Raw genomic sequence first — 72,089 nt, forward strand, 5'->3', positions numbered from 1 at the left:
GACAAGTACATCCATTTTGCAAAACAAGATTGTTTCTGGAAATTTTACCTACACACACCCACAGTCACACCACACACACATCCCTCATCTGTGAGGCTGAGACAGGGACAAACATCTAGGTAGTGACCCAGAAGAATAAAAATCCAGGGAAGACCAAAGGGAGATGTGTTGTCTAGCAACGAAACAGGGAGAGACTACTCAAGAACATCTTTCACCTGGAAGAGAAACACCACTCCCCCCCAATACTGGGTCAATGACATTACAAGACAAAAATATTTGAAAATTTATTTAACCTATACATTCTATTTTCCAAGAGGTAAATATTTAGGTATTTGACTGGTAGATTAAACCATATGTTCACTTGTACAGATAGTGCCATTTTGTGGCAGCTTAAAAAGCATCTTTAATACATGATTTTGCTGTTTTACAATAATTTTCTTAATTCTAATTCCTTTGAATTACTGATTGAGATGAAAGGAACAGAGTGCACAGATTCTTCAAGCTTGAAAAGTTGTTTACCACAAAACGTTTCATTTTTCTCAGAGTTGTCTCATGAGGACAGATATCTATAAACAATGAGAATTTGGGGACTTGGCTGATACACTGGTTATGGAAAGTCATGCTCTGTCGCCAAGTTCCAGAGATGTTTGCACAGTGTCTAGGTGATTGGATTATATACATGGCAAAGTGACAAATATTAGTTACACAAATCAAATTCTTAAAAGTATCCAATGATGGGACATTCTAAGTTAAAAGTTAGAAATTCATCCCTTTTCTAAAATGAAAGCAAAAACTTAACATTATTTCTTGTTTTATCAATCCATGCAAAAGCAAATAATATAAAATGTTGTTAAATTGTTAAATCCCACTAGTTTTACAATTGATGCTTTTAACTAACATCTTTGTTGTAGAAAGTGACAGCACATTAGTAAAGCACTCATAAGGTCATCAGTAAGATCCAGCTTAACTCAATGTGACATTTTTACTCAACGAAGAAAATTTGTTCTGAAAAAAGAGGTTAAGAAAAACAACAGAAATGGGGAAATAAAATTGCATATTCATAAGCCATACTAAATAGAAAAAAATCAAAAAGAAACATGAGTGCCCTTTGACATAGTTGGCATAAATAATGACTGAAATTATGAGTTGTAAGTACAAATTCAAAATAGATGAAACAGTGTGTATAAAAAAGAAGGCTATTTCGTCTATGATGCATCTAGAACTTATTGTGATAGCATTAGAGAAACATGTTATATAACAAAAAGGAAAAAGACGGTCATTATTTTTCAAAGGATTTGAATTTAGCCGTCCAAAGGTTGTGGCACAAACTATAATTATATTAATATTCCATCTATTTTTTTTTAATAAAATGCCAATTTTGATGATTCTTATATCCTTCAGTATCATTACACTGGAATAGCTGCACTTAAGTTACAAATTTACACAGTAACAGGGCAACCAAAGCTATAATGTAATTTCAGGGGAGAACAAGATGGCGGAGGAGTAGGTGGATGTGGAGTACATCTCTCTCCACGGATACATCAGGAATACACTTTCAGACACAGAAGTGCATGGAAGATAGTGGAATGGAGTACCTTATGAGCGGAAAAGAATATGTAGACCCACGCAAAACTCGGTAGGGTGAAGGAACTAGGGGGGAAAACAGGAGTGTTAATAGGACTGGACCTTCCCTTGGCAGGTGGGGGAACTGAATCAGGGGTCTAATCCCCACATCGGGGCAATTGTCTGAGTCACGGAGAAACATTTAAGGCTGAGAGTGAAACAGCTGATCTCTGGCAGCCTAAATGGAATGAGGATCAGGCAGTCCTTGCCACAGCCATACATACCCCAGAGAGGGACGCAGGTCCCCTAGAAAATGCAGCAGCTGAGAGCTGGAGTTTAGGGATTACAGAACAATCCCCAGGTGAGGACTGCAGTCGACTGAAGAGAGACAGATCGAGGGGATGTGAGAGAGGAGATTGTGGTGGGAAATGCCTGTGCGAGGGGATGTGAGAGAGGAGATTGTGGTGGGAAATGCCTGTGGAGGAAAGTTGAGCAGCCCTGGAAGCAAGGCAATATTGCTGAGTCATGCGTAGGGGGTGGAGCCATCACCATAGCCTCTCTCCCACCACACAGGAGCATCAGCAGCTGAACAGTAGAGAGCCTGGCCCATCAAATGCCTGACACACTGACCTACAGAGTAGGACCCCACCCAGGGTGCCCCTTTAAGTGCCTGACCCACCTACCTACAGAGTAGGACCCCACCCAGGGTGCCCCTTAAGTGCCTGACCCACCTATCTACAGAGTAGGACCCCAGCCAGGGGGGGCCCCTCTATGTGCCTGACAGAACAACAGAGAAGGACCCCAGGCAAGGAAGCCTTCTAAGTGCCTGAATGGGCAGAGCTATGGAGAAAGACTGGCCAAAGAGGTCTTCTGATCATAAGCTACAAGATGCTCGAAAAAGAACTGATAAGGCAATAACTCCCGGGGCGGTGGAGGCAATCCATGTCTCTGCACACTTGGGGCTGCCAGGGCCCCTGCAAGCCAGGCAGCTGTGCCATCTTCACATTCAACTCTCACTGGGGCAGAGCTGCCACAGGCAAAAAAAGTCTTGCTTCTATGCGGGCAGGGTTTGGTAGTGTCCGACTCTTTGCGACCCTGTAGACTGTGGCCTGCCAGGCTTCTCTGTCAGGGAGGGGAGTTCTCTAGGCAAGAATACTGGAGAGCATTGGCCAATATTTGTTACCATACCCTTCTAGAGCACTATATTTCCTGCTGCCCTAGCTGCCAACTCCCCTGAATACCTGGTGCTGCCAGAACCCCTGCAACCCAAGCAGCTGCACCACCTCCACACCTGGCCTCACAGGGGCAAACCCAAGTCCTCCAGGGCAGCCTCAGGAGCAAACCCCAGTGGACAACTCAAGTGCAGAGGTGGAAATAAGACCACAATTGAAACCCAGGGGCAGTGTGACTAAGGAAGAAGACTCAAAGCCTTCCCACCAGCTGTACAAGCTGCAGATTAAAGCCACACGATCAACTAGGCAGACTCTGTGCCTATGGAATATATAAAAGGTCATTGAGAGCTCCCACCAAAGAAAACACACTAGTTCTGATAGCTGTGGATATTGGAGGCAAGAACACAGAGGAGCAAGACCAGATTAGAAACTGAGCTGCCCCCCCACAGCAGGTCCAGAGATCAGCACAGTGTTACAGGGCATCCTGGGGAGGTGAGGGGGACTGTGACTTCCAGTGAGGGAAAGGACTCTGACAGCAGTGACTCAAGAGAAACAGTAATTTTTCTTATGTTTTGACTTGTTCTGTAGATTCTTTTGGATTTTTTTTTCTTTTCCTCCCCCCCCCACCCCACTGTAGTTGATTTTATTGGCACTATGAAATCTAATTAAGCTTTTGAGCTTTTCTCTTCTCTTTTTCCTCAGTCACATTTTTTATTGTTGTTATTAATCTCTGGCTCTACATTGGGCTTTTGCAGTTCTGGGAGTTTTCCTTTTTTTATTTTTTCTTTTCTCTTTTTTTAATTGTAATTTTTTAAACTATTTAACTTTTTCTACATTTATTCCTTTGTTTGCTTTTCCTACTGTTCTTTTCCCCTTGCAGTTAATCTTTAATGTATATAAATCTTCTTTATCTGCCTCTATTTAATTTTGCATATCTATTCTTTCTTTCTTTTCTTTCTTTCATTTCCTCTCAACATATTTGTTAGTTTTATTTTCACTGTTTTATTCCCCAGTTGGCACCTTGCTTTAATTTTGTTTTTAAGTTTGTGCTTTACTTAGTTCTGTTCTGTTAGAAACAATTTTTGGTTTCATTTGTTCGTCAGGTCAAACTACTGTACTTTATATTTGCTGGACTGTTTTGATTTTGCTTATGGGTGTATATGTACATGTGTATATTCCATTATTTTAATTATTATTTGCCTGATTTTGTAACTGCCAAATGCCTGGGGTTCTCTTTGGTTTCTCATTTTTGGATATGTGTTTTAGTCTCACTTAATGCCATAACAAGCCACTTGTGGAATCTTCATTCCTGACCAGAGATCAACCCCTGAGCCTTTGGAGTGGAAGCACTGATTCCAAGACCCTAGACTACCAGAGAAATAACCCTAGGAGGTATCACATAGTGAGAACTCACACAAAGGAAACCACTGGAATACAAGACCCAGCAATATCCAACCACCAGTAGCACCCTGTGCAGGATGCCTAATCTAAACAACAAACAAAACAAAAATACAAATCCAATCATCAGCAGACAGGATTACCACCTCACTCAGCATTGCCTTTCAGAGAAAAAACAAACAAACAAAAACTATGCACAAATCTTACCCCATACAAAGCTTACACAAACCACTGGACCAAACTTAGGAGGGAAGAAACCAAAAGGAAGAAAGAATTCAGCCTTGAGGTCTGGGAAAAAGAGACCTCAAACACAATAAGTTAAAAAAATAATAATAATAATGAAAAGTCAGAGAAATACTACACAAATGGTGGAACAAACTAGAAACACAGACATCCAAGTAAATAAAGAGGAAATAGGCAAACTACCTGAAAAAGAATTCAGAATAATAATAGTAAAGATGATCAAAACCTTGAAAACAAAATGGAGAAAATGTAAGGATCAATTAACAAAGACCTGGAAGAATTAAAGAGTAACAATGCAGAGACAAACAATACAATTGCTGAAATTAAAACTACTCTAGAAGGAATCAATAGCAGAATATCTGAAACAGTAGAACGCATCAATGAGCTGGAAGATAAAATGGTGGAAATAACTTCTGAAGAGCAAAATAAGGTAAAAAGAATGAAAAGAACTGAAGACAGTCTCAGAGACCTCTGGGACAATATCAAACACACCAACATTTGAATTATAGGGGTCCCAGAAGAAGAAGAGAAAAAGAAAGGGTATGAGAAAAAAAAATTTTTTTCCATTTATTTTTATTAGTTGGAGGCTAATTACTTTAAAATATTGTAGTGGTTTTTGTCATACATTGACATGAATCAGCCATGGATTTACATGTGTTCCCCATCCCGATCCCCCCTCCCACCTCCCTCTCCACCCGATCCCTCTGGGTCTTCCCAGTGCAGCAGGCCCAAGCACTTGTCTCGTGCATCCAACCTGGGGTGACTATCTGTTTCACCCTAGATAATATACATGTTTCGATGCTGTTCTCTCGAAACATCCCACCCTTGCCTTCTCCCACAGAATCCAAGAGTCTGTTCTGTACATTTGTGTCTCTTTTTCTGAGAAAAATTTTGAAAAGATTATAGTTTCCTTTCCCCAACATGGAAAAGGAAATTGTCAATCAAGTCCAAGAGACACAACGAGTCCCATACAGAATAAACTCAAGGAGAAACATGCAAAGACACATACTAGTCAAACTAACAAAGACTAAACACAAAGAAAGAATATTAAAAGCAGCAAGGGAGAAGCAACAAGTAACATACAAGGGAAACTCCATATGTTTAACAGCTGATCTTTCAGCAGAAACTCTGCAGGCCAGAAGGGAATGGCAGGATATATTTAAAGTACTGAAAGGGAAAAATCTACAACCAAGATTACTGTACCTACCAAGGCTCTCATTCATAATTGATGGAGAAATAAAAAGCTTTGCAGACAAGCAAAAGTTAACAGAATTCAGTACGGCCAAACCAGCTTTATAACAAATGTTAAAGGGACTTATATAGTCAAGAAACACAAGAGAAGAAAAAAGATCTACAAAATCAACCCCCAGAATTAAGAAAATGGCAATAGGAACATATATATCAATAATTACTTCAAATGAAAATGGATTAAATGCTCCAACCAAAAGACACAGACTGGCTGAATGGATACAAAAACAAGACCCACATAGATGCTGTCTACAAGAAACCCACTTCAGACCTAAAGACACATATAGACAGAAAGTGAGAGGATGGAAAAATATATTTCATGCAAATGGGAAGCAAAAGAAAGCTGGAGTAGCAATCTTCATATCAGACAAAATAGACCTTAAAATAAAGAAGATTATAAGAGATAAGGAAGGACACTACATAAGATCAAGGGATCAGTCCAAGAGGAAGACATAACAACTGTAAATATGTATGCACCCAACAGAGGAACACCTCAATACATAAAACAAACACTAACAGATGTAAAAAAAGAAATTGACAGTAACACAATAATAGTAGGAGACTTTAACACCCCACTAACACCAATGGACAGATCATCCAAAAAGAAAATTAATAAGGAAGCACAAGTCTTAAATGATACATTAGATGAGATGGATCTCATTCATAACTTCAAGACAATTCATGCAGAAGAATACACCTTCTTCTCAAGGGCACATGGAACATTCTCCAGGATAGACCACATCTGGAGTCACAAATCAAACCTCAGTAAATTTAAGAAAATTGAAATCATATCAAGCATCTCCGACCACAACGCTATGAGACTAGATATCAATTACAAGAAAAAAACTGTAAAAAACACAAACACATGGAGATTGAACAACACGTTTCTAAATAAGCAACAGGTCACTGAAGAAATCAAAAGGGAAATAAAAAAATTTCTAGAAACAAATGACAATGAAAATGCGACAACTCAAAATCTATGAGATGCAACAAAAGAAATCCAAAGAGTTTATAGCAATACAATCCTACCTCAAGAAACAAGAGAGACGTTGAATAGACAACCTAACTTTACACCTAAAGCAACTGGAAAAAGAAAAATAAAAAGCCCCAAAAATTAGTAGAAGGAAATAAATCATAAAGATCCGAGCAGAAAGAGTTGAAAAATAAATGAAAGAAACAATAGTATAGGTTAATAAAACTAAAAGTTGGTTCTTTCAGAAGATAAACAAAATTGACCAACCTTTGGCCAGAGTCGTCAAGAAAAAAGAAAGAAGAATCAAATCAACAAAATTAGAAACGAAAAAGGAGAGGTTACAACAGACAATGCATAAATACAAAGGATTATGAGATTATTATGAACAACTATATGGCAATAAAATGGATAACCTGGAAAAAATGGACAGATTCTTAGAAAAGTTCAATCTTCCAAGACTGAACCAGAAAGAAATAGAAATTATGAACAACCCAATTACAAGCACTGAAATTGAAGCTGTGATCAAATATCTCTCAGATGACAAAAGCCCAGGACCAGATGGCTTCACAGGAGAATTCTATCAAACATTTAGAGAAGAGCTAATGCCTATCCCTCTAAAACTCTTTCAAAAAATTGCCAAGGGAGCAACACTTCCAAACTCATTCTATGAGCCCACCATCCCCCTGATACCAAAACCAGACAAAGACAAAACAAAAAATGAAAACTACAGGTCAATATCATTGATGAACATAGATGCAAAAATCCTCAATAAAATTTTAGCAAACAGAATTCAGCAACACATCAAAAGGGCTCATACTCCATGATCAAGTTGGGTTTATTCCAGGAATGCAAGGATTCTTTAGTACATTCAAATCAATCAATGTGATACACCATAGTAACAAACTGAAAGCTAAAAACATATGATAATCTCAATAGATGCCGAAAAAGCCTTTGACAAAATTCAGCACCCATTTATGATAAAAAAAAAACTCTTGAAAAAAGGGTCATAGAAGGAATCTATAGTAAAGGCCATATACAATAAGCCTACAGCAAACATTATTCTCAATGGTGAAAATCTGAAAGCATCCTCCCTAATTAGCAACAAGACAAAGGTGTCCAATTTCACAACTATTATTCAACATAGTTCAGCAAGTCCTAGCTACAGCAATGAGAGAAGAAAAAGAAATAAAAGATATCCACTGTGAGCTGTAAAGCTCTCACTGTTTGCAGATGACATGATACTGTTCATAGAAAACCCTAAAGATAGTATCAGAAAATTACTAGAGCTAATCAGTTAATTTAGCAAAGTTGCAGGATACAAAATCAATACATAGAAATCACTCTCATTTCTATATACTAACAGTGAAAAATCAGAAAGAGAAATTAAGGAATCAATCCCATTCACCATTACAAGAAAAAGAATTAAATATCTAGGAATAAACTTACCTAAGGAGACAAAAGAACTGTACACAGAAAATAATAAGACACTAAAGAAAGAAATCAAAGATGACATAAACAGATGGAGAGATATTCCATGTTCCTTGGTAGGAAGAACCAATATTGTGAAAATGACTATACTACCAAATGCAATCTACAGATTCAATGTCATCCCTATCAAATTACCAATGGCATTTTCCACAGAACTAGAACAAAATTTCACAATTCATATGGAAACACAAAAGACCACGAATAGCCAAAGCAGTCTTGAGAATAAAGAATGGAGCTGGAAGAATCAACCTTCCTGACTTCAGATTATACTACAAACCTACAGTCATCAAGACAGTATGGTACTGGCACAAAAACAGAAATATAGACCAATGGAACAAGATAGAAAGCCCAGAAATAAACCCATGCACCTATGAGTACTATATTTTTGACAAAGGAGGCAAGAATATACAATGGGGCAAAGATAGCCTCTTCAATAAATGGTGCTGGGAAGACTGGACAGCCACATGTAAAAGAATGAAATTAGAACACTTCCTAACACCATACACAAAGATAAATTCAAAATGGATTAAAGACCTAAATGTAAGACCAGGAAGTATAAACCTCTTAGAGGAAAACTTCAGCAGAACACTCATGACATAAATCAAAGCAAGATCCTCTATGACCCACCTCCTAGAGTAATGGAAATAAAAACAAAAGTAAACCAGTGGGACGTGATTAAACTTAAAAGGTTTTGCACAGCAAAGGAAACTATAAACAAGGGGAAAAGACAACCCTCATGATGGGAGAAAATAATAGCAAATGAAGCAACTGACAAAGGATTAATTTCCAAAACATACAAGCAGCTCATAAAACTCAAGTCCAGAAAAACAAACAACCCAATCAAAAAGTGGGGAAAAGACCTAAACAGACATTTCTCCAAAAAAGACATACAGATGGCTAACAAACACATGAAGAAATGCTCAACATGGCTCATTATTAGAAAAATGCAAATCAAAACCACAATGAGATATCACCTCACACAGGTCAGAATGGCCCTCATTAAAAAGTCTACAAACAATAAATGATATAGTGGGTGTGGAGAAAAGGGAACGCTCTTGCACTGTTGATGGGAATGTAAATTGATACAGCCAATAGGGAAGACGGTGTGGAGATTCCTTAAAAAGCTAGAAATAAAACCACCATATGACCCAGCAATCACATTCCTAGGCATATACCCTGAGGAAACCAATGTTGAAAAAGACACTTGTATCCCATTGTTCATTGCAGCACTATTTACAGTATTTAGAACATGGAAACAACCTAGATGTTCACCAACAGATAAATGGATAAAGAAGTTGTACATATACACTATGGAATATTACTCAGCCATAAAAAGGAATGCATTTGAGCCAGTTCTGATGAGGTGGATGAACCTAGAACCTATTATACAGAGTGAATTGAGTCAGAAAGAGAAAGATAAATATCGTATTCTAATGCACATATACGGAATCTAGAAAAACGGTACTAAAGAATTTATTTACAGGGCAGCAATGGAGAAACAGACATAGAGAATAGATTTATGGACCTGGGGAGAGAGGAGGAGAGGGTGAGATGTATGGAAAGAGTAGCATGGAAATTTACATTACCATGTGTAAAATAGATAGCCAATGGGAATTTGCTGTATGGCTCAGGAAACTCAAACAGGGGCTCTGTATCAATCTAGAGGGGTGATATAGGGAGGGAGATGGGAGGGAGGTTCAAAAGGGAGGGGATATATGTACACGTATGGCTGATTCATCTTGAGGTTTGATAGAAAACAACAAAATTCTGTAAAGCTATTATCATTCAATAAAAAAAAATTTTTTTTTAAGTTATAACCCTCTTTAAAAAAAAAAAAAAGCTATATGTAATTTTAAATGACTTATTCTGGACTTCAGAATGTATTGTAGGACTTTCAACTGGTTCACAATACCCATTATACCTTATATTTATGAAAGACGGTTATGGGCAGAACAAGTCAGAGGTAAGAAGCAGGAAAAAGATTCCAATGCTCCCTTTCTGGCTTGAAGATGAAGAGGTCGTGTGTCAAGAAATGCAAGTGGCTTGTCAATGATCAGAGCAATACTTTAGTGACTTTGCCTTCCAACACAAAAGGTGTGGGTTCGATCCCTGGCCAGGGAACTAAGATCCCACACACCTCAGGGCCGAAAAACAAAACATAAAACATAAGCAATATTGTAACAAATTAATTAAAGACTTTAATAATGGTCCACATCCAAAAAAAAAAAAAAGTTACTGGTGAGACTTGTGATAGACTCTGATGTGAGTCAGGAAATATTTGTCCTTAAGAAATCACAAGTTACTTTAGGATAGAGGTATGTTAAGTAGATAGGCTGTTGCAAGTTATTTTAGATTACAAGATATTTAAAAGTACCATATCATAAATGGCCTCTTGGCTCCATTTTAGAGAGTCTTTTAGCAATATCAACTCCATTTTTATTTTCCTTCCACAGTTGTTTTGTATCTCAGGCCCATTTTTTTCCTATTGTCCCAGGCTAGCTTTTAGAGTAAGTCAATTCAGTGATGTTCAAAAACAAACATAGATAGACTCCTTAGTTTCCCTGGCATTTTGTTATACCAGCAATGATAATCCCCTCTCTTGGGTTAATCCTATGGTTTTCATGTTCTCTGTTCTCATACCCAGCACTGTTGATTGCACTCATTCAAAACCATGCTGACTAAATTCAACAAAGCTTGAACTAGTTAGGAACCTTTTCTTCATTATTTCCTCTAGAGGCTAGTTTAAATCATTTTCATATCCCTCAAATTCCTAATGTGTCTTCTACACCCAAACCCAGAGGCTATTTCATTGTAAAGGTTTAAGTCATTAATAGTAAGCTTTATTGACTTTCTTTTCTAATCTGAAAAGATTACCTATTTCCTCTTATTCACTTTTTAAGTTTTGTCACAAATATCCTGCTCCCACTTTCAAAACCAACCCTTTCACCTGTCCTAACAACCCCATTTTGCTTTCAAGACATTGCACTGCCTTAGTTTTACACTCTCTGGATAGTATTTCTCAGTCTCCCTCACAGGCACATATAATAGACATCAACAACGTGAAAACATACAAATCTAAACAAGCTATATTATTTCTCTATAGCATTTTTTACAGAGGGGTGTTGTTGCTTTAAAATGCTGGTTAGTTTCTGCTATATAGCAAAGTGAATCAGCTGTGTGAATCCCCTCCCTCTGGGACTGGCCCCCCCACTCCCCCACCTCACCCATCTAGGTCATCACAGAGCACCAAGCTGTGCTCCCTACCTCATATAGTAGGTTCCCACTATCTATTTCACATGGTAGTGTACATACATCAACCTCAATCTTCTGTAGCAATATTAAGCATGAGAACATTACAGAAAGAAGACTCTGCTTTTCCAAGAGTTTAGGTAAGACTGGGAGCTAGAGAACTACCTGCCATGTTTCTCAAATTTCTAGGGAAATAAAAAGAAAGAAAAGTGGCCAAAGCAAAAAATGTAATAATTCAGTTTTATTGTTTAAGTCTTTCCACTTTACATTCTAAAGTTAACAGAACTATTTCTATACTTCCCAGAGTATGACAGGAATTGCAAAATTTATTTACTGCAACCCTGGAAAGGGTTTTCCCAGGTAGCTCAATAGTAAAGAATCCATCTGCTAAGCAGGAGACATGGGTTCAATCCCTGGAGCAGGAAGATACCCTGGAGAAGGAAATGGCAACCCACTTCAATATTCTTACCTGGGAAATCCCATGGACAGAAGGCCCCGGCAGGCTAGAGTCCTTGGGGTCGCAAAATGTATCAGATATGATTTAGCGATGAAATAACAACCCTGAAATTGATGGGGAAAAAAAAAAAAAAACGGGTGGTAATAATAGTAGAGTAGGAAGGAGAGGGGGAAGGGAAAAAAGAGAATGTAGGGGAGGAGGAGGAAAAACAAGGGGAAGGAGTAGGAGGAGGAAGAGATTAAAAAGTAGATAGAAAGTAAAGGTTCTTTTGTTTGTTTTTTTGGCATCCTTCCAAAGATAAGTTCAGAGGACAAATAAGAGAGCAACAGTCAACCCTATGCTCTAGCTAACCATTATATAGATTCAGAATTGTTATCCAGGTGCTGCCAAAATCTTGGCTTCTAGTTCTAATTAACAAGGTTGCATATAATGGAAGCAAAACTTGAGCATTCTGAAGGTGTCTGTTACCTCTTCTCTATAATCACTTGTTTCTTAGGATAGAAATGGAGCGTTTTTATGGTCAAACACTCTTGATGGAATTCTGCACCAAGCAGTATTAGAATTACACAAATAGAGAAGGCATAGTGTCCATTCTATGGGCTAGGTGGTGAATATAAGATTGATCTGACAGCTGTGGTCCACTCCCTGGAGACAGTGATAAAAATTAAACACTAAATCAATGACTTCTTATTTTAACAAGTGCTAAGAAGAAAAGCATAATTGTCTACTGTCTATGTAACCTGTGGAAAATTCTTAAAGAGATGGGAATATGAGACCACCTCACCTGCCTCCTGAGAAATCTGTATGCAGGTCAAGAAGCAACAGTTAGAACTGGACATGGAACAACAGACCGGTTCCAAATCAGGAAAGAAGTACATCAAGGCTGTATACTGTCACCTTGCTTATTTAACTTATATTCAGAGTACATCATGAGAAACGCTGGGCTGAATGAAGCACAAGCTGGAATCAAGATTGCCAGGAGAAATATCAATAACCTCAGATATGCAGATGACACCACAAATATGGCAGAAAACAAATAAGAACTAAAGAACCTCTTGATGAAAGTGAAACAGGAGAGTGAAAAAGTTGGCTTAAAACTCAGAATTCAAAAAACTAAGATCATGGCATTCTGTCCTATCATTTCAAGGCAAATAGATGGGGAAACAATGGAAGCAGTGACAGACTTCGTTTTGGGGGGCTCTAAAATCACTGCAGATGGTGACTGCAGCCATGAAATTAAAAGACACTTGCTCCTTGGAAGAAAGGCTATGACCAACCTAGACAGCATATTTTTAAAAAGAGACATTACTTTGCCAACAAAGGTCTGTCTAGTCAAAGCTATGGTTTTTCCAGCAGTCATGTATGGATTTGAGAGTTGGACTATAAAGAAAGCTGAGCGCCGAAGAATTGATGCTTTTGAACTGTGGTGCTGGAGAAGACTCTTGAGATTCCCTTGGACTGAAGGGAGATCCAACTAGTCAATCCTAAAGGAAATCATTCCTGAATATTCATTGAAAGGACCGATGCTGAAGCTGAAGCTCCAATACCTTGGCCACCTGATGTGAAGAACTGACTCATTTGAAAAGACCCTGATGCTGGGAAAGATTAAAGGCAGGAGGAGAAGGGGATGACAGAGGATGAGATGGCTGGATGGAATCATTGACTTGATGGACATGAGTTTGAGTGAACTCCGGGAATTGGTGATGGACAGGGAGGCCTGGCGTGCTGCAGTCCATGGGATCGCAAAGAGTCGGACACGACTGAGTGACTGAACTGAACTCATGTAATCTACAAAACTGTGATTCCCCTGCAATGTTAAAGGCTCTTGCCTATCATCTTCCTCTTTTTACAATCAAGCACCTCATAGAACATATGTGTTGTATATATTTACTGTGATAGAGAAAAAAATAAGACTTACTAGCAGGTTTCTTGTATTTACTGATAAATATTAAAGGATCATGAAATGGACAGATAGATAGATCAAAAATGCCTGTACTGCTCAGTGTAACTTAGCTCACAGAAGAAAAGATTACGGTGGGACAAGGGGGCAGGAAATGGTAGGGCATTTAGAATTCTCACAGTAGTACAGTTGACATGGAATTAGGAGTAGCTTGTGACTGTGGAAAGAAAAAGATAAATCTTGAAAATATCTGCAGAAAGAATGAGTCAGACATGATGATGGGGTGAAAGGCAAGAATAAGGACGTAAGAGATGGAGCTGCTGCCACTAACAGTCTAGAAAATCATGCTCTTGGAGAAAAGGCTTCAGGCTTACAGTGATACAGTCCCCAGCACTATCGTTGCCTAGAAAGATAGGTTTGATGGCATTTGCATTGGAATGTGTGTGTAAGACATTCTGGGGCTGAAAGGAAAAGCTAATATGGGAATCACTCAACCTGTCCATGAATACCAAGCAGCTCGACCACCATTCATTTCTTTGCAGTCTCCAAATAACAGCTTGTTCTATTTTCCCATGTGTCTAACGATAAGAATTCCCTAGCTTTCCAAAACCAAACAAATTCCAAGTGTCCTGTTGGCAAACTGCCACTGAAAATAACAAAAGCATTCAGAAACTTTGAGGAAACTCCCTTCTTTGCTGCCAAACTTTTCCCCCTCACCCCCGCCCCCCACACACAAAAACACATACATCTCCTGAAATGATTTCAACATGATGCATTGAATCTGCAACCAAAAAGCATGAGCTTTAACATATTGGCATCCCAAGCAAATTTATTTTCTCAGGAACATTTTTTGAAAAGTATTAACATATTGTGAGTAGTGAGAGCACCCACATGTCTGCAAAATAAATGATTCAACCATTCCTCAAGCATTCTCACAAAGGAAATGCAGGCTTATCACATTAAACAAGAACACATGAAGAGACGTCAGTGTGTTAGAATTCCAGACACATTCAGATATAGTGCTATCATGGGCTGCTCTTTCATATTTATTCCCAGATTGGCTTTGAGGCTATTTGTTTTGAAATCCTATAATCATTAGTGCTCTGAAATTATACTGGGAAAAGTCTTTCTTTATTCCATATCACATTTAATCCTAGAATTTTGTTTGTTGTTTTAGTTGCTAAGTCATGTCCAACTCTTGGTGACCTCATGGACTGTAGCCACCAGGCTCCTCTGTCCATGGGATTTCCCAGGCAAGAATACTGAAGTGGATGGCCATTTCCTCCTCCAAGGGATCTTCCCAACCCAGGGATCAAACTCCTTCATTGCAGGCTGATTCTCTACCACTGAGCCACCAGGGAAGCCCTAATCCTAATATATTAGGATTAAATATTTGATTGGCCAAAAAATTCATTCAAGTTTTTCATAGGATGTTATGGAAAAACCGAAATGAACTTTTTAGTCAACCCAATACATAGGTATTTAACTCAATTAGGGCCTTTGAAATTATATTCTAATTTTGTTGATTTGTTTGTTGTCAGTGATTTTTGATCACAGGCTTCTTTGGAAATCTGACATTATCTCTGAACTCTCTGCTTAGAAAACTGCATGTGTTCCACGTGTCCTACAGAAGTTCAGACTCGTAAACAACCCAAAAACTCTTCATGAATGATGCAACTTCCTGGGTGGGAAGGGAGGGCTTCCTGGATCCCAGGTGAGCCATCTTTGATTTGGCCTAAGCACCTTACCTACCAAGGAAAAAATGAAATCCAGAGAGGCTCAGTGACAAAAGTCATACAACGAATGGGTGGGGGAACCATCCCAAGTGGAAGTGGAACTTCCTTATTAATTCTTGCCCCCACACATTCCTATCTACTGGGAACTTAAATTACCACAAACAGTCACAGTTTGGGACATCTATCTCTACCTCTCCTCTCCAAGACTGGAGTGTCACCGTCAAGAGAGAGTCAGGACAGAGGTTGGAGAGACTTGGTTTTGCTCCTGACGGATGAATTGATTATTGCATGACTGGTCGTAAATGTTTTGTCCACATCAATTTGTCTGCAAAGTAAAAACAATTATTTCTGGCTGAAATAATTCTGGTTGAATTCAACCACTTTGGACTAATGCAAGAATCAGTGGAATAATATCTGTAGCATATTGTTGTGCCCCTGAAACTAACGCAACACTGTAAATCAAGTACACTTCAATAAAATAAATAAATAGCAAAAATAAATATAAATGATTTTTTGAATGTTTTCTATGCTGGTAAAAGTCACATACTGTAAAACATACTATTTTGACCATATTTATGTTTATTTCAGTGACACTGTTGTGCAACTCTCACCATCATCCATCTCCCCAATTTTTCACCTTCCTAAACTGAAACTCTGACCCTATTAAACACCAACTCCCTATTCCTTCTCCCCATCACACCATCCCACCCTCAGCCTGTCATCTATCGGTTTACTTTCTGACTCCAAGAATTTGATTAATCTGGATAGCTCATATAAGTGGAACCAAACAATATTTTTCAGTACCTACTGCATACACTCTGACCACCTGATGCTAAGAGCAGACTTATTGAAAAAAAACCCTGATGCTGGGAAAGATCAATGGCAGAAGGAGAAGGGGGCGACAGAGGATGAGCTGGTTCGAAGATACCACCGACTCAGTGGACACGAACTTGAGCAAACTCCAGGAGATAGTGAAAGACAGGGAAGCCTGATGTGCCTCAGTTCATGGGGTCTCAAAGAGTCAGACATGACTTAGTGACTGAATAATCACAACTGTATATTAGAATATATTTTTATGGTTAACTTAATATATGTCCTAAAAATCACATAATTAAAATCAATAACATTTAATCAAAAGCATATAACTTCAGGGGAAAATGTCCTGAAAAAACAAAACAAAACAAAACATTAATAATCATCTGTGTTTTCCAGAGTCTTACAACCTAGCATTTCAACTGGAAAGTAACAAGTTTGGTACGAAAAAGTTTACCCTGATTCTTAAACGTTCACTGGAAAGAAGAGCGGCACATTAAACTGGTTGCTCCTTGAAGTCTCAGCTGTGTCCTGGTCCTCTTATGAAAGTTATCTCTGCTATTGGACCCCCACCCTCCTCCTTAGGGTCTAGAATCTTAGAGGTAAGCATCTGAAACCCAGATGCTTTAAACCTGCTGCTGCTGCTGCTTCCAACTCACAACACCTCCCACCAAAGTGGTCAACACCGTCCCACAATGGGGTGGGATTGGCACTATTTTTACTGAGATCCCAACAAGGTGGCCCACTGTCACTTAACCTGCTCTGGATTCACCCTGTTGAAGAGCAGACCACACCTATATAATTCATCTCAAAGCAATACTACTTAGCATTCCTAACATCCCACAGAGATTTTTCTATTTCTGGTAATTGGTGCATACTTGGTCCCAAATAAATGCTGATGGAAATGCATTTTGAAAAAACTGATTCTGCAATATTATTATTATTTCAGTGTGAGAGTGTAATCCCTGAACTATGTTGCCAGTTAACACATTGAGTCTTGATCTTACTGGTGAAATAATACAAAAATGTCGGACCCCAAAATAGATTTATATAAAATGATATTTAAATGTGTCTGCTTATAAAAATATTTGTTCATCTCTTAAATTTCAATTTCTGAGAAATTTCCTTGAGAAACTATGATGAATACATATAATTATTTAAATTGTGAACTTGGCTTCATGCTAATAAATATAGTAATAGATATTTTTACCCTGTATTGTGGATCTTTTGGAAAAACTGGAAAAACAGTGGATATTTCACAATGAAAGCCATTGAATAAACTTAAGAAAGACAGGGGAAAGCCACTTGCAAAGGGATTTAAAGATAATATTCACATTTAGAGGTTCCTTTCAAGTTTCTTAATTGAGGTGATCTGACTTAAGCCAGAGAAAAATCTGGAAAGCTTTTTACTACTCCAATTTATTTCTCCAGGGTCTTATTAAATGTTTTACTCATTTATAGAAAAAATATAAACAGAAATATGTATTAGATACTGCTGTACACAAAAAAGACAGTGCTAGGCAAGCAAAAATGCAAACCACACTTGCAGGGAATTTGAAGTCACATGGGAAATAAAAATACATAATTTGTTGTTGCTGCCATTGCTGTTGTTTAAGTCGTATTCCACTCTCTTGTGACCCCATGGACTGTAGCCCACCAGGCTCCTCTGTCCACGGTATTCTCCAGGCAAGAATACTGGAGTGGGTTGCCATTTCCCCAGGGGGATTTTCCTGACCCAGGGATTGAACCCATGTCTCCTGCATTGGCAGGCAGCTTCTCTACCACTGAGCCACCAGGGAAGTTCAAAGGTTTAATATCCTGACCAAAAAAAAGAAGAGGAGCCTAGGACATGGATGATGAATGGTGGAGAAGGGAACAAAGCAGCCATTCTTTGGAAGGTAACCTCTTTTTTTGTGCCACTTTATTTACTAGTTTTCAACTTCAAACTGCACTGTAAAATTATGTTTTACCATAGAAACCACTTTGACAGCAACAAAATTTTGTATTTAAAGGACAGAAGTGATGCATGCACAGAACATACTCACAAGTCACCCCCTTCCCCTTGGTGTATGTAAACAAAGAGCAATTCTGAATTCATCTAAACGTTGTTCTATCTAATATTCTATATAATATTCTCAGACTCTGCACTTTTGTCATCTCTTGATGAGTATGCCTTTGCCTGAAAACATAATATGTGACTATTCCTTTTTGTAGTATACATCTTTAAAACACTTGAGGGGAAAATTGTACTAAAAAACAAAGGACTTACTCACAAAGAGGTAAACTTTTTTTTTTTAGAAGTAAACTTTTTAAGCAATGTCTGACAGAAAGTTATAAATCAACAATTGTAAGGAGGAAGATCTGTAACCTTATTGTCTCCTAGGGTGTAAGGCTTTGTTCCTAGCCTATAGAATGAGTGAAGTGCATGAATACAAAGACTGCAGGTAAGAAGGATTGATCTATTGTCACTAGGCAGTTTATTGAAGAGAATAAGTGTTCTGAAACAGGACTTCAGGACTTCTCTGGTGGTCCAGTGGCTGATTCCAAGCTGTTAATGCAGGGAGCCCAGGTTCAATCCCTGGTCAGGGAACTGTATCCCACAGGCCAAAACTAAGAATTCAAATGCTGCAACTAAAAGATCTCCCATACTAGAATGAAGATCAAAGACCCTGAGTGCTTCAACTAAGACCTGGTGCAGTCAAATAAATAAATATTATTTTAAAAATAAATAAATATTAATTAAAAATAAATAAATTTTAGAAAGAAACAGGACTTGTACTCCCTTTTTCCAGAGGAGAAGCTGAGACTTGAAGACAAGAGAACTGGGCATGGAATTGTCTGGACTCCTGGTGAAAGGCAGGCCCACAGAGCTTCAGGGATGTACATAGAGATGCATGAAAGAATATTCACCAAAAAAAAAAAAAGGAATATTCACCATATGTCAATGTTAGCACCAGGGAAATAGTTTTTGTTTTATTTTTACTTTCTGCTTAAGTGTATCTATAGTGGTAATTTTTTTTTTACAGTAAACTATATTACTCCTGTACTGAAAAAATCATAACCTTATTCCATTTGGAAATAAAATTTAAACAGAAAAAATTGACTCATCAAAAAGTTTAAAAATGTAAATTCTTGATTCATCTCAAAGATATTCAGAAACCCAGGGACTTTCTCAAACCATTCAGAATGATTCTCTAGCTCAGGCAGCTGCAGCACAGTAGTAGCCAAAGGTTTATCCTGTGGGTTGTCAGATCATAATACATTGGTTGAATTCACTCAACCAAGTCTCATAATGATAGTCATGGCTGACACTTAGAAAAACCTATGTTCAAGGCACTGTGCTGAGTACTATATTTGTATCATCACATTTAATAATCAGAGGAATCCTTTTAAGTATTACTGTCTTTATTTCACAGATTAAGAAAAGAAGACACAGAAAAGTTGAGTAAATGGTTGTAGATCAAATACCAGGCAATGGTGGTGTGTGCATCCTCCCTCAGCTGTATTCAACTCTGCAACCCCATGGACTGTAGCCCACCAGGCTCCTTTGTGCATGAGATTTTCCAGGCAAAAATACTGGAGTGAGGTGCCATTTTCTCCGGGGGATCTTCCTAACCCAAGGATCAAACTCATGTCTCTTGCATCTCCTGTGTTGGCAGGCAGATTCTTTACCACTGCGCCACTTGGGGTAATCTCCTTAGCTCTTAGAGCCATCAAATATAATATGATATATATTTTATTTGTTTCTCTTGGGTATTGTAAGTCTCTTCCACTCTAATGAAATTTCCATGAGTATGGGGATTTGTAATCATTCTTTCTTATCACATTTCCATTTCTGAGAGCAGTACCTGGCATGGAGTTGACATGTCCTAGTTGTTGAATTCATAAATGAACTCCACAATGTCAGTTACAGAATCAAACCTCACAGTGTGCAAAGTATATTTACTGAGGACATCTCAATCTTTGAAAGTCAGGGAAAGTTGTGTCAAGCCCTTTACCCCATGCTCTATGGGGAGTCTAGTGCCCTCACCAAGATTTCCAAGAATTCCCTGCTGCTAATGTTTTGATGATTACTCTGGATTGCCTACCTGCCTCCCTAGACTGCTGATGTCACTGGCATTTAGATCCCTATAACTATTCTCTGTATCCTGCTCTGTGACAAACCAAGACACAGAAATCAGCATCTTTCCTTCCAACACTCCTACAAACACTGGTCCATTGTATCTGTATATATAGTATGTTTAACTCATAATTTGCAATGAAAGAAGTATATTTACATGGCTTCAAAAAGTTTAAATTTCATATTAGACATCCTTAATCTTTATACTGCTTTAACATGTCTTTAACACTGTCTTACTATACATTTTTCTCCATGGACATCTGTCAAGTTGCTTGGTCATTTCTCCTCAATTCCCTCACTCTTTTCACCACCTTTTTTCTAATATCTGTTAATCATTTTTACAGAGAATATTGCCTCTTCTCTTTTATTTTATGTTCCATGCTATTAAATTTTCACATTGTACTAAGAAATAGCTTCTCGAGTTTTATCATTTTGCACAAAAGGCAATTCCTCCTCATCAAAGGAAATTCAATGTCAACTTTTAAAATTCTTTGCTTCCCAGAGCCCTGGGCAGTTGGACAATGACAGCTACCTAACCAAAATCTCTTCCAACAACCTCCAAATGACAAGAAGAACAAATAAAACCATGCAAAACTCATCCCTTTGACATAATTAGAAGACAGACAATCTTATACTGCAAATTACCTATAAGTGAAAAACAAGTACCAAATTCCAGCAGAGCCAACTTCACAGAGTGCAAAGAGTTTCTGAAAAAAATACACAAGAAAGATAGGAAAGGATGGAGATAAAACTACCTTCAGAAATTGTATCCTTCAGTACGAAAATGTTGAAAAAAGAATTCTGATGTTGGTGGTAACAGATTCAATGAATACACTGAATTCAGTAAGAATCCATGAATACAGTAAAAATCCTTGAATTCATACAAACACCAATCAATTAAAGCTAAATGAATAAGAGGTGGGAGGGAAGAATCTTACTTCTTCAGCTAGAATATCAGTGGAATTATAGAGTTAGAAAAATCACCATTTTATTATAATCACCATTATAATAAAAATTTATTTAAGCAAAATTATTGATGAATGCTTAGCATAGGTGAAAGTTTTTACATTGCCTAAAAATATTTCTTTTCAAACCAAGTATTAATTACCAAAGGGGAGATAGTGACTTGACAGTAGAGAAACCTGACAGAATCATCATAGTCATATGATTATAGTCAAAAACACCAATAATGTGACAAACAACATAGATTGCCTCTTGATGTGATGGCCTGAGGAGGACACAATGTCACATCTGTTTCCCTGTGCAACATCCATAACCTGAATCTAATCAGAAAAAACCTCAGGTAAGCTCAAATTGATGGATGTTCTACACATAATAGGTGCCCTTTGAAACTGCCAACATTATGAGAGAAAAGGAAAGAATGATGAGCATTATTCCAGATCCAAGGACACTCAAGACACAAGATAACAAAGTATAATTCATAACCACAGATATATTTTTTTAACTTTTTATTTAATGTTGGAGTATAGCTGATTTAGAGAGCATATTAAAAAGCAGAGACATTACTTTGCCAATAAAGGTCCATCTAGTCAAAGCTATGGTTTTTCCAGTAGTCATGTATGGACATGAAATTTGGACTGTAAAGAAAGCTAAGCACCAAGAATTGATGCTTTTGAACTGTGGTATTGGAGAAGACTCTTGAGAGTCCCTTGGACTGCAAGGAGATTCAACCAGTCCATCCTAAAGGAAATCAGTCTTGAATATTCATTGGAAGGACTGATGCTGAAGCTGCAGTGACTATACTTTGGCCATCTGATGTGAAGAACTGACTCATTGGAAAAGACCCTGATGCTGGGAAAGATTGAAGGCAGGAGGGGAAAGGGACTACAGAGGATGACAAGGTTGGATGGCATCACTGACTCAATGGACATGAGTTTGAGCAAGCTCCGGGTGTTGGTGAGGGACAGGGAGGCCTGGCGTGCTGCAGTCCATGGGGTCGCAAAGAGTCGGACAGGACTAAGTGACTAAACTGAATTGAATAGCTGAATAGCTGATTACCCTGAATATTTATTGGGAGGTCTGATGCTGAAGATGAAGCTCCAATACTTTGGCCACCTGATGTGAAAAACTGACCGTGATGTGAAAAGACCTTGATGCTGGGGAAGATTGAGGGTTGGAGGAGAAGGGGATGACAGAGGAGGAAATGGTTTGATGGCATCATTGACTCAATGGACATGAGTTGCAGCAAGCTTCAGGAGATAGTCAAGGACAGGAAAGCCTGGAGTGCTGCAGTCCATGGGATCATAAAGAGTGGGACACAACTGAGCAGCAGCAATAACTGATTGACAAAAATGTGACAGTCCAGATGGACAGCCAAGTTGTGATAGTTTTAGGTGAACACCACTGGGACTCAGCCATACACACTCATGGATCCATTCTCTCTCAAACACCCCTCCCATCCGGGCTGCCAAGTAACACTGAGCAGAGCTCCCTGTGCTGTACTGTACATCCTCGTTACATAACCCTGGATATTTCAAGCCAGGAAAAATGAATTTGCTGTACAGGGCAATATTGAGATAGCAGATAAAATTCAAATAGGAACTCTGGACAAACGAGCTCTCTGTGTATCCTGGCAATAAGGCAACTGTGATTAAAAAAGAATTGTAAAATAGACTTTTAATATCCTAGAAGAATCCACAGTGTAGGAAATCCAGAAATAGCTAAGAGTAATTAACTCTAAAGAATTAAAAGGAAGGACTGGGGCAGAGGAATTAAACCTCCAAATACTACGTATTTGACTTTGGAGTTTAGGTTTTTATTCTGTCAATGAAAAAGATCTCATAACAAAATTCAAAGATTGAGAAATCACATCCTTATAAACAGTCTTTGTTTTGAAAGTCTTTAAAGTTGGTTTTCTTTCTTTTCTAATTAATTAATTAATTAATGTGGGGGTGCTGTGATAGTTCTTCCTGGCTGTGTGTAGGCTTTCTCTAGTTATGGCAAGAAGGGTCTACTCTCTAGTTGTGATGCTTGGGCTTCTCATTGCAGTAGCTTCTTCTTCTTGTGGAGCATGGGCTGCAGGGCATTCAAGCATCAGTAGTTGCAGCACACAGGCTCAGTAGTTATGGGGCATGGGCTTAGTTGCCCTGCAGCCTGTGCAGACCAAGGATTGAACCTGTGTTCCCTGCTTTAGCAGGTATATTCTTAACAACTGGACCACCAAGGAAGTCCCTAAAGCTGTCTTTCATATTGAACTGTCAGGAAAGTAGCTGGCTACCCATCACCTTCAGACAAAGTAGCTCTGTTTACCTGGCCACTGCCAACACATGAGTCATGGAATCACACTGCAACATGTCTACAGCTTGTCTTATTATTTAACCCATCACTTAAGAAAACACACACATGGGGAAAAATACACTCTCTACCAGCCAATCATTTTAGCGTCAGTACTGAATTGCAAACAGAAGCAGCTGCATTTCTTAAGCAGTCTGACTAGCGACTTCAGTGATTCTATGCAAGGCTGTAACACGTTTTTGCTATCAGTTATTTCAATGCAATTTTAGATAAGAATCCAAAATTAACTGTGATCTATGGGTATTGTAATCACAAGCCACTCCAGTATTCTTGCCTGGGAAATCCCATGCACAGAGGAGCCTGGTGGGCTATAGTACATGGGCTTGCAAAAGAGTCAGACATAACTTAGCAAGTAAGCAACAACAATAAATGGGTACTGAAACATTTATCTTTAGAAAATGCAAACCTAGAAGTGGTTTGACTGGGCTCCCCACATGATGAAAATCTAGATTCTTCTAACTTGTCAAAGAGATCGAGGACTACTAAAAGTGTCTAAATTATGGAAAGGACCAATTTAGTGGTTTTGTTAAAAGGAAATGAAAGTAAATATGTCATAATAAAGTCAAAATATTTAATCATTCCTTTTTTTTTGAAATTGGCTTCTCTCCTAAAATTAAAATTTATTTGCTTTCTTTTCTTCTTCAAAAACTGAGTTTAGTTGAGGTCCTGGAAATAACTTAGTGGTTTACTTTAGACTAAATAAGCTGAAAATTCACTAAATATCAGCATTAAATCTTTTAAAAAACAGTTTGCATAGGAGCATATTTTTAAATTCCATAAATTTAATCTACTAAAGTCTAAAATTCAGCTCAGAGATTTTTTTTTTTTTGACAGATTAGTGCAGAGAAAAATGAAAGCAATCAGCTTATTTCCTTGCACATCTATAAATGCATCACCTCTGCACAGTGCATCATGAAGCCTGTTACATCCACATCTGAGAAGGAAACACAACTGGTAACTGTAATGATATTGATGTCTGATGAATAAAAATATGGTCATCGTATAACAAAATAATTTAAGAGAATTTATTTGCACACTACTTGTTGTATATGTGAACCAAGTCAAACACAAGAAACATGATTTCCTTGTTCTGGAAGAATAAATGGAATATAAATAAACATAGAACAAATAAAAAGTAACTAAATATTTTCTTATTTGAAATGAATATATAATGATAAATATAAAAGAAAACACTATGCAACAAAAATACTTCTTTACTTAACCACATCCTCTGGGCAGTATTGTGAAAAATTTCCTCACTAAACAAAAGGAAGAGACTGAAAAAAAATGAAGTATTAATGCCCATTTCCTGTGCACTGATTCAATGTGCTCAGTTGCTCAGTTGTACCCACTCCTTTGGCCCCAGAGATTGTAGCCTGCCAGGCTCTTTTGTCCATGGAATTCTACAGGCAAGAATGCTGGAGTGGGATGACATTTCCTTCTCCAGAGGATCTTCTCAGCTCAGGGATGGAACCCAGCCTCCTGTGTCTCCTGCATTGGCAGTCAGATTCTTTCTGTCCATATAGTGATCCCCTTTCCCAGTTACCTTCCCCTGTGCCCCTGTCTATCTGTCAGCCACCACTGTGTTCTCTGTGTCTTTATTTTTGCTTTGTTTCAGTTCAGTCACTCAGTCATGTCCAACTCTTTGCAGCCCCATGGACTGCAGCATCCCGGGTTTCCCTGTTCATCACCAACTCCCAGAACTTGCTCAAACTCATGTTGATTGAGTTGGTGATACCATCCAACCATCTCATCCTCTGTCATCCCCTTCTCCTCCTGCATTCAATCTTTCCCAGCATCAGGGTCTTTTCCAATGAGTCAGTTCACATCACATGGCCAAAGTACTGGAGCTTCAGCTGCAGCATCATTCTTTCCAGTAAATACTCAGGACTGATTTCCTTTAGGATTGACTGATTTGATCTCCTTGCAGTTTAAGGGACTCTCTAGAGTCTTCTCCAACACCACAGTTCAAAAGCATCAATTCTTTGGTGCTCTACTTTCTTTAGGGTCCAACTCTCACATCCATACATGACTGCTGGAAAAACCACAGCTTTGACTAGATAGACCTTTGTCATCAAAGTAATGTCTCTGCTATATAAGCTGTCTTGGTTGGTCATAGCTTTTCTTCCAAGGAACAAGTGTCTTTTTCATTTCATGGCTGCAGTCACTATCTGCAGTGATGTTGGAGCCCAAGAATATAAAATCTGTCACTGCTTCCATTGTTTCCCCATCTATTTGCCATGAAGTGATGTGACTGGATGCCATGATCTTCGTTTTCTGAATATTGAGTTTTACGCCAGCTTTTTCACTCTCCTCTTTCACTTTCATCAAGAGGTTCTTTAGTTCTTATTTGTTTTCTGCCATAATTGTGGTGTCATCTGCATATCTGAGATTATTGATATTTCTCCTGGCAATCTTGATTCCAGCTTGTGCTTCATCCAGCCCAGAGTACATGATGTACTCTGAATATAAGTTAAATAAGCACGGTGACAGTATACAGCTTTGGTGTACTTCTTTCCTGATTTGGAACCGGTCTGTTGCTCCATGTCCAGTTCTAACTGTTGTTTCTTGACCTGCATACAGATTTCTCAGAGGCAGGTAAGTTGGTTTGGTATTCCCATCTATTTAAGAATTTTCCACAGTTTTTTGTGATCCACACAGTCAAAGTCTTTAGCATGGTCAACAAAGCAGAAGTAGATGTTTTTCTGGAATTATCTTGCTTTTTCTGTGATCCTACAGATGTTGGCAATTTGATCTCTAGTTCCTCTGCTTTTTCTAAATCCGGCTTGAACATCCAGAACTTATCAGTTCATGTCCTGTTGAAGCCTCGGTTGGAGAATTTTGAGCATTACTACGCTAATGTGTGAGATGAGTGCATTTGTGCGGTAGTTTGAATGTTCTTCGGTGTTGTCTTTCTTTGGGATTGAAATGAAGACTGACCTTTTCCAGGCCTGTGGCCACTGCTGAGTTTTCCAAATTTGCTGGCATATTGAGTGTAGCACTTCCACAGCATCATCTTTTAGGATGTGAAATAGGTCAGCTGGAATTCCATCACCCTCACTAGCTTTGTTCATAGTGATGATTCCTAAGGCCCACTTGACTTCACGTTTCAGGATATCTGACTGTAGGTGCATGATCACACCATCGTGGCTATCTGGGTCATGAAGATCTTTTCTGTATAGTTCTTCTTGCCACCTCTTCTTAATATCTTCTGCTTTTGTTAGGTCCATACGGTTTCTGTCCTTTACTGTGCCCATCTTTGCATGAAATATTCCCTTGGTATCTCTAATTTTCTTGAAGAGATCTCTAGTCTTTTCTATTCTATTCCTTTCCTCTACTTCTTTCCATTGATCACTAGGGAAGGCTTCCTTATCTCTCCTTGCTGTTCTTTGGAACTCTCCATTCAGATGGGTGTATCTTTCCTTTTCTCCTTTGCCTTTCACTTCTCTTTTCTCAGCTATTTGTAAGGCATCCTCAGACAACCATTTTGCCTTTTTGCATTTCTTTTTCTTGGAGATGGTTTTGATCACAGCCTCCTGTACCATGTTGCTATGACCAGTGTGTTCTCTTGGCAAAACTCTGTTAGTTTTGCCCTGCTTCATTTTGTACTCCAAGGCCAAACTTGTCTGTTACTCCAGGTATCTCTTGAGTTCCTACATTTGCATTGCAGTCCCCTATGATGAAAAGGACATCTTTTTTTTGTTGTTAGTTCCAGAAGGTCTTGTAGGTCTTCATAAAACCATTCATCTTCAGCTTCTTCGGCATTAGTGGTTGAGGCTTAGACTTGAACTGCTGTGATTTTGAATGGTTTGCCTTAGAAACAAAGAGAGATCATTCTGTTGTTTTTGAAATTGCACCCAAGTACTGCATTTCAGACTTCTGTTGACTATGAGGACAACTCTATTTCTTCCAAGGTATTCTTGCCCACAGTAGTAGATATAATGGTCATCCGAATTAAATTCACCCTTTCTGGTCCATTTTAGTTGATTGATTCCTAAAATGTCAACATTCACTCTTGCCATCTCCTGTTTGACCACTTCCAATTTGCCTTGATTCATGAACCTGACATTCCACGTTCCTATGCAATATTTTTCTTTACAGCATTGGACTTTACTTTCATCACCAGTCATATCCACAGCTGGGTGTTGTTTTTGATTTGGCCTGGCCTCTTCATTCTTTCTGGATCTATTTCTCCACTCTTCTCCAGTAGCATATTGGGCACCTACCAACCTGGGGAGTTCATCTTTCAGTATCCTATCATTTTGCCCTTTCATACTGTTCATGGGGTTCTCAAGGCAAGAATCCTGAAGTGGTTTACCATTCCCTTCTCCAGTGGACCAGGTTTTGTCAGAATTCTCCACCATGATCCATCTGTCTTCGTTGGCCCTACGTGGTATGATTCATAGTTTCACTGAGTTAGGCAAGGCTGTGATCCATGTGATCAGTTTGGTTAGTTTTCTGTGATTGTGGTTCTCATTCTGTCTGCCCTCTAATGGATAAGGATAAGAAGCTTGTTGAAACTTCCTGATGGGAAGGACTGGTTGTGGGGGAATCTGGGTCTTGCTCTGATGGGTGGAGCCTTGCTCAGTAAATCTTTAATCCAATTTTCTGCTGATGGGAAGGGCTTTCCTGGTGGCTCAGTTGCTAAACAATCTGCCTGCAATGGAGGAGACCCAGGTTCAATCCCTGGGCTGGGTTAATCCCCTGGAGAAGGAAATAGCAACCCCCTCTAGTGTCCTTGCCTGGAGAATTCCATGGGCAGAGGAGCAGGTGGGCTACAGTCCATGGGGTCGCAAAGAATCGAACACAACTGAGCAACTTTCACTTTCACTTTCTATTGATGGCTGGGGCTGTGTTCCCTCCCTGTTCTTTGACCTGAGGCCAAACTATGGTAAGGGTGATGCCCCACGGCTCCCAGGACAGTTACACTCAGTGCCCCATGCCTTCACTGGACACTCACAGGAAAGTTTGGCTCAGTCTGTTGTGGGCCCTAGAACTTTTGCAACAGTGTGAGAACTTCTTTGGTATAATTGTTCTCCAGTTTGTGAGTTGTCTGCTTGATGGCTCTATGGTGGGGCTAATGGTGACCTTTTCCAAGAGGATTTATGCCACATGCAGCACCTCCTAGGTCTGCTGCAGCCAGAGCCCCTGTCCCTGAGGCAGGTCACTGCTGACCTGTGCCTCAGCAAGAGACACTCAAACTCAAAGGCAGGTCTGGCTCAGTCTCTTGTGGGGTCTTGGGGTCCTGGCATGCACAAATGTTTTGTTTGAGTCCTCCAAGCATCTCTGGAGGGCATGGGGTTTGATTCTAAATGTGATTTTACCCCTCCTACTGTCTTGTTGGGGCTTTTCCTTTGCCCTTGGATGTAGGTTATCATTTTCTGGTGGAATCCAACATTCTGTCGATGGTTGTTCAGCAGTGAGCTGCAATTTTGGAATTCTCGCAGGAAAGAATTCACACAGTCCTTCTACTCCACTATCTTTTCACAAGTCTACCCTGCCCCTTGTTTTGTTTAGTTGGTTCAATTATTTTGTTGTATGTTTATTCTTTTATACTGCACATATGAGTGAAGTCATATAGTATTTGTCTTTCTCACTCAACTTATTTCACTTAGTGTAATATCCTTAAGATCCATGTGGAAATGGAAAGATTTCCTCTTTTGTGGCTGAATAGTATTCCATGATGTCTGTGTATGTGTGTGTCCACATAAAGCGTAAAGTGACACCGTCCCTGCATTCCTAGAGCTTGCACAGTTCAGGAGAGAGGCATGCACACCACAACACACCAGCAGTGTGTAAGTATGATGACCGAGGTATTGTTAGGGGCTATGGGATCACCAAAGTGGAAATCTTATCTTGCCTGGAGAAGCCACAGAACATTTCATGAAGCAGGTACATTTTAGTTGAGTAACAAGCAACTACAAGGAATGCCCTGTGCAGTTGCCCAAAAAACCCTTGCAAAGGTGTGGAAGAGAATAAAGCATGCCATATTTTGAAAACCTAAATGTTTCAGTGGTGCTAGAGTATGAAAGGGAAAAGTTAACAACATACCATTATATTAACTGTATTTAGGAATCACTGAAATATTTTTATTGATTTTTTCACTATAATTAAATTAATTCACATTCATCAATAAGTGTTTTTAAATGGAAGAAACATAAAGAAGAAAATTAAGCCTACTTTACAACCTATCGCTAAATAATCATGTGACTTATATATTTTATACCATAGCTCTGCTTCTAATAGCCTTTCCAGGCTACTGATCAGAGAAAGGGGATGATAAATACTGCCCCCAATTCTCCTGGAATCAATCATATATCCCACACTTCTCACCAGAATCTTCTCCACTTATTTTCCACATCAATCATTTCTTCTCTCAGTTTTGGTTCCTTTGGGTTGATTCGATTTCCCTACATTCTGCAGACATTTCTTGAATCTTGTGGTATGAAGTTGCCATTTTCTTATCTTGGTACACTAATAAACATAGTTGTTTTTTTTTTTTTCTTTTGTTATTAATATTTCCTCCTCTTGTTTTTCTTGTAACAGATTGATCAGTAGCTGAGAAGGGTTTTTAGAAGTTTGCTCACAGAAGCAGCTGTGCTGGGAATCCAGAGCATACTGTCTGGTTTCCGTTTATAATAAGCACATATAAGTGGCACTACTGGGCTAACAAGTACTGTGTAAAGTTGTCTGGTCCACAAGGCAAACTGCTTTCTGGAGAAATAGCAATATTCAGTTCCATAGGTACTGGATGAATGCTATTATCTGGCGTTCCTACTAACTCTATGTGTCATCTTTAATCTTTGCAAACAGTTGAAGAATTTCAAAGAGTGATGCTATCAGGACTGCCCTTTATTCCTATCGCTTTTCCCGCAGTGCCAGGGACAGATAGGAGGTGCCGGGGTGTGGTGCCATTGTAGTCAGGAAGATAAGGAGGTTAGTGAAATAATCTAGAAGAGAAATTAACCAAGGAAGTGACAAGAAGAAAATGAGATAAGGAAACAGATTTGAGAGATAAAAAGAAAGTACAAGCATTGTAACCAAGAACATGTTGTTAAGGGAGAGATGAAAATTCATTTTGAAAATGGCCATTGTCTATAAGACACGTGACACACTTGGGTGCATGTAAATCTCACAACAAATTGAGGAAATCAGTTTTATTATTCTGATAGTTTGGGTTTGTAAAATAGGTTAACGTAAGCATTTAGGAAGTCGCTTTATAAGGATCCCATTGGTGACTAACCCACACTCATGTGGATGCTATCTCCCCACACCACACTGGACCACACTGGCTTCTGAAATGAGGCCTTCTTTGCTAAAGTGAGCGCCTGGGTATTGAAAGAAATTTCTACCTCCAACTCCACTCCCTTTGGAAGTGCCCGCCTTTCCTCGGATTTCAGGTCAGTTTGTCACCCTGTTATCTCAGTTTTACGATGCAGCTTAAAGAGCATTTACCAATTGTAAATTTGTAAATTTCTTGTTGTCTAGGGTAGAAGTCATGCTCTTTCCAGGGCTTCCCCAAAGGCTCAGCAGACAAAGAACCTGCTTGCCAACGCAGGAGACACAGGAAGCGCAGGTTCGATCCCTGTGTCAGGGCGATCCCCTGGAGAAGGAAATGGCAAACCATTCCAGTATTCTTGCCTTGAAAATTCCATGGACAGAGGAGCCTGGCAGGCTACAGTCCATGGGGTCGCAAAGAGTCAGACACAACCGAGTGACTGAGCACAAGCATGATGCTCTTTCTACATCATAAGCAGAAGCTACTGTCTCTCCATTGATTTTTCAGGCTCTGTGACTCTTCAAGGGCCTAGGTCTATGTTCACCCTCCTTATTATTTATGTTTCCTTTTGTATTTCCCACAACTGTACCCACGCAAGATGCCTTCTGGGAGAGTTCCTTGAACTAATTTTCCCCATCACGAATTCTTATGAATGCAAGTCCACCCCTCTACCCCAGTTTCTGCTCTTTCCTAAAGATTCCTCCATTTTCTTCTCTATTTCTTGTTGTTGTTGTTGTTCTGTTTTGCAGTCTTCTTTAATTGTAGTCTCATCTGTGGAGAATGGCAGATGTGAGAAGGAAGGGTAGGACCTGCCTGGGCTCCCACTGACCTGCCTGCAGGGTTCCCCGGTTCAGCAGGCTCTGGCTTTCCTGGCTTTGAGCAGTAAGACAGGCAGCCATCTGTCTGCAGAGTGACAGCAGGAAATAAAAGACCTGGTATACCTTCTCATCCTGTTAGCCCCTGTGCCAGGCCCTCTGCTGTTCTAGGCTTTAACTTCACACACACACACACACTGGGAAGGTAATCACCTTCCCACATGAATACTCTTTGATTTTATGTTTCATTTTCCGATCAGCCCACCACCTTCTCACCTTTGTGACATTTCAAGAGCTCAGGAAAAAGAGATGTTTGCTCTTGTTTATAGATCATCTGATACTTTTAAATAACAGTGGAAAAAGGCACTTTTATTAAAGGTCAAAAAATCTTCCACAATATGGTTTTTACATTAATATATATGTTGGCTCACTTTAGCACCCAAATGCCAGAGGAAAATAGGTCAGAAATGTAGATTTAAAATCCAGTCCCAACAGTAAATAAGTGATTTTGATAAAGCAACAGAAAAATTCTGGCAGTCTACCCAGGAAAACGATTTCTATCACCAAAGTGTGTACCAAAAGACCAGAGCATCAAGCAAAATACCTAGGCATATGCATCTTTGCCTAGGTTCTAAGGCTAGTAATGAACCAAAAAAAATTTTTGATAGTGATCTGGAATTTTGATGTTGATTAAATTTGGTAATCTAATGAGTGAATACCAGTATATTCTGAAGAACCAACCTGACACTTTCTACTACATTAATATTTTATTTTATTTTATTCTTCTCAGGTTTTTCAATATAACTAGCAAGTCAGACATTTGACTTGCCCTTTGTTTAAAAAAAGCTTGTTTCATATATGAGAATATGTAAAATCAAACCCATATAAGTCAATGTTCCTTTTATTGACAATTTATCTGGAGTCAAATCAGCTCTATCCAAAGTAGCAGCAGGCACACATGCTCAGTCATGTCTGACTCTTTGTGACCCCATGGACTGTAGCCCACCAGGCTCCTCTGTCCACAGCATTTCCCAGGCAAGAATATTGGAGTGGGTTGCCATTTCTTCCTCCAGGAGATTTTCACAAGTGAATTCTTTATTACTGAGCCACCTGGGAAGCCAAGAAGTAGCAGCAAGAAAACATGTTCCCATGCATCCAAGACTCAAAACGGCAGCTGGCCTTAACCTCTATCCTTTGGGAAATATTACTTTCCTACAAAATGTGAAAACTCACTGCAATTCATTATATTCCTAGAGAAAGGAAAATATTCCATTAGAAGACTTTCAAAAGTAAATTGAAATGTATATACTTTTAGGGAAAATAAAATGTTTTTCAGTTTAGGTTTAAGTGGAAAGGATGAAACTGAGATCATTCCCCCAACCACGTTTCACAAATACCGCATCCCTCAAGTTCACTGAAGACAGGGGAACCCAAGTTGTTCATTCAATGTTCAGTCAACCAGGAAGACTCCAAAATTAGAAAACTTGATTAAAAAACAAAATTCAAGTTGCTTTACAAATTGCTTAGTTCCAAGTGCATTAAAATTTAAATCTTGACTATTTATACTAATAAATAAGTAGCCAGATAACAAATAATAGGAAATCATAGTTACATCACAATGGATTTGATCCTTTCAAAGGGAAGCCTGAGATTCATGACCAGACCCCAACTGTGGTTTGACATGAGACCCCATCTCTTTATTTAAAATACTATGAACTCAAGAACCAGAGGACAGTCTTATTATGTCAATTTAAGCTATTTTTTTTTTTTTTTTTTTGACAAATGATCACCTCTAATTCTGATGCTTGATTTGTGGGATTGAATTTTTTAACCACTACATTTTACTCATACCAGAATCTGTAGACTTCCAAAAGCAGAGTCTCTGATGTACAGTAAATTAGGACCTGAGGCCCACATCTTCAGGCACTTTAGTGAATTATGAGGCAGAAATACACTTCAAAGTTAATCTAGTTCTGTGCCCTTGGTTGTGTCTCAGTGATGACTGTTAAGATAAAGGGGGATCTATTACTCAGCTTTTTAACTCAAGTAAGTAATTTAAACAGAGTATCAACTTCATTTCAGAAACTTTCAAAGTAACTTCAAAAATTATTTAAAACTTAATCAACAAAAACCAGGCTATTGAAGGTAAACATGCTGTAATTTTATTTCTACATTTAATTATTGGACAAAACAAGTCTTTAGAGAATGGAAAATAATATTCTTATATTAAAAATTAATTTAAGAAAAGTAAGAGTATATAGTGTTAAAATATTTAAAATATCTATATTTTAATTGCTAAAATAATCACAATTGAAAACATAATGTATATATTTCTAAATTACACTACATCACAGCACTGTTTATAATAGCCAGGACATAGAAGCAACCTAGATGCCCATCAGCAGACGAATGGATAAGAAAGCTGTGGTACATATACACAGTGGAATATTACTCAGCCATTAAAAAGAATTCATTTGAATCAGTTCTAATGAGATGGATGAAACTGGAGCCCATTATACAGAGTGAAGTAAGCCAGAAAGATAAACACCAATACAGTATACTAATGCATATATATGGAGTTTAGAAAGATGGTAATGATAACCCTATATGCAAAACAGAAAAAGAGACACAGATGTATAGAACAGACTTTTGGACTCTATGGGAGAAGGTGAGGGTGGGATGATCTGAGAGAACAGCATTGAAACATATATATTATCAAGTGTGAAACAGATCACCAGTCCAGGTTGGATTCATGAGACAAGTGCTCGAGGCTGGTGCACTGGGATGACCCAGAGGAATGGGATGGGGAGGGAGGTGGGAGGGGGATTCAGGATGGGGAACACATGTAAATTCATGGCTGATTCATGTCAATGTATGGCAAAACCCACTACAATATTGTAAAGTAATTAACCTCCAACTAATAAAAATAATTGGGAAAAAAAATAAATTACACTATATAAAAAGTATTAAAAACTGGAGTATAAGTGTAAAGGTATTTGTTGTCATTAAGTCACTCAGTCATGCCCAATTCTATGCCATCCCATTGACTGAAGCATGCCAGGTTTCCTTGTACTTCACTGTCTCCCAGAGTTTGCTCAAACTCATGTCCATTGAGTCAGTGATGCCATCCAACCATCTCATCCTCTTCTCCTCCTCTGTCATCCCCTTCTCCTCCTGCCTTCAATCTTTCCCACCATCAGGGTCTTTTCCAATGAGTCAGATCTTCGCATCAGGTGGCCAAAATATTGGAGCTTCAGCTTCAGCACCAGTCCTTCCAAAGAATATTCAGGGTTGATTTCTTTTAGGATTGGCTGGTTTGATCTCTTTGCAGTCCAAGGGACTCTCAAGAGTCTTCTCCAACACCACAGTTCAAAAGCACCAATTCTTCGGTGCTCAGCCTTCTTTATGGCCCAACTCTCACATCCTTACATGACTACTGGAAAAACCATAGCTTTGACTATACAGACCATTGTCAGCAAAGTAAAGGTATACCTTTAAATAAAAATTGGACCAATGGGGTGGGGAGGGAGGTGGGAGGGGGGATTGGGATGGGGAATACATATAAATCCATGGCTGATTCGTGTCAATGTATGGCAAAAACCACTACAATACTGTAAAGTAATAAGCCTCCAACTAATAAAAATAAATGGAAAAAATAAAAAATAAAAACTGGACCAAAATCAACATACTGTGTTGTATCCTGTTTCCTTCATTTAGATGACATTATGAACATTTCCATGTTAAAAAGTCAGTTCACTTCAGTTCAGTCGCTCAGTCATGTCCGACTCTTTTCCGTGCCATGGACTGCAGGACGCCAGACCTCCCTGTCCATCACCAACTCCCAGAGTTTACTCAAATTCATGTCCATTGAGTCGGTGGTGCCATCCAATCATCTCATCTGTCATCCCCTTCTCCTCCCACCTTCAATCTTTCCCAGCATCAGGATCTTTTCAAATGAATCAGTTCTTCACATCAGGTGGCCAAAGTATTGGAGTTTCAGCTTCAACATCAGTCCTTCCAATGAGTATTCAGGACTGATTTCCTTTAGGATGGACTGGTTGAATCTCGTTGCAGTCCAAGGGAATCCTCAAGAGTCTTCTCCAACACCGCAGTTCAAAAGCATCAATTCTTTGGTGCTCAGCTTTCTTTATAGTCCTCTCACATCCGTACATGACTGCTAGAAAAACCATAGCTTTGACTAGACGGACTTTTGTTGACAAAGTAATATCTCTGCTTTTTAATATGCTGTCTAGGTTGGTCACAGCTTTTCTTCCAAGGAGCAAGTGTCTTTTAATTTCATGGCTGCAGTCACCATCTGCAGTGATTTTGCAACCCCAAAAAATAAAGTCTGTCACTGTTTCCCCATCTATTTGCCATGAAGTTATGGGACCAGATGCCATGATCTTAGATTTCTGGATGTTGAGCCTTAAGCCAACTTTTTCACTTTCTTCTTTCATTTTCATCAAGAGGCTCTTTAGTCCTTCCTCACTTTCTGCCCTAAGGGTGGTGTCATCCACATATCTGAAGTTATTGATATTTCTCCCAGCAATCTTGATTCCAGCTTGTGCTTCTTCCAGCCCTGTGTTTCTCATGATGTACTCTGCATATAAGTTAAATAAGCAGGGTGACAACATACAGCCTTGACATACTCCATTCCCTATTTGAAACCAGTCTGTTGTTCCATGTCCAGTTCTAACTGTTGCTTCCTGACCTGCATACAGCTTTCTCAGGAGGCGGGTCAAGTGGTCTGGTATTCCCATGTCTTGAATTTTCCATGGTTTGTTGTGACCCACACAGTCAAAGGTTTTTGCATAGTCAGTGGAGTAGAAGTAGATGTTTTTCTGGAACTCTTTTGCTTTTTTGATGATCCAATGGATGGTGGCAATTTGATCTCTAGTTCCTCTGCCTTTCCTAAATCCAACTTAAACATCTGGAAGTTCACAGTTCACGTACTGTTGAAGCCTGGCTTAGAGAATTTTGAGCATTACTTTGTTAGTGTGTGAGATGAGTGCATTTGTGCAGTAGTTTGAGGGTTCTTTGGCATTGCCTTTTTTGGGGATTGGAATGAAAACTGACCTTTTCCAGTCTTGTAGCCACTGCTGAGTTTTCCAAATTTGCTGACATATTGAGTGCAGCACTTTCACAACATCATCTTTTAGGATTTGAAATAGCTCAACTGGAATCCCATTACCTCCACTAGCTTTGTTCATAGTGATGCTTCCTAAGGCCCACTTGACTTCGCATTCCAGGATGTCTGGCTCTAGGTGAGTGATCACACCATCGTGATTATCTGGGTCATGAAGATCTTTTTTGTACAGTTCTTCTGTGTATTCTTGCCACCTCTTCTTAATATCTTCTGCTTCTGTTAGGTCCATACCATTTCTGCCCTTTATTGAGCCCATCTTTGCATGAAATATTCCATTGGTATCTCTAATTTTCCTGAAGAAATCTCTAGTCTTTCCCATTCTATTGTTTTCCTCTTTTTCTTTGCCTTGATCACTGAAGAACGTTTTCTTATCTCTCCTTGCTATTCTTTGGAACTCTGCATTCAGATAGGTATATCTTTCCTTTTCTCCTTTGCCTTTCACTTCTCTTCTTTTCACAGCTATTTGTAAAGCCTCCTCAATCATTTTGCCTTTTTGCATTTCTTTTTCTTGGAGATGGTCTTGATCACTGCCTCCTGTACAATGTCATGAACTTCCGTCTATAGTTCTTCAGGAACACTGGAAAAACTATCAAAAAAAATATTTACTTACAATATCCTCTATGGCTCTAAGTAGACCATTTAATATATATCCCATAATTTATTTAACCAAATTCTTTATTATCAGTGTTTTAGTGATTTTTCATGCTTATTTAGTGTAACGATTTCTTGTGTTGTACATTTTATACTTAAATCGTCAGCTATAACCTTAAATTTTTAAGGTTAAAATTTTTAAGGTTAAATAAAAATTTAAGGTTATTTAGAATGATTTTGAAATAAAGGAATTGATAGGGCAAAGTATATTTTTAACCATTTGATATCTAATTTTGCCTAAGCACAGGTAATAGAAATTATTCCAACTTCACTTACCAAATTCTATGATAATCTACCAGAGAAAAAATTTCTGAGAATTGTAGAAAGTTTGACATCAGTTTGACAGAGCAAATAATTAGAAATAGCATTCTAGCTTTTATTTGGAGAGTTTTGATTTATTTCACTGCTACCAGGTAGAGAAAAGCCACTTTAGGACACACTATCTTTTCTTCCTCTAAATTTGCTCCTTTTTTTGTAAAGAAATTACCTCTTAATGAAAGACAACCAAGAAGAATGAAACCCATTTTTTTTAAATTGTTTTTAAGCCCCTTAAATGTCAAATCTGTATCTGACAAGGGATTGAATGATATTAAAATTGAAAATATTATCTTTGGAAGTGCATTTGACCTTATGAATCAATGCTTCATTAGCTCTTTCCTATCTCTCTTTATCTTTACACACTCACCTTTCACCTATTGCTCCTCATAGGTCTTCACTGCAGTCAGAGAAGGCTGATTGATAAGTTGTGTTTTTAGTAAAGTTATGACGTAACTTTAATTAAAGTTATGTCTTTAGTCTCATATACACAATTACAAATTAAGCCCTTTGCATTTGCTATTTGCTTCAGCATAATTTCATAAGCAGGGGAAAAGGAACTTATAGAAGTAAAGCTTTTAAAAATTAAACTGATTCACGGAACTAGAAGGTTGGAAAATTTTTTCTCTAAAAAGCCAAATAACAACTATTTTGAACCTTAAAGTCCTAAAGATCTCTGCTACAATTACAAAACTTCACCGTAGCCATACCCAAGACATTAAAAAAAAAAAAAAGGTGAAGCTTTGTTCTAATAAAGTTTTACTAGCAAAAACTGGTGGTGGGCTGATTTGTTTAACCTATCTGCATTGAACTCTCCATTTCAAACTTTCCAAAAACTTACTCACAACAGTTTCCATTATTGGACCAATAATAATTTTCGTATTATTTTCTGGAATAATTTCCACAACTTAATCTATAGAAATAGGAAAGAAAATGTGGACAAGAAGAAAATAACATTCAACTATCTTTTTCTTCTTTCTAATGATCCTCATCAGAGCTCTCTGTGACTTTTACCCACCTTGTATCCGAGCTTATTTGTGTTTGTGCTGTGCTGTGCTGTGCTTAGTCATTCAGTTGTGTCTGACTCTGTGACGCCATGGACAGTCTCATGAGGAAAATCTTCACCAACTGCACATCTTAGTGGAATTTGTCATGTCTTGAGATCTTCAATGGTGGCCCCTGACTTTCCAATTGGAACCTCCAGACCATTCCAAAATCTACAGATTGGTTCAATCTGGAGAGTCATTGAGGATTCTGGTCCCACTGGGAGGTAGAATCTGTCCAAGTACAGCATATTCCTGACCCTTTCTAGACTCAACAATGGTACTCTTTGCTACTCTGATGCAACACTTCGTGTGTGGTAGAAATTACATCTCATATTTTTCTAGATCTACCAGAAATGTGTCAAGACTAATTTTGCACTAATGAAAGCCTACTGTATAGCACAGGGAGCTCCACTCTGTGCTCTGTGGTGACCTAAATGGGAAGGAAATCCAAAAAAAAGGGGATATATGTATATGTATAGTTGATTCATTTTGCTCTACAGCAGAAACTAACATAACATTGTAAACCAACTATACTCTGATAAAAATTAATTTAAAAAACAATTTTTCTCTCAGTAGTGTAAGCTTCTCCAACACCACAGCTGAAGAATTTATGCTTTTGAACTGTGGTATTAGAGAAGACTCTTGAGAGTTCCTGGACTTCCAGGAGATCAAACCAGTCAATCCTAAGGGAAATCAGTCCTGAATATTTACTGGAAGGACTGATTCTGAGCTGAAGCTCCAATACTTTGACTACCTGATGAGAAGAACTGACTCATTGGAAAAGACCTGAGTCTGATTCTGGGAAAGATTGAAGGCAGGAGGAGAAGGGGATGACAGAGGATGAGATGGTTGGATGGCATCACTGACTCGATGGACATGAGTTTGAGCAAGCTGCGGGAGTTGGTGATGGACAGGGAAACCTGGTGTGCTGCAGTCCATGTGGTCTCAGAGAGTCAAACATGACTGAGTGACTGAACTGACTAAGTGTACCCTATACTCTTCTGAAAGAGATGGGAATACCAGATCACCTGACCTGCCTCTTGAGAAACCTGTATGCAGGTCAGGAAGCAACAGTTAGAACTGGGCATGGAACAACAGACTGGTTCCAAATAGGAAAAGGAGTACGTCAAGGCTGTATATTGTCACCCTGCTTCTTTAACTTATATGCAGAGTACATCATGAGAAACCCTGGGCTGGAAGAAGCACAAGCTCGAATCAAGATTGCTGGAAGAAATATCAATAACCTCAGATATGCAGATGACACCACCCTTATGGCAGAGAGTGAAGAGGAACTAAAGAGCCTCTTGATGAAAGTGAAAGAGGAGAGTGAAAAAGTTGGCTTAAACCTTAACATTCAGAAAACTAAGATCATGGCATCTGATCCCATCACCTCATGGGAAATAGTTGGGGAGACAGTGGAAACTGTCAGACTTTTTGAGGGGGCTCCAAAATCACTGCAGATGGTGACTGCGGCCATGAAATTAAAAGACACTTACTCCTTGGAAGGAAAGTTATGACCAACATAGATAGCATATTACAAAGCAGAGACATTACTTTGCCAACAAAGGTCCATCTGGTCAAGGCTATGGTTTTTCCAGTAGTCATGTATGGATATGAGAGTTGGATTGTGAAGAAAGCTGAACACCAAAAAATTGATGCTTTTGAACTGTGGTGTTGGAGAAGACTCCTGAGAGTCCCTTGGACTGCAAGGAGATCCAACCAGTCCATTCTAAAGGAGATCAGTCCTGGGTGTTCATTGGAAGGACTGATGCTGAGGCTGAAACTCCAATACTTTGGCCACCTCATGCGAAGAGTTGATTCATTGGAAAAGACCCTGATGCTGGGAAGGATTGGGGGCAGGAGGAGAAGGGGATGACAGAGGATGAGATGGCTGGATGGCATCACCGACTCGATGGGCATGAGTTTGAGTAAACTCCAGGAGCTGGTGATGGACAGGGAGGCCTGGCATGCTGCGATTCATGGGGTCACAGAGTCAGACACGACTGAACGACTGAACTGAACTGAACTGAACCTATATAAGTATTTTATACCACAGGCTTTTTCACTTTACCTAAAACAAGAAGTTTGCAAAGCTTTTCACCCTTTGGCTGTTTAATACAATGCTCAACACTGTTACTCAGAAAGTTGAAGACTAACCATGAAATGGGTAATAAATGGATGGCTAGGCTTCAAAATGTCCAATTTCAAACATCTTGTCAACAATTAAATCCAAACTAAGCTTATATTAAGGACATTATAAGCCAAAATAAATTTCATAACTTAAGTGTTCTACAGTGTTTGACAGATCATGGAAACAGTATGGCAATATAATACTATTGTCATACTTAGCAAAATTTCCTAATATTTGATTTTACCCACATGTCAGAAAATCACATCTATTTCAGAATATAAAGATTTGAACATTTTCTTCAATTATGCTGGTGCCTTCAACCACTCACTTTCTAATGATTGTTTTGTGTAAGTATGAAGCATTTTGAGTATATCCTACATTAACAAGTCAAAAAAAAAAAAAAAAAAACTTCTAACTGCACATTCTCTCTAGCTACCCCTCGGTTGAGAGAAGCACCTCTTCAATGAAGCAATTGTAAAAGTTATCTATTTTAGGGACTTTCCTGGTGGTCTAGTGGTTAAGACTGCGCTCTTCTGATGCATGGGACATGAGTTCAATCTCTGATTCAGAGGGGAAAAAGTCACTATTTTGATCCCCATTCCCTGGTATCCCACTGCAAGCCAGGCTCTTCCTACCAAAACCACTACTGTCAAGGTAACTGGTGAATTTCATTTTAACAGATCTCCTGGGGACTTTTCACCACTTGGGGACCATCCTTTCTTGAAACACTTTCTTCCACTGAGTTCCATAATTTTAACCTCTGCTACTGGTGATTTTTTTAACTCCATGGTTAAAATCTCAAATCTTGGTGCCTGCTTCCTCTGTGAGGCTTCTGACTTGTGTGCATGCCTGTCTACTGGACAAAGCTACTTGGATGGCTTGGGCATTTTAAGCTCAGTACATACAAAACAGGGCTTCCCAGGTGGTGTAGTGGTAAAGAATATGTCTGCCAATGCAAGAGACATGGATTTCATCCCTTGGTCAGGAAGATTTCCTGGAGAAGGGTATGGCAACCCACTCCAGTATTCTGGAAAATCCCATGGACAGAGGAGTCTAGTGGGCTGTAGTCCACGGGGTCACAATGAGTACGACACAGCTGAGTGCACACACACACACATCCAAAACCGAATTCCATCATCTTCACATCCCCTCCAACAAGCTTCTCCCATGCCAGAAATTCAGGGCCTCCTTTGACTCTTTTATGCCCTTTGTTCTTACATTTGGTCAAAAATTAAGCCTCATTTAACCTACTTTCTAATCATTTTTAGATTTTTCTCTTTTCCCAAAGGCCCCACCCCTGTCTGATTCCAAGTCACCCTAGCTACTGACTTGGGTTACTGAAACTGTCTTCTAACTTGCTTACCTCCATCCTTTCTCCCAGATCTTTCTCAACAAAGAAGCCCAAGAACCTGGTTGGGTTTCTGTGATCCTTTCAGTCCTCGTATATAGCATTTCAGTGTCTTTTCTGGCATTCTTAAAAGTTCATAGATGGATCAAAATACTCTTCCTAGTTAGTTTCTTTTTTGCCATTCACCTCACTCACCAAGCGCCATCCACCTTGAACTATATCACCAGCATCCACAGCATAATTCCTTTTACCATCTCTCCCCTCTTCCAAAAAAGTTCTTAGCTGTCTTTACTTCCTTGTTAGCTTTGATTCGCCTCTTAAGTTTCAGCTTACATATCACTTACACTAGAAATTCTTTTCTGACCTAACCCGATCCCTCAGACTGGCAAGCTCTTCCTGCCTTGTACCTCCATGGCATTACTTTTCTAAAACAGCAGATCATACCTTATGCTATTACCTGTTTGATTTTTAAAAAAATTTTCCTACTCACATATAAGGTCCATGTATGCAGGAAGTATTTTTACCTTGTTCATGCTGTATTAATAAAAGATAATGGATGGATAAATTGATATGGCCTCTGTCTTCATAAAACTAATAGTTCAACAGAAGAAACAGATATCAAGTGAATAAACCAATACATTAAATAAACAATAAAACTTAACTGAAAAAATTTCTATCAATAATGAGTGCTTTGAAGCACAGAGTCCTGGAACCACTGACGTATTTAATCAGGGGAATGGTATGAAATGGTTTCATCAAAAAATTTCTAAATCATTCTTTCTACAACATTAAGAAAAAAAAAAGAAAGAACGGTGGAAAAAAGATCACAAAGTAAAAGGTTGCATTACTGCAGTTGATAGCAATGGAGATAAGCATGTGCCTAACATTTCATCTTTAATTATTAAGAAAAAGGTGAGGTTAAAATAAGGTAAGGATATTGATTTTTAGCTTAAAGTAAAAAGAAATGTGTAACTCCTGGGAAATCTTGGAATACCTGACAATGTTCATTTAAGAGTTAGTTCCATTCTAAGTTTTCTTATTCCTAGAGTTCAAAATTTTTGTCTTAAAACCAGAAACCAAGCTACAATTTATTTCTGCTTATTTCCCATTTTTCTAGGACCACATTTTTGGTGCTTGTTATGATTCTGGTAAAGTCCCAAGGAAGGACTATCCCTCTCTAGTTGGCCAAGTGGACTTCAAAGTCACAGTCGCCCAGTGACTGAGTATGATAATCCCCTGACAACATGTATTGCAATAGGCAAACAATTGTTTTCTGTGATAACCCTGTTAAAAATGTTTACTTAAGAACTGGAAGGGAAAGAGACCTGAGAAAGTCTGTGATCATTAAAGTAAATACTTGGAAATAAAAGAGGAATGAACAGCAGGAAGAAGACAGAAAAGTGGTAAGTAAATAATTGTATTGGTACTGTCTGCTTGCCACCAAAAGGATGAATGACATTCAGATAATGAAATACAAGATGCCTGGGGAGGATGGGCACCTACAACCTTCACATCAGGCATTGCAATATGAGGCTGCTATACCTGCATTTTTTAGTGCCTTCTATGGAATAGAATAAAACAAAGACTAGTTCTGTACACAGAAGAAGCTATACTACAGATCATCTTGTCTGCTATTACATGAACTGACACCCTTACCATTTACTTATGTGATATATGCCATGTTGTTGTTGTTGTGTGTTCAGTTGCTCAGTCATGTCTGACTCTTTTGTGACCCTGTGGACTGTAGCCCACCACACTCCTCTGTCCACGGGATTTCCCAGGCAAGAATACTGGGGTGGGTTGCCATTTCCTCCTCCAGGAGATCTTTGCAACCCAGGGATTGAACGTATGTCTCCTGCACCTCCTGCATTGCAGGTGGATTTTTTTTTTTAATTGGAGGTTAATTTCTTTACAATATTGTGGTGGTTTTTGTCATACATTGACATGAATAAAGTATGGTGCACATGTGTTCCCATCCCTCTGGGTTGTCTCGGTGCACTGGCTTTGAGTGCTCTGTTTCATGCATCAAACTTGGACTAGTCATCTATTTCACATACAGTAATATACATGTTTCAATGCTATTCTCTCAAATCACCCCAGCCTTGCCTTCTCCCACAGAGTCCAAAAGTATGTTCTTTACATCCGTGTCTCTTTTGTTGTCTTGCATATAGGGCCATCATTACCATCTTTCTAAATTCCATATACACACATTAATACACCATTAATTAGTGTTTTTCTCTCTGACTTACTTCACTGCATATGATAGACTCCAGTTTCATCCACCTCATTAGAATCGACTCAAATGTGCTCTTTTTTATAGCTGAGTAAATTTCCAGTGTGTGTGCCACAGCTTTCTTATTCATTTTTCTGCTGATGGACATCTAGGTTGCTTCCTTGTCCTGGCTATTGTAAACAGTGCTGCAATGAACACTAGGGTATATGTGTCTCTTTAAATTCTGATTTTCTTGGTGTGTATGACCAGCAGTGTGATTGCTGGGTCATATGGCAGTTCTATTTCTAGGTTTATAAGGAATCCCCTCATTGTTCTCCATAGTGGCTGTACTAGTTTGCATTCCGACCAACAGTGTAAGAGGATTCCCTTTTCTCCACACCCTCTTGAGCATTTATTGTTTGTAGACTTTTTGATGGCAGCCATTCTGACCAGTGAGATGGTACCTCCTTGTGTACCATTTTATATGCATTTCTCTGATAATGAGTGATGTTGAGCATTTTTTCCTGTGTTTGTTAGATATCAGTATGACTTTTTTGGAGAAATGTATAAGTCCTTTGGCCCACTTGTTGCTTGGGTTGTTTATTTTTCTGGAATTGAGCTGCAGGAGTTGTTGTATATTTTGGAGATTAATTCTTTGTTGTTTTGTTTGCTATTATTTTCTCCCATTCATAAGGCTGACTTTTCACCTTGCTTATAGTTTCCTTCATTGTGCAAAAGATGTTAAGTTTAATTAGGTCACTTTTATTTATTTTTGCTTTTATTTCCAGTATTCTGGGAGGTGGGTCATAGAGGATCTTGCTGTGATTTATGTTGGAGAGTGTTTTGCCTATGTTCTCCTCTAGGAGTTTTATAGTTTCTGGTCTTATATTTAGATCTTTAATCCATTTTGAGTTTATTTTTGTGTACGGTGTTAGAAAGTGTTCTACTTTCATTCCTTTTCAAGTGGTTGGCCAGTTTTCCCAGCACCACTTGTAAAAGAGGTTGTCTTTTTTCTGTTGTATAATCTTGCCTCCTTTGTCGAAGGTAAGGTGTCCATAGATTCGTGGATTTATCTCTGGGCTTTCTATTCTGTTCCATTGATCTATATTTCTGTCTTTGTGCCAGTACCATACTGTCTTGACGACTGTGGCTTTGTAGTAGAGCCTGAAGTCAGGCAGGTTTATTCCTCCAGTTCCATTCTTCTTTCTCTGGTTGCTTTGGCTATTCATGGTTTTTTGTATTTCCATACAAACTGTGAAATTATTTGTTCTACTTCTGTGAAAAATACCGTTGGTAGCTTGATAGGGATTGCATTGAATCTATAGATTGCTTTGGGTAGTATAGCCATTTTGACAATACTGATTCTTCTAATCCATGAACACGGTATATTTCTCCATCTGTTTGTGTCCTCTTTGCTTTCTTTCTTCAGCATTTTATAGTTTTCTATATATAGGTCTTTCATTTCTTTAGGTAGAAATACTCCTAAGTATTTTATTCTTTTTGTTGCAATGGTGAATGGTATTGTTTCCTTAATTTCTCTGTTTTCTCATTGTAAGTGTTTAGGAATGCAAGGGATTTCTGTGTGTTAATTTTACATCCTGCAACTTTACTATATTCATTGATTAGCTCTAGTAATTTTCTGGTAGAGTCTTTAGGGTTTTCTATGTAGAGGTCATCTGCAAACAGTGAGAGTTTTACCTCTTCTTTCCTATCTGGATTCCTTTTATTTCTTTTTCTGCTCTGATTGCTGTGGCCAAAACTTCCAAAACTATGTTGAACAATAGTGGTGAGAGTGGGCACCCTTGTCTTATTCCTGACTTTAGCAGAAATGCTTTCCATTTTTCACCATTGAGGATAATGTTTGCTGTGGGTTTGTCATATATAGCTTTTATTATGTTGAGGTATGTTCCTTCTATTCCTGCTTTCTGGAGAGTTTTAATCATAAATGGATGTTGAATTTTGTCAAAGGCTTTCTCTGCATCTATTGAGATAATCATATGGTTTTTATCTTTCAATTTGTTAATGTGGTGTATTACATTGATTGATTTGCAGATATTAAAGAATCCTTGCATTCCTGGGATAAAGTCCACTTGGTGGTGATGTATGATCTTTTTAATATGTTGTTAGATTCTGTTTGCTAGAATTTTGTTAAGGATTTTTGCATCTCTGTTCATCAGTGATATTGGCCTGTAGTTTTCTTTTTCTGTGGCATCTTTGTCTGGTTTTGGAGTTAGGGTGATGGTGGCCTCATAGAATGAGTTTGGAAGTTTACCGTCTTCTGCAATTTTCTGGAAGAGTTTGAGTAAGAAAGGTGTTAGCTCTTCTCTAAATTTTTGGTAGAATTCAGCTGTGAAGCCATCTGGTCCTGGGCTTTTGTTTCCTGGAAGATTTCTGATTACAGTTTTTATTTCCATGCTTGTAATGGGTCTGTTAAGATCTTCTATTTCTTTCTGGTTCAGTTTTGGAAAGTTATAGTTTTCTATAAAAGAAATTTGTCCATTTCTTCCAAGTTGTCCATTTTATTGGCATAGAGCTGCTGGTAGTAGTCTCTTATGATCCTTTGTATTTCAGTGTTGTCTGTTGTGATCTCTCCATTTTCATTTCTAATTTTGTTGATTTGGTTCTTCTCCCTTTGTTTCTTGATGAGTCTGGCTAACGGTTTGTCAATTTTATTTATCTTTTCAAAAAACCAGCTTTTAGCTTTGTTGATTTTTGCTGTGGTCTCTTTTGTTTCTTTTGCATTTATTTCTGCCCTAATTTTTAAGATTTCTTTCCTTCTACTAACCCTGGGGTTCTTCATTTCTTCCTTCTCTAGTTGCTTTAGATGTAGAGTTAGGATATTTATTTGACTATTTTCTTGTTTCTTGAGGTAAGCCTGTAATGCTATGAATCTTCCCCTTAGCACTGCTTTTACAGTGTCCCATAGGTTTTGGGTTGTTGTGTTTTCCTTTTCATTCATTTCTATGCATATTTTGATTTCTTGTTTGATTTCTTCTATGATTTGTTGGTTATTCAGAAGCGTGTTATTTAGCCTCCATATGTTTGAATTAAAAATTTTTTTTTCCTGTAATTGAGATCTAATCTTACTGCATTGTGGTCAGTAAAGATGACTCGAATGATTTCAATTTTTTTTTTTTAATTTACCAGGTCTAGATTTATGGCCGAGAATGTGATCTATTCTGGAGAAGGTTCTGTGTGCACTTGAGAAAAAGGTGAAATTGTTTTGGGGAGACATGTCCTATAGATACAAATTAGGTCGAGCTGGCCCATTGTGTCATTTAAAGTTTGTGTTTCCTTGTTAATTTTCTGTTTAGTTGATCTATCCATAGTTTTGAGTGGGGTATTAAAGTCTCCCACTATTATTGTGTTATTGTTAATTTCCCCTTTCATACTTGTTAGCATTTGCCTTACATATTGCAGTGCTCCTATGTTGGGTGCATATATATTTATAATTGTTTTATCTTCTTCTTGGATTGTTCCTTTGATCATTATGCCGTGTTCTTCTTTGTCTCTTTTCACAGCCTTTATTTTGAAGTCTATTTTATCTGATATGAGTATTGTGACTCCTGCTTTCTTTTGGTCTCCATTTGGGTGAAATATGTTTTTCCAGCCCTTCACTTTCAGTCTGTATGTGTCCCTTGTTTTGAGGTGGGTCTCTTGTAGACAGCATATATAGGGGTCTTGTTTTCGTATCCATTCAGCCAGTCTTTGTCTTTTGGTTGGGGCATTCAACCCATTTACATTTAAGGTAATTATTGATAGGTTGGACCCATTGCCATTTACTTTGTTGTTTTGGGTTCGTGTTTATACAACCTTTCTGTGTTTCCTGTCTAGAGAAGATCCTTTAGCGTTTGTTGAAGAGCTGGTTCGGTGGTGCTGAATTCTCTCAGCTTTTGCTTGTCTGTAAAGCTTTTGACTTCTCCTTCATATCTGAATGAGATCCTTGCTGGGTACAGTAATCTGGGTTGTAGGTTATTTTCTTTCATTACTTGAAGTATGTCCTGTCATTCCCTTCTGGCCTGAAGAGTTTCTGTTGTCAGCTGTTATCCTTATGGGAATCCCTTTGTGTGTTATTTGTTGTTTCTCCCTTGCTGCTTTTAATATTTGTTCTTTGTGTTTGATCTTTGTTAATTTGATTAATATGTGTCTTCGGGTGTTTCGCCTTGGGTTTATCCTGTTTGGGACTCTCTGGGTTTCTTGGACTTGTGTGACTATTTCCTTCCTCATTTCAGGGAAGTTTTCAGCTATTATCTCCTCGAGTATTTTCTCATGGCCTTTCTTTTTGTCTTCTTCTGGGACTCCTATGATTTGAATGTTGGGGCATTTAACATTGTCCCAGAGGTCCCTGAGGTTGTCCTCATTTCTTTTGATTCTTTTTTCTTCTTTCCTCTCTGCTTCATTTATTTCCACCATTTTATCTTCTACCTCACTTATCCTATCTTCTGTCTCCGTTATTCTACTGTTGGTTCCCTCCAGAGTGTTTTTAATCTCATTTATTGCATTATTCATTTTTAATTGACTCTTTTTTATTTCTTCTAGGTCCTTGTTAAACATTTCTTGCATCTTCTCAATCCTTGTCTCCAGGATATTTATCTGTAACTCCATTTTGTTTTCAAGATTTTGGATCATTTTTATTACCATTATTCTAAATTCTTTTTCAGGTAGATTCCCTATCTCCTCCTCTTTTGTTAGGCTTGATGGGCATTTTTCATGTTCCTTTTCCTGCTGGGTATTTCTCTGCCTTTTCATCTAATTTAGATTGCTGTGTTTGAGGTGGCCTTTCTGTATTCTGGTAGTCTGTGGTTCCTTTTTATTGTGGCAGTTTCTCCCAGTGGGTGGGGTTGGACAATTGGCTTGTCAAGGTTTCCTGGTTAGGGAAGCTTGTGTCGGTGTTCTGGTGGGTGGAGCTGGATTTCTTCTCTCTGGAGTGCAATGGAGTGTCCAGTAGTGAGTTTTGAGATGGGTCTATGTGTTAGGTGTGACTTTGGGCAGCCTGTATATTGACACTCAGGGCTATGTTCCTGTGATGCTGGAGAATTTGCATGGTATGTCTTGCTCTGGAACTTATTGGCTCTTGGGTGGTGGTTGGTTTCAGTGTAGGTATGGAGGCTTTGGATGATCTCTTATAAATTAATGTTCTGTGTAGTCAGGAGTTCTCTGGTGTTCTCAGGTTTTGGGCTTAAGCCTCCTGCCTCTGGATTTCAGTCTTATTCTTCCAGTTGCCTCAAGACTTCTCCATCCATACAGCACTGATAATAAAACTTCTAGGTTAGTGGTGAAAAGATTCTCCACAGTGAGGGACACCCAGAGAGGTTCACAGAGTTATATGAAGAAGAGGAGAGGGAGGAAGGAGATAGAGGTGAGCAGGAGGAGAAAAAGGGGGGAATCAATAGGAGAGAGACAGATCTAGGCAGTACTCTGTTCCCCAAGTGTTCTCTGCAGCCCAAACACCCAGAGAGATTCACAAAATTGGACTGAGTAGAAAAGGGGAAGGGAGGAAATAGAGGTGATCTGGGGGAATAAAAGGAGAGTCAAAAAGGGAGAGAGAGTAATCAAACCAGTAATCACACTCCTGAGTAAAAATGGGTACTGAAGATTGGATTCTTAAATGTCCAAAATTGATATCAAATACTGAAAAGCAAATATTAAAAATCTAGAGTAGAGGTTAGATTCTTAAAAATACAATATTAAAAAGAAAACAAAAACACAATAAATTTGAGAAATATATATGAAGTTCACTTTAAAAATAGGGCCCTTTTTTTTTGCAAGGTTATAGTGGGTAATAAAAATGAAAATTAAGGAGTAATAGAGGACTTTAAAAAAAGAAAAAAATTTAATTAAAAAATAATAATAATAGTAAAAATATATCTAGGAATTTCTCTGGAGCTGTTGCGGGCAATGTGGGTTCAGTTCAGTTTCAGATAGTTCATTTTTCCAGCTTATACTTCTCAATATCTATAGGCCCCTTCCACTGTAATCGGTGTTAACTACAGGGATTTTAATCTGTTGCACCTGTCACTTCTCAAGCAGTTCCCTTTGTTTATTTGGTTTCTGTTTGCAGGTCTCTACACTGTCTAATTTCTGCCCTGGCACAGTGGGCGGAGGTGGTCTCTTGTTTAAGTTCGCTTTTTAAGTCATGCTGTGGGGAGGGAGGGGCACTGCAGACAAATATCACTGGCCTGTATGGGGAGCACTCCCAGTATTCTGGCCACACTGGGTTTGCCCCCACTTGCGGCATGTGTGCTTTTCTCGTCTACACTGCTCAGGCTTCAGGTTGCTCTCCAGGGAGCGGGCCCTGAGTTGTGTGCACTTCCCAGGCCTAAGCCACTCAGGTTCAGGTTCTCGGGTACTCCACAAAGGCCAGACTTGTTTGGGCCTGCATTTTGTGCCTTCCCCATCTGAGCAGCTCAGGGAACCAGGAGCTTGCCGAGTGCACTCTCTTCAGGTACAGCGCAACTTCTCCCCTCCCTGGTCCCCGCCTCAGTTTCCCGGTGCGCCCGGTCCGGTGTACCTTTTGTCTCTTCTGGGGAGCTGATCTCTGGCTGCGACCCTCCTGGCGGATGTCAACCATCCAGAATCTCAGGAAGTCTTTGGTTAGAAACTGGAAGCCTGTTTGCCCTTTGGTAGGGGCTGCCGTCTCTGGGGCCTAGTTTGCCCCCTTCCCCTCCCCCCTGCCTCCTGCCTCTGGTGGGGGATGGGCCAGTCCACAGCCCGCTAGCTCTTCTCTGTCCTTTGTTCTGCGAACTGCCGACTGTGCCTTAGGTTAGGGCTTTTCACAGGTTAATTCTCTCTCTCTCTCTTGCTATCCCACAGTTTAAGTTGCTGTCTCACATTAGCTCCCTCCGATTGCCCTCAGGGCATTCAGGCCCGGTCCTTACCCTAAGCAATGCCGCTCGCTCCTCTCCGTTCACCCCCCCACTTGCTGGTGGCGGATGCGGGCATCTGGGTTATTTTTCTGCTGGGAGTTGCTTTTAAGCATGTAATCTGTGGGTTTTATTTATTTTTCCTCCTGGTTAGGTTGCCCTGTGAGATTCAAAAACTTCCCCCAGACCCGCCAGTGAGAGGGTTTCCTGGTGTTTGGAAACTTCTTCTGTTAAGACTCCCTTCCTGGGCTGGGTCTCCATCCCTAGCTCTTTTGTCTCTCTTTTTATCTTTTATATTTTGTCCTACATCCTTTCGAAGAGGTGGTGCCTTTTTGGGTGCCTGATGTCCTCAGCTAGTGATCAGAAGTTGTTTTGTGGAGTTTGCTCAGCGTTCAAATGTTCTTTCAATGAATTTGTGGGGGAGAAAGTAGTCTTCCCGTCCTATTCTTCCACCATCTTAGCTCCTCCCCAGACTCTTGTATTTTTAAAATAACACACAAAAATGACAGATTGTCTACTGCTATGAGACAGAGGGAACACCTCTAGGGCAAAGTGTGTGTCATCCCTAAATCTGACCACAATATATAAAACTGGCCTCATAGTTCTACAACACAAAAGAGTCCTAGGTGAGGCAGAATCACGATGGAGGGAAAGCCTTCCTTGAGAACTTCACTGTTCCCATGGAGAGACTCTGCTTCTCTGAATCTCTCCTGCTAGAACAGTTACCCCCAGATCTCTTCATGGCTCACTCATACTTCTCCAGCAATCTTTACTCAAATCACACCTTTTCAACCAGGCCCACATTAACATCCTGTAAACACTTAAAACCCATTTAATCCGCCTTTGCATCCCAACCTCCCTTCTTATGTTCTCCTCTCTTTTCACACTCCTGAGTAATTTATTCATCCACTGAGGTCAAGAGTTCTGAGGACCTCTCTTTGCTAGGTTGTGAGCTACACAAGGGCAGGATTGGTTGTCTACATAAATTGTTTTCTTCTCCTTTAAACACGATGGTTTCCCACTCTAATCATGACATTCTGACATGGCATTTTCCATCCCTTCATGTTCCTGGTCTTCTTGTACCCCTGGAACAACAGCCAACCCCTTAATGCCTCCACTTTATCTAGCTCATCAGGGCTTTAATGATGTTACTATTACCCGCGCAACCTGAAACACCAATCAGCAAACTTAAACTGCTATAATAAGGGTTCCAGGCAAATTTTGCCATTGAATTTCCAGATTTACCCACCCACAGACCTGAGAAACCTAGTTTCTGCAATCATATTGATCACTTCCAAACATTAAAGTGAAATCCTGCATGTTAAGAACCTATAAGAATCTTGACATCCAGGGCTTATTTCTGAGCTGTTAACTACACCCTCATAGCAACTTATGAACATAAACCATCTTCTTTCAAGCAGAACTCAATCAGAAATTTCCTTCCTTCTGTGTGAACTCTCTCAGAAACATCCCTCTTCTGTCACAAAGTACTGCAGAAACCTCTTATTTTATATTAGAATTCCCTCAGAAACTTTCTACCATCTCTGACACTTTCCCTGAGAAACTTCTTATGTCAAACTTTCCATGAGAACCTCCATCTTTCTGTCAGAGTTTATCTCAGAATGTCATTCTTTATGTCAGATTCAGCTAACACTTCATTTTTTTGTCAGAGTTCACCTGAGAATCTGTGTGTTCTTCTCAGAATCTTCTTTCTATAAGATTTCACCTCTTATTTTCAGTGAGATTTTACATCAGAAGCTTCTACTTTCTGTCAGATTTTAATTCAGAAGCTACTAAATTCTGTAATATTTTACATCAAAATCGCCTTCCTTCTGTGAAATTTTACCACAGAAGCTCCAAGTTTCTGTCAGATTTTTACACTAGAAGCTCCAAGTTTCTGTCAGATTTTACTTCAGAAACTCCTAGTTTGTTTCAGATTTTACCATAGAACCTCCTAGCTTCCCTAAGATTTTAGCTTAGAACCTCCAAGTTTTCATCAGATTTTACCTAAGAACCTGTGAGTTTCTGTCAGATTTTATCTCAGACCACAGACTTTCCTCAGAATCTCTAAGTTTCTGTCAGATGTTACCTCAGAACCTCCTGCTTTTCTGTCAGATTTTATCTCAGATGTTACCTCAGAACCTCCTGGTTTCTGTCAGTGTTACTTCAGAACCTCCCGGCTTCTGTCAGATGTTACCTCAGAACCTCCTGCTTTCTGTCAGATTTTATCTCAGATGTTACCTCAGAACCTCCTGGTTTCTGTCAGTGTTACTTCAGAACCTCCCGGCTTCTGTCAGATGTTACCTCAGAACCTCCTGCTTTCTGTCAGATTTTACCTTAGATCCCTCTAGTTTCTTTCAGATTTTACCTCAGAATGTCCTAGGTTCTGTCATATTTTACCTCAGAACCCTCTAGTTTCTGTAAAACTTTACCTCAGAACCTCCTGGTTTCAGTCAGATTTTACCGTAGGATCTCCCAGTTCTTATCGCATTTTACATCAGAACCTTCCTGTCCATTTTTTATCTCAGGACCACCCAGTTCCTGTCTGATTTTACCTCAAGATCTCATGGTTTCTGTCCTATTTTTACCTCAGTATCTCAAATTATACCTCAGAACTTCCTTCTTTGTCTGATTTTATCTTACAACTTTCTTCTTTTCATATTTTTCCTCAGAACCTCCTTCATTCTCTCAAAATTCCCTGTCTTCCCTTCTTCTCTCAGCATGCCTTGTCACTCTCCTTCTGTGTCTCAGAATTCACTCTCCTCCTTTCTTTCAAAATTTCCTCTCACTCTCCTCCTTTCTCTAAGAATTCCCTCTCAATCTCATTTTCTCAGAATTTTCTCATACCCTCATCACTCAGAATTCCTCTCACCCAAGTTCTCTCAGAAATCTGTCACTTTCCTTGTCTCAGAATTCCCCCATGCTACCCTTACTCATAGTTCCCTCAGATTCTCCTTTCTCTCAGAATTCCCTCAGACTCTATTCTTTCTCTCAAATTCCCTCAGAGTCTCCTTCTTTCATAATGTCCTCTCAAACTCATTTCCTCATTAATTCCTCTCAATCTCATTTTCTCAGAAATTTTTCATACCCTCCTGCAAGCCGATTTCAACTCACCCGCCTTCTCTCAGAAATCCTCTTAACCTCTTCTGAGTATTCCATCAGAAATCTTCTTTTCCCCAGAATTCATTTCTCACTCCTCTTCTCTCTCTCTAAATTCCCTCTCACTCTCCCTCTGTCCTCAGTCACTCAGTCTTTGTCTTGTGTCTATATTGACTCAGAAGATAAGCCCTTTCATCTACCCTTTGCTCACCTCACTCCATCTCTGTGTATGTAACCTCCACCTCCATGTTTCTCTGTGTTTTCAGTCTCCTACTTCCTCTTATACTCATTTTTTTCAGAGGAAGACGTGCCCTTCTTCTTGTCAAAAGCATACTCTTTATCCACAGTAGAGTTATTTGCCTCTTCTGGAACTTCACTCCTTCAGATATATCCTCTTCCCAAACATTCAATCTTGCATCCTTCTTCTCTGCCTACAAACATGCTTACAAGGCCCTAATCCCACAATCCTCACCTCTCATTCCAACAATTTTTGAACTACCTGCTCTCACTGTTTCTCCCCTTGAATATCTATTTTCTTGTAAATAATCTACTCCTCAATCCTTTTCCCACTGTACTTCCTCTAAGTCTTTACAAAATTTATTGTTAAATCTCATGGTCATTTCTCAGTCCCCACTTTGATGTCTATGGCATTTTCCATTTTTAAAAATTTTTAACAAAATTACATTTCTAAATTAAATTTTTTGTAGTATAGTTGCTTGACAATGTTTTGTTAGTTTCTGTTGTACAGCAAATTGAATCAGCTATATGTATATATATATCCCCTCTTTTGGGGGGTTTCCTACCCATCTAGGTCACCACAGAGCACTGAGTAGAGTTCTCTATGTTATACAGTATGTTCCAACTAGTTATAAATTTTATATACAGTATCAAAAAAAGTTTATATATGTCAATATGAATGTCCCAATTCATCCCACTCCCCACTCCCCCTTTGGTGTCCACACATTTGTTCTTTACAAACATATGTGTCTCTATTTCTGTTTTTGGCCTTTGCCATTTTAGTCAGACCTGCTTCCTCTCCTCTTTAGCTTCCACCCCAAGGCCTTTCCTATTCCACTCCTTCTTCACTACCCATTTATTTTCTATGGGTTTCCTTCATTGTTTCTCCTCTTCCTCTCCCACCATATGTCAAGATGTACCATGAAGCTTAATTATTGGCCTCTAGCTTTCTGCAAGCTTTCCTGTTCTGTTGGGATTTCTCCTTGGGATTTTTTTGTTCTGGTCAGTGATACCATTATTCTCCCAGGAATTGGCTCTTCTAGGTGATTCAAGAGTCTTTCAGATTAACTGGCCTTTGGTTTTCAGAAGTCACTTCAGGATAAATAACAGGCACAAGAATATTCTAATCATGGAGAGGAAGCATTGATCTTAGGAATCTTGAACATTCTTAAGCTAACAAATCTATCCCTTTAACCATGATGTTCTCCTGAGCGCACATGAGAGAAACAGAGTATCAGAGCTGGGAGGGATATTGGGGATTACCGTGTCCTACATTCCCATCGGAGAGGTGGGAAATTAAAGCCCACTGACACCAAGGGATAAGAACTTGGAATTCCTAGTACCTCCAGTGTAGCTAAGTCACAAGTAATAGCCTTCGAGGGACTTCCCTGATGGTCCAGTGGCTAAGACTATGCTCTCCCAATTCAGGGGCCTGGGTTCAATCCCTAGTCAGAGAACTAGATTCCTCATGCCACAACTAAGAAGATCCCACATACCACAATGAAGACTAAAGATCCCGCATGCCACAACTGAGACCTGGTGCAGCCAAATAAATTTAAAAAAAAAAAATTTTTTAAGTAATACCTTGGCAAAAGGACTTGATTTTCTTATTCCATTTCTATAAGTTATGTTGTGACATTTGTAAAATCATTAAACTTCTCTAAATCTTACTTTCCACTATCCCTCAGATAAGAAAATTTTAATACAGTAGCCTCTAATGTCCCTTCAAACTTTAATTTTTCATTGATTTATGTGTCTTTGATAGCTGCTGCAGTATGTCACCTCGGGATAACTGCCAAGTGTGTAAAGCCAAATGATTCATTTTCCTTTTCAGGGAAATGTCAGTATCTCCTTAGGCTTTTCTTGTCCTGGTCAATGGCATCATCATTCTCCCAGGAACTGACTCTTCCAGACCAAATTTTACTTTTCTTCAGGTTCACCGGCTCATTATTTCCGTATGTCCCCCCAAGGACAAGCATCTAGCATCAGCATGTTCTTGTTACTACAGAGGAGGCTCTCCGTGTATCCACGAAAGAGGATCGTTGAGCACTATTTCCTTCATAATGAGACCAGTCCATAGCGCATCACCCGTTTCTAGTCCCCAGGTGTCTCAAGACGTACTCTAGGTGCACTTTGTCCTATACCTGTTGCTGCACATCTGTAACCTCCCATCTGTCGTTTCCTGTTGCTCCCCAATTAGGCGACATTGAGGACCATGTGAAGTTCACCCATGCACACTGGTTCATCCTTCCAGACCCTGAGGCCGGCGGGAGGTGCTTTCTAACCCTGAGCCCCTGAAACCCATCTCAGAGTCCTAGGATCAGGCTTCACCGAAGGCTGCAGAGGGCAGGGGAATCAATGCCTTGTGGGGAATGAACTTGGACCAGTAAAAAAAAAAAAAGGGAGAGAGCATGTGATTGGCAGATAAAATTGACTTGCTTCCTCCATCCCTCTATCAGACCCCTGAAGTCAAAGCGATGCCACATAGCCTTCCCTGAAACATCCCGTGTGTCTGAGCAACCATTTTTGCTTCCTTAAAGCTGTGGTCACCTGGATTTTCTTCCTCCTTTCTTCCTTCCTATTTTTCATTTTCTGAGAATTCATGCCCCCCAAAAAGAGTCACCATAGAAGTTCTGCCTCAGAATTATACTTTCTAGGAAAACCAGGCTGAGACACGTACTGGATAAGCCTCCATTCCTCTCAGCCCTGAGCCAGTCAGTCAATTATTCACACATAAAATTAGCCATCACACTTGTATTTCCCCTCTGGTCTCTGATCCCCCAAATTTTGTCCACAGTACAGCAAATTTAATCTTTTTTTTTTCTTTTTTTTCCATTTATTTTTATTAGTTGGAGGCTAATTACTTTACAATATTGTAGTGGTTTTTGTCATACATTGACATGAATCAGCCATGCATTTACATGTATTCCCCATCCTGATCTCCCCACCCACCTCCCTCTCCACCCGATTCCTCTGGGTCTTCCCGGTGCACCAGACCCGAGCACTTGTCTCATGCATCCAGCCTGGGCTGGTGATCTGTTTCACCCTAGATAATATACATGTTTCGATGCTGTTCTCTCGAAACATCCCACCCTCGCCTTCTTCCACAGAGTCCAAAATTCTGTTCTGTACACCTGTGTCTCTTTTTCTGTTTTGCATATAGGGTTATTGTTACCATCTTTCTAAATTCCATATATATGTGTTAGTATACTGTATTGGTCTTTATCTTTCTAACTTACTTCATTCTGTATAATGGGCTCCAGTTTCATCCATCTCATTAGAACTGATTCAAATGAATTCTTTTTAACAGCTGAGTAATATTCCATGGTGTATATATACCACAGCTTCCTTATCCATTCGTCTGCTGATGGGCATCTAGGTTGCTTCAATGTCCTGGCTATTATAAACAGTGTTGTGATGAACATTGGGGTGCACGTGTCTCGTTCAGATCTGGTTTCCTCGGTGTGTATGCCCAGAAGTGGGATTGCTGGGTTATATGGCAGTTCTAATTCCAGTTTTTTAAGAAATCTCCACACTGTTTTCCATAGCGGCTGTACTAGTTTGCATTCCCACCAACAGTATAAGAGGGTTCCCTTTTATCCACACCCTCTCCAGCATTTATTGCTTGTAGACTTTTGGATAGCAGCCATCCTGACTGGCGTTTAATGGTACCTCACTGTGGTTTTGACTTGCATTTCTCTGATAATGAGTGATGTTGAGCATCTGTTCATGTGTTTGTTAGCCATCTGTATGTCTTCTTTGGAGAAAGGTCTGTTTAGTTCTTTGGCCCATTTTTTGATTGAGTCATTTATTTTTCTGGAATTGAGCTGCAGGAGTTGCTTGTATATTTTTGAGATTAGTCCTTTGTCTGTTGCTTCATTTGCTATTATTTTCCCCCAATCTGAGGGCTGTCTTTTCACCTTGCTTAAAGTTTCCTTTGTTGTGCAAAAGCTTTTAAGTTTCATTAGGGCCCATTTGTTTAGTTTTGCTTTTACTTCAAATATTCTGGGAGGTGGGTCATAGAGGATCCTGCTGAGATTTATGTCGGAGAGTGTTTTGCCTATGTTCTCCTCTAGGAGTTTTATAGTTTCTGGTCTTATATTTAGATCTTTAATCCATTTTGAGTTTATTTTTGTGTATGGTGTTAGAAAGTGTTCTAGTTTCATTCTTTTACAAGTGGTTGACCAGTTTTTCCCAACACCACTTGATAAAGAGGTTGTCTTTTTTCCTTTGTATATCCTTGCCTCCTCTGTCAAAGATAAGGTGTCCATAGATTCGTGGATTTATCTCTGGGCTTTCTATTCTGTTCCATTGATCTATATTTCTGTCTTTGTGCCAGTACCATACTGTCTTGATGACTGTGGCTTTGTAGTAGAGCCTGAAGTCAGGCAGGTTTATTCCTCCAGTTCCATTCTTCTTTCTCTGGTTGCTTTGGCTATTCGTGGTTTCTTGTATTTCCATACAAATTGTGAAATTATTTGTTCTAGTTCTGTGAAAAATACTGTTGGTAGCTTGATAGGGATTGCATTGAATCTATAGATTGCTTTGGGTAGTATAGCCATTTTGACAATATTGATTCTTCCAATCCATGAACACGGTATGTTTCTCCATCTGTTTGTGTCTTTTGATTTCTTTCATCAGTGTTTTATAGTTTTCTATGTATAGGTCTTTTGTTTCTTTAGGTAGAAATACTCCTAAGTATTTTATTCTTTTTGTTGCAATGGTGAATGGTATTGTTTCCTTAATTTCTCTGTGTTTTTCATTGTTAGTGTATAGGAATGCAAGGGATTTCTGTGTGTTAATTTTACATCCTGCAACTTTACTATATTCATTGATTAGCTCTAGTAAATTTCTGGTAGAGTCTTTAGGATTTTCTATACAGAGGATCATGTCATCTGAGAACAGCGAGAGTTTCACTTCTTTTCCTATCTGGATTCCTTTTACTTCTTTTTCTGCTCTGATTGCTGTGGCCAAAACTTCCAAAACTATGTTGAATAGTAGTGGTGAGAGTGGGCACCCTTGTCTTGTTCCTGATTTCAGGGGAAATGCTTTCAATTTTTCACCATTGAGGGTAATGCTTGCTGTGGGTTTGTCATATATAGCTTTTATTTATGTTGAGGTATGTTCCTTCTATTCCTGCTTTCTGGAGAGTTTTAATCATAAATGGATGTTGAATTTTGTCAAAGGCTTTCTCTGCATCTATTGAGATAATCATATGGTTTTTATCTTTCAATTTGTTAATGTGGTATATTACACTGATTGATTTGCAGATATTAAAGAATCCTTGCTTTCCTGGGATAAAGCCCACTTGGTGGTGATGTATGATCTTTTTAATATGTTGTTGGATTCTGTTTGCTAGAATTTTGTTAACGATTTTTGCATCTATGTTCATCAGTGATATTGGCCTGTAGTTTTCTTTTTCTGTGGCATCTTTGTCTGGTTTTGGAATTAGGGTGATGGTGGCCTCATAGAATGAGTTTGGAAGTTTACCATCTTCTGCAATTTTCTGGAAGAGTTTGCATAAGATAGGTGTTAGCTCTTCTCTAAATTTTTGGTAGAATTCAGCTGTGAAGTCATCTGGTCCTGGGCTTTTGTTTCCTGGAAGATTTCTGATTACAGTTTTTATTTCCATGCTTGTGATGGGTCTGTTAAGATCTTTTATTTCATTCTGGTTCAGTTTTGGAAAGTTATACTTTTCTAAGAATTTGTCCATTCTTCCAAGTTGTCCATTTTATTGGCATAGAGCTGCTGGTAGTAGTCTCTTATGATCCTTTGTATTTCAGTGTTTGTCATGATCTCTCCATTTTCATTTCTAATTTTGTTGATTTGGTTCTTCTCCCTTTGTTTCTTAATGAGTCTGGCTAACGGTTTGTCAATTTTGTTTATTTTTTTAAAAAGCCAGCTTTTAGCTTTGTTGATTTTTGCTATGGTCTCTTTAGTTTCTTTTGCACTTATTTCTGCCCTAATTTTTAAGATTTCTTTCCTTCTACTAACCCTAGGTTTTTTAATTTCTTCCTTCTCTAGTTGCTTTAGGTGCAGAGTTAGGTTATTTATTAGACTTTTTTCTTGTTTCTTGAGGTAAGCCTGTAATGCTATGAATCTTCCCCTTAGCACTGCTTTTACAGTGTCCCATAGGTTTTGGGTTGTTGTGTTTTCCTTTTCATTCATTTCTATGCATATTTTGATTTCTTGTTTGATTTCTTCTATGATTTGTTGGTTATTCAGAAGCGTGTTATTTAGCCTCCATATGTTTGAATTTTTAATAATTTTTTTCCTATAATTGAGATCTAATCTTACTGCACTGTGGTCAGAAAAGATGACTGGAATGATTTCAACTTTTTGAATTTGCCAAGGCTAGATTTATGGCCAAGGATGTGATCTATTCTGGAGAAGGTTCCGTGTGCACTTGAAAAAAACATGAAGTTGATTGTTTTGGGGTGAAATGTCCTATAGATATCAATTAGGTCTAGCTGGCCCATTGTGTCATTTAAGGTTTGTGTTTCCTTGTTAATTTTCTGTTTAGTTGATCTATCCATAGTTGTGAGTGGGGTATTAAAGTCTCCCACTATTATTGTGTTACTATTAATTTCCTCTTTCATACCCGTTAGCGTTTGCCTTACATATTGTGGTGCTCCTATGCTGGGTGCATATATATTTATAATTGTTTTATCTTCTTCTTGGATTGTTCCTTTGATCATTATGTCGTGTTCTTCTTTATCTCTTTTCACAGCCTTTATTTTGAAGTCTATTTTATCTGATATGAGTATTGTGATTCCTGTTTTCTTTTGGTCTCCGTTTGGGTGAAATATTTTTTTCCAGCCCTTCACTTTTAGTTTGTATGTGTCCCTTGTTTTGAGGTGGGTCTCTTGTAGACAGCATATATAGGGGTCTTGTTTTTGTATCCATTCAGCCAGTCTTTGTCTTTTGGTTGGGGCATTCAACCCATTTACATTTAAGGTAATTATTGATAGGCTGGTCCCGTTGCCATTTGCTTTGTTGTTTTGGGTTCGTGTTTATACAACCTTTCTGTGTTTCCTGTCTAGAGAAGATCCTTTAGCGTTTGTTGAAGAGCTGGTTCGGTGGTGCTGAATTCTCTCAGCTTTTGCTTGTCTGTAAAGCTTTTGACTTCTCCTTCATATCTGAATGAGATCCTTGCTGGGTACAGTAATCTGGGTTGTAGGTAACTTTCTTTCATTACTTGAAGTATGTCCTGTCATTCCCTTCTGGCCTGAAGGTTTTCTATTGATAGATCAGCTGTTATCCTTATGGGAATCCCTTTGTGTGTTATTTGTTGTTTCTCCCTTGCTGCTTTTAATATTTGTTCTTTGTGTTTAATCTTTGTTAATTTGATTAATATGTGTCTTCGGGTGTTTCGCCTTGAGTTTATCCTGTTTGGGACTCTCTGGGTTTCTTGGACTCGTGTGACTATTTCCTTCCCCATTTCAGGGAAGTTTTCAGCTATTATCTCCTCGAGTATCTTCTCATGGCCTTTCTTTTTGCCTTCTTCTTCTGGGACTCCTATGATTCGAATGTTGGGGCATTTAACATTGTCCCAGAGGTCCCTGAAGTTGTCCTCATTTCTTTTGATTCTTTTTTTCTTCTTTCCTCTCTGCTTCATTTATTTCCACCATTTTATCTTCTACCTCACTTATCCTATCTTCTGTCTCCGTTATTCTACTGTTGGTTCCCTCCAGAGTGTTTTTAATCTCATTTATTGCATTATTCATTTTTAATTGACTCTTTTTTATTTCTTCTAGGTCCTTGTTAAACATTTCTTGCATCTTCTCAATCCTTTGTCTCCAGGCTATTTATCTGTAACTCCATTTTGTTTTCAAGATTTTGGATCATTTTTATTATCATTATTCTAAATTCTTTTTCAGGTAGATTCCCTATCTCCTTCCTCTTTTGTTTGGCTTGGTGGGCATTTTTCATGTTCCTTTACCTGCTGGGTATTTCTCTGCCTTTTCATCTTATTTAGATTGCTGTGTTTGGGTGGCCTTTCTGTATTCTGGTAGTCTGTGGTTCCTTTTTATTGTGGAGGTTTCTCCCAGTGGGTGGGGTTGGACGATTGGCTTGTCAAGGTTTCCTGGTTAGGGAAGCTTGTGTCGGTGTTCTGGTGGGTGGAGCTGGATTTCTTCTCTCTGGAGTGCAATGGAGTGTCCAGTAGTGAGTTTTGAGATGGGTCTATGGGTTTGGTGTGACTTTGGGCAGCCTGTATATTGACACTCAGGGCTATGTTCCTGTGTTGCTGGAGAATTTGCATGGTATGTCTTGCTCTGGAACTTATTGGCTCTTGGGTGGTGGTTGGTTTCAGTGTAGGTATGGAGGCTTTTGGATGGTCTCTTATTACTTAATGTTCTGTGTAGTCAGGAGTTTTCTGGTGTTCTCAGGTTTTGGGCTTAAGTCTCCTGCCTCTGGATTTCAGTTTTATTCTTCCAGTAGTCTCAAGACTTCTCCAACTATACAGCACTGATAATAAAACTTCTAGGTTAGTGGTGAAAAGATTCTCCACAGTGAGGGACACCCAGAGAGGTTCACAGAGTTACATGAAGAAGAGGAGAGGGAGGAGGGAGATAGAGATGAGCAAGTGGAGAAAAAGGGGGACTCAAGAGGAGAGAGACAGATCTATGCAGTTGTCCGTTCCCAAAGTGTTCTCCGTAGCCGACACCCACAGATATTCACAGAATTGGATTGGGAAGAGAAGGGGAAGGGAGGAAATAGAGGTGTTCTGAGGTAGAAAATGGAGTGTCAAAAGTGGGAGAGAGTAATCAACACACTCCTGAGTAAAAATGGGTACTGAAGATTGGATTCTTAAATGTCCAAAATTGATATCAAATACTGAAAAACAAGGATTAAAAACCTAGAGTAGAGGTTAGACTCTTAAAAACACAATATTAAAAACAAAAACACAAAAAATTTTAGATATATATATGAAGTTTGGTTTAAAAATATGGCTTCTCCTTTTCTTTCTTTTTTTTGGTAAGGTTATAGTGATATGAAAATGAAAATTAAGGAGTAATAGAGGAGTAATAGAGTACTTTAAGAGAAAATAAAGAGAAAAAAATAAAACAGGAAAAAGAAATTTTTTCCTAATTAAAAAAAATAGTAAAAATATATGAAAATGTAAATGAAAGTTAAAGAGTAATGGGGGAGTAATAGGGCATTTTAAAAGAAAATAAAAGGGAAAAAATAAAAAAGAAAAGAAAAGAGGGAAAAAAAAATTTTTAATTAAAAAAAAAGTAAAAATATATCTAGGAATTTCTCTGGAGATGTTGCAGTCAGTGTGGGTTCAGTTCAGTTTCAGATAGCTCCTTATTCCAGCTTACACTTCTCAATATCTACAGGCCCCTTCACGTGTAGTCGGTATTATCTACAGGGATTTTAATGTATTGCACCGGTCCCTTCTGTAGCGGTTCCCTTTGTTTATTGGCTTCTGTTTGCAGGTCTCTGCAGTGTCTAATTTCTGACCTGACACAGGCGGGCGGAGGTGGTCCCTTATTTAGGGTCACTTGTTCAGTTGCTCTGCGGGGAGGGAGGGGCGCTGCAGACAGATATCACTGTGTGTGAGGAGCACTCGCAGTGTTCCGGCCACACTGGGTTTGTCCCCGCTCACGGGTGTGTGCTCTCCCCGTCTACACTGCTCAGGCTCCCAGCTGCTCTATATGGAGCGGGCCCTGCATTGCCTGCAGTTCCAGTTTTCGGGTCCTCCACAAAAGCACGGACTCAGTTGGGCCTGCTTTTTGTGCCTTCCCTGGCCCGAGCAGCTCAGGCAGCCAGGAGCTTGATGGGCGCACTCTCTCCAGGTGCGGTGCGCCTTCTCCCCTCTGTGGTCCCAGCCTCAGTTTCTGCCAGCGCGCCAGTTGGGTGCTAGCAGCTTGTGTCTGTTCTTAGGAGGGGGCCTCTAGCCGCGACCTTACCAGCGGATGTTGACCATCCAGAATCTCAGGAAGTCTTTGGTTAGAAACTGGAGGCCTGTTTGCAGTTTGGTAGGGGGTACCATCTCTGGGGCCCTGTTTGCCACTTTCCCCTCCCCCCTGCCTCCTACCTCCGGCGGAGATGGGCCGGTCCGCAGCCGGCTAGCTCTTCTCTGGAATTGCTCAGTCCCTTTGTTCTGCAAATGGCTGGCAGTGTGTTCGGGTCGGTTAATTTTCTCTCTCTCTCTTGCTATCCCACAGTTTAAGTTGCTGTCTCACATTAGCTTCCTCCAATTGCCCTCAGGGCATTTGGGCCCGGTCCTTACCCTAAGCAATGCCGCCTGCTCCTCTTCATTCATCCTCCTCTTGCTGGTGGCGGATGCGGGCATCTGGGGTAATTTTCTGCTGGGAGTTGCTTTTAGGCATGTAATCTGTGTTTTATTTATATTTCCTCCCAGTTAGGTTGCCCTCCGAGATTCAAAAACTTCCCCCAGACCTGCCCGTGAGAGTGTTTCCTGGTGTTTGGAAACTTCCTCTATTAAGACTCCCATCCCGGGACGGGTCTCTGTCCCTAGCTCTTTTGTCTCTCTTTTTATCTTTTATATTTTTTCCTACCTCCTTTTGAAGACAATGGGCTGCTTTTCTGGGCACCTGATGTCTTCTGCTAGCAGTCAGAAGTTGTTTTGTGGAGTTTGCTCAGTGTTCAAATGTTCTTTTGATGAATTTGTGGGGGAGAAAGTGGTCTCCCCATCCTATTCCTCTGCCATCTTGGCTCCTCCCCCTAATTTAATCTTCTTAAAGACTCTATCTCCATCTTTCCAATCCTTTAGCAACTCCTCTTTATTTTTAGTATAATGCTGAAATACCTTTACTTAGGATAGAACACTATTCATTTTAAACTATATATTGTCACCCTGCTTATTTAATTTATATGCATAGGAAATCATGGGAAATGCCAGGCTGGATGAAGCACAAGCTGGAATCAAGACTTCCGGGAGAAATATCAATAACCTCAAATATGCAGTTAACACCACTCTTATGGCAGAAAGTGAAGAGGAACTAAAGAGCCTCTTGATGAAAGTGAAAGAGGAGTGTGAAAAAGCTGGCTTAAAACTCAACACTCAAAAAACTAAGAACACAGCATCCAGTCCCATCACTTCATGGCAAGTAGATGGGGAAACAATGAAAACAGTGACAGACTTTATTTTTTGGGCTCCAAAATCACTGCAGATGGTGACTGCAGCCATGAAATTAAAATACACCTGCTGCTTGGAAGAAAAGATATGACCAACCTAGACAGCATATTAAAAAGCAGGACATCACTTTGCCAACAAAGATCCGTATATTCCAAGCTATGGTTTTTTCCAGTAGGCATGTATGGATGTGAGAGTTGGATCATAAAGAAAGCTGAGGACTGAAGAATTGATGCTTTTGAAATGTGGTGTTGGAGAAGACTCTTGAGAGTCCCTTGGACTGCAAGGAGATCCAACCAATATATCCTAAAGGAAATGGAGAGGGTAACAGGTAAGAAGGCAGAGGTCTCCAAGCGGCAGGAGGAAATAAACTGCAAGTAGCAGATGTGTTGGTTTTTATTTCCCCCCTTCTCTACACAAAATTAAAAGAGGCTTTTAATTCTGTGTTGACAACACCTAGTTCTGCCTTGAGCTAACCAATATGTTTTTCTTAAGCTATATTAATGAAGCTATGTATTTGCTTTGGAATTTGCCTTTCTTCAAAATAGTTCCACCTAAAACTAACTTTTTTCTTTTCTCAAACCTTGGGGGTGATTATGGTTCAACAAACCAGTATTCCTGTCAACTGTTTCATGGCCAGGGTATGACACACCTCATGCCATCCTATATCAAAAATTTATATTGTGGGAGAGGGGCCTGGTGAAACTCCCCCAGCCTTGAGGTGTCTCTTTTATCTGATTAATAGCTTTCTAACAGACATAAAACACCTTGCTAAAAAACTAGCAAAGGGGAACTCTTTCTGTCCCCTTCTAATGTCTATGTCAGAAGCTTTCCCTATCTCTGCTATACTTTAATAAATACTGTTATAACTTAATAATAAAACTTTGCTACACAAAAAGCTCCAGGGAGTCAAGCCTCATCTCTGACCCTGGATCGAAATCCTGTCCTCTGGAGGTCACAAATCCAGGCATAACACATGGCTCTCAGCAGCAACCTTTCAAAATCAACACTGAATATTCATTGGAAGGACTGATGCTGAAGCTGAAACTCCAATACTTTGGCCATCTGATGTGAAGAGCCAACTCATTAGAAAAGACCCTGATGCTGGGAAAAATTGAAGGCAGGAGGAGAGGGGGACAACAGAGGATGAGCTTGTTGGATGGCATCATCGACTCGATGGGCATGAGTTTGAGCAAGATCTGGGTGATAGTGAAGGATAGGGAAGCCTGGTGTGCTGCAGTCCATGGGGTTGCAAAGAGTCAGACACAACTGAGTGACTAAACAACATCCCCACCATCATTTCTGTTTTATTTTTCTCTAGAGATATTCATCGAATATTCATTTTTAGCGCATAAACCATCTACACTTCTACACCATTGTACACATCAATTTTATCCTGGATGTTCCTTCCCACTATCTGTTTCATTTAACCTCACACAGAATGTAAACTCCTTAAGGACAGAGGCTGCATCAATCCTGTGCCCCTTTACATAGCACTAAGCATCCTTAGTTTGCTAATGACCCTCTGCCTTGAAATCTTGTGTGGGCCCAAGCCACAGGGAAGTAAGGCATGGGAAAATGTAACCGGGCACAGCACTGATTTCCTTACTCCATGATGGAGCGGCTCATGGAATGCCAGTGGGGATCGTTATAACCCACAACGCTTCAAGAAGTGCTCACCTGACTTGGTGGAGTTCTCATTTTCTGTGAGCTGAAAATCAGCAACCTCTCTGGAGGAACTAAGAAGGCATAAAGAAGCCTCAACCACTCATGTCTGCTCACATTTATTCTCAGCTTCACGCCCAATATTTACCTTGCTTCTTTGCTAATACGGAGAAGTTTGAAGTAAAGGCAACTAAACTATGTCTAAGTAGTCATTCTTACCCATCTTCAAACCCAGACCAAACTATGTGGTCTGCACTATGTCCAGAAAATAACCAATAAATATTTGAAAAGAAAATGAAGAGAGGTAAAATGAATGGATGAGCCCCTATCTTTTCTAAAGGGCTTCCCTGATGGCTCAGATAATAAAGAATCTGCCTGCAGCGTGAGAGATCAGGTTCAATCCCTGGGTTGGGGAGATCCCCTGGAAAAGGAAATGGCTACCCACTCCAGTATTCTTATCTGGAGAATCCCATTGACAGAGGATCCCAGTGGGCACAGTTCATGGGCTCACAAAGAGTCAGACACCACTAAGCGACTAACAAACATACACATCTTCTCTAAAAAGAACAGCTTAAATCCTACCTCCTTCACGAAAGCATTCCCTACTGCCTTTTTACTGTAGACCAAAATGAGCTCTGCTAAAGTTCTCTTCAAAGTCTGTGTGTTGCCCTTATTGGTCCTTGACAGTTTGCTTCCTTGTATTTGAAATAATTTCTAGGGGAATATATTTGACCTATACAACCATACAACAAGCTCTGTGAAGACAAAACCATGTTTTATATCTCCTTGGTTACTCACAATACAACATTTGCACAAAGTAAATACTCAAATGCCTTGCTCCGTTTTCCTTTCTTTGTCCTTCCTTCTTTTAAAAGCAATGCTATGTAGTGGCCCTGGAACTTTAGAATAGTGGAAAGCTGATGCTGACACAGATTTAATGTCTGAACTTCTATAAGCAAGGTACTTTTGACAGCTTCTTCTTCTTCTTAGGCTGTGCAGAACCACATGGAAGATTTGTAAGCAGTTTGGTAAAATAAGGCTGGCGGAATTAGAAAGGATGGGGGTGGAGGGGAGCAGGATGCTAAGAAATGCCAATTCCTTTCATATCATCCAAGAAGAGATTATCAACAACTAGAGAGAAATATAAGAAAAACTTAACTATGAGCAAAGAATCATGGATGATTTTAATTCTTCATTAAATTTTATAATTGTTTTGACAGACTATAATTTAACAAGTATTCCCTTTATCATCAAAAAGACAGAAAGTGTTCTTTTCAAAATAAAGAAGTTTTAGATGGGTTTTTACTATGTGTTCAATCTTAATAAGCCTTTAGGGCAGAATCTACTCTGCAAATCTAATTGAAAACAATTAAAGAATCAAGGAATCAGGATTCTTGGCATCTAGTCTCAGCATTCCTATGACTGAAGTCAACATCTGGGGCCATGATTCTTTCTTATTTGACAAGAACTGAGTAATCTCATATCTAGCACCCTAACAATTTACTCTTATTGTCTTTCTTTAGGATGATGTGGTGAGGCCCACAATGCATACTGTGACTGTATTCTTTGCCCTCAGTTCCAATTAGTTCTAAAATATTGGACTTTTTTGTCCAATATTTTAGAACTAATTGGAGAAAGTAAGAATCTATGATAATAATTTAGAAATTCTCTGATCAGGGTCCACATCCCAGAACAATGTGAAATAAACAGTTGTTGTCATTTCTTAGTGCCATCCTATTTGGAAGAGAGAATTATATTTAATATTACAGTAGTATTATGAATGAGCACATGAATGAGTTTTAAATGCATGAATGAGTACATGAATCAGTTTTAACTGCAGTGCTGTCTTGGTTAAACAAAAGAAATTCAGCCTTCTTTGTAGAATACCATTAAAGATCTATGAATTAGCATTACACTATCTAAAGCCTTGTGGCCCTGGGAGCCAATTTGTGACTCATGCTCTGTAATAAACAAATGATACTAATAAAACATCATTTCCTAGGAGTTGTACACCCTGAAGCAACACATGGTCAGAATGAACTGGAATTAAAAATGAGCAATGAGAATATGGGTTCACAGCTCCAAGAAAAGCAATGCCAGAGATGTTTTAACTCAGTTCTCCTTGTGTCTGGATTAATTTTCAAAGACTCCTGTCAGACTTGTGGAGGATTTCAAAGTTATGCATGCTCTTCAGTGATTGCAGCATGAGTAAGAGTAACTGGAATTGCTCAGGAAAACTAAATGGAAAGTCAATATTCATAATTCCATCAGTGCTGTATGCAGAACAATGTCTTCCCAAAGATGTCCATATCCTAAACACTGGATCCCATGATTATGTTACATTACAGGGCAAGGGGGGGAATTAAGGTTGCAGATGGAATTAAGGTTGCAATTGACTTTGAGATGAGAGGCCATCCTAGATTATCTGGGTTAGCCCAAGGTAATAATAAGGGTCCTTCCAAGTGTAGGAAGGAGTGGGAAGAGTGAGTGTCAGTGCAATGTGATGTGACAAAGACTTGTCTGGCCAATGCTGGCTTTGAAGATGGACACACCCATGAGCCAGGGAATGCAGGCAGCTCCCAACACTGGAAAAGGCAAGAAAATATTCTCTCCTAACCTCCAGAAAGGACCATAGCCCTTCCAACAAATCAATTTTGGAACTGTAAAATATTTACTTGTGATGTTTTAATCCAAAAGTTGGTGGTTATTTGTTAGAACAACAGTAAGAAACTAATATAAACAGCAAATATTTTAAATCCTCAAATTCTTTTCTTTGAATATAAGTTTCATTTGCTGCTATATAACTGTTGAACTCATGTTATGTATTCATCTACAAACATTGGCCACACGTGTTGAGAAACAAGGATGTGATTTGTTTTTGTATCCTTAACAACTGATGCTTATCCTGGTTCACGGAAGTCAAATAAGTTGGTAGCCTTTGCTAATCTCATGTGGCAACAATGTGCCATCGAACAGCTGACAATCATGAATAGTTTCACTCTTCTGTGTCTTGAGAATCTGTTCCAGAGGATTCTAGTGTAATAATTTTTCTCAAGCATCACCTAATTTCTCTCTTATTTTTACTCTAATCATCGTGGTTCAGATGGTAAGGAGTCTGCCTGCAATTCAGGAGACCCAGGTTCAATCCCTGGGTTGGGCAGATTCCCCTGGAGAAGGGAATGGCTACCCACTCCAGTTTTGCCTGGAGAATTCCATGGACAGAGGAGCCTGGCAGGCCACAGTCCACGAGGTTGCAGAGAGTCAGACACGACTTCGCTTTCATAGAACGGTAGAGCTGAACATACTAAACTGCATCCACTGCCCTCAATTTAGATTAGGGCACCGAGACAGATTGGTGAATTGTTCTGTTTATTATTGGTTCTATGTAGTATTAGTTCATGAATCAGACTTCTTTCAAAAACAAAATGTTGATTCTATGCACTCAAAATTGTCTCAACTGGCAAGTGAGAGAACACTAAGAATATTTCAGGTACAGACAGCACACTATCAAAGTGACTTAATGAATATTCATAAAATCACAACTTTTTCATCAAAAAGGAGAAGCCTATTTGGGGTGGAGGAGAAATCTTCTACATGTGACATGCCAAAGTGATGCTTGTCTGGAGTAAGTATTTAAATGAAGAAAGAGGAGTAAGAAGACATTATAAATAACCTGGTTATTACATAACAGATCATCTCCAAGTGATCTGGTTTAAAACAGTCACTTTCAAGGCTAAGATATTGTGCCACTTTTTCTGATTCAATCTTCAAGCTGTAGAAAACAGCAATTATCTTCAAATACCTGTCTGTTCATCAGGAAATTATTTGAAACAATGGGCTATCTAAACTTACCATCAAAATATGCCTTCAAGATGAAGTGTGTTCTGTCACTGTAAACCTCAAATTCAACTCTAATATATCAGGCATTTGTGGTCACTGTCAAATTCATTTTTCTGTTCCTGGGTTGAGTCAGGAAGAACAAAATAAATTCACTAGGCATTTCTTGAGTTCAAAGATTGTTTTCTAAACAATAAAATAAAAGTTTGCAGCTGGTCTTGAAATGTCATCCACTTGAAATGTGTACACATTTTCCTCCTTCATTCCTCTCATCTTAGACACTTTCTATCTCTTCTCTTTTCACCCTTCTTCCTTTTTTGTTACTGACCAAGCATGAAGAAGGTTGAACTGACAATTGTTGTGTCTTTAATAGTCATCAAATACCAAAACCCAATTTGACCCTGAAATAAGCTGACATGGAAGATGGGAGTTTGGGAAATTGTTTGTGTGTGTGTAGTTTTTTGTGTTTGTTTGTTTCTGATGGATGGAGGAAGATTGTTTGGGGTTTTGTTTTTTAAAAAATGCTCAGAGACTTTTTTTTCTACTCTTTCACATCCTCACCATCAGAATGTTCTCATCTTCTATAGTGAGACCTAGTTATCTTATATAACTTATTTTATTAGTTCTTTTTTTTTTTTTTGGCTGCTCCATGTGTCATGTGTG

This window comes from Cervus canadensis, chromosome 14 (genome assembly GCF_019320065.1).
Source record: "Cervus canadensis isolate Bull #8, Minnesota chromosome 14, ASM1932006v1, whole genome shotgun sequence".
In the NCBI taxonomy this organism is placed as follows: domain Eukaryota; kingdom Metazoa; phylum Chordata; class Mammalia; order Artiodactyla; family Cervidae; genus Cervus; species Cervus canadensis.